The sequence below is a fragment of the Camellia sinensis genome, chromosome 12 (assembly GCF_055761805.1).
Source record: "Camellia sinensis isolate YWXY chromosome 12, ASM5576180v1, whole genome shotgun sequence".
NCBI classification, from domain to species: domain Eukaryota; kingdom Viridiplantae; phylum Streptophyta; class Magnoliopsida; order Ericales; family Theaceae; genus Camellia; species Camellia sinensis.
Window position 1 is genome coordinate 133011317 of NC_138972.1, and position 72089 is coordinate 133083405.

At 34.3% G+C, this 72089-nt stretch overlaps 5 protein-coding genes and 1 long non-coding RNA gene across 9 annotated transcripts in view; 2 read left to right on the forward strand and 4 right to left on the reverse strand.

Moving 5' to 3' along the window:
- The window catches only part of LOC114259568 (putative E3 ubiquitin-protein ligase RHY1A), a 3566-nt gene extending 1519 nt beyond the window's left edge, over positions 1-2047 (reverse strand). The window contains exons 1-4 of the mRNA XM_082899910.1: positions 2032-2047; positions 1970-2001; positions 1558-1872; positions 5-195 (exon numbers count right to left, since the gene is read on the reverse strand). Coding sequence (XP_082756036.1) covers positions 5-195; positions 1558-1821 — 455 coding nt within the window. The 5' untranslated portion in view covers positions 1822-1872; positions 1970-2001; positions 2032-2047. The remainder of the gene's footprint in view (positions 1-4; positions 196-1557; positions 1873-1969; positions 2002-2031) is intronic.
- Positions 2048-4606: 2559 nt separating this feature from the next.
- Positions 4607-6278, reverse strand: LOC145804786 (uncharacterized). Its single transcript, XR_014347203.1, has 2 exons — positions 5948-6278; positions 4607-5097 (listed from the first exon to the last, which is right to left on the reverse strand). It is a non-coding gene; the product is annotated as an uncharacterized LOC145804786 (long non-coding RNA).
- Positions 6279-16786: 10508 nt separating this feature from the next.
- Positions 16787-22657, forward strand: LOC114259567 (myosin-2 heavy chain-like protein). 3 transcript variants are annotated; one of them, XM_082899911.1, is made up of 6 exons: positions 16787-17292; positions 19108-19266; positions 19570-19742; positions 19969-21823; positions 22133-22185; positions 22281-22657. In XM_082899911.1, the coding sequence occupies exons 1-6, from the start codon at positions 17179-17181 to the stop codon at positions 22573-22575; spliced, it is 2649 nt and encodes an 882-aa protein (XP_082756037.1). In that variant the 5' UTR covers positions 16787-17178; the 3' UTR covers positions 22576-22657. The 3 variants fall into 3 exon arrangements, with proteins under 3 accessions (XP_082756037.1, XP_082756039.1, XP_082756038.1); XM_082899913.1 differs by having other exon boundaries at positions 22133-22183; positions 22259-22347; XM_082899912.1 differs by having other exon boundaries at positions 22133-22326.
- A 2703-nt stretch (positions 22658-25360) lies between these two features.
- On the forward strand, positions 25361-30614 carry LOC114259566 (Peroxisomal membrane 22 kDa (Mpv17/PMP22) family protein). Of its 2 annotated transcripts, XR_003628342.2 has the most exons (5): positions 25361-25909; positions 28200-28428; positions 29054-29172; positions 29568-29692; positions 30148-30614. XR_003628342.2 is itself a non-coding variant. In XM_028199595.2 (4 exons), exons 1-4 carry the CDS (start codon positions 25574-25576, stop codon positions 30232-30234), a joined length of 777 nt encoding a protein of 258 aa, XP_028055396.2. In that variant the 5' UTR covers positions 25361-25573; the 3' UTR covers positions 30235-30614. The 2 variants fall into 2 exon arrangements, 1 of the variants encoding a protein (XP_028055396.2); XM_028199595.2 differs by lacking the exon at positions 29054-29172.
- A 1474-nt stretch (positions 30615-32088) lies between these two features.
- LOC114259565 (uncharacterized) lies at positions 32089-35317 on the reverse strand. The gene is made up of 2 exons (XM_028199593.2): positions 35138-35317; positions 32089-33646 (listed from the first exon to the last, which is right to left on the reverse strand). Exon 2 carries the CDS (start codon positions 33517-33519, stop codon positions 32491-32493), a length of 1029 nt encoding a protein of 342 aa, XP_028055394.2. The 5' UTR covers positions 33520-33646; positions 35138-35317; the 3' UTR covers positions 32089-32490.
- A 3123-nt stretch (positions 35318-38440) lies between these two features.
- Positions 38441-41432, reverse strand: LOC114259564 (histone deacetylase-like protein). Its single transcript, XM_028199592.2, has 3 exons — positions 41126-41432; positions 38919-39044; positions 38441-38830 (listed from the first exon to the last, which is right to left on the reverse strand). Exons 1-3 carry the CDS (start codon positions 41326-41328, stop codon positions 38650-38652), a joined length of 510 nt encoding a protein of 169 aa, XP_028055393.2. The 5' UTR covers positions 41329-41432; the 3' UTR covers positions 38441-38649.
- Positions 41433-72089: the final 30657 nt, after the last annotated feature.

Below are 72089 nucleotides of genomic sequence, written 5' to 3' on the forward strand. Positions count from 1 at the left end.
TAACCTGTCTCCAGATAGAGATACACCTCTCAATCTTTCAAGAAGCCTTTCCCTTGCAAGTAGCACAGCTCCAGGAAGCCTCTCATTCCCATTGAGCCTGAGCCTATTGCGCAAGGCATTAACATTATCTGAATTGATAATGTTTTCTGAAGAAGATTGGCTGCTACCTTCATCGAGTTGAACTGTATCACGCTCCTGAGCATGCCAAAATGTGAAATAATAATGAGCGTAAAGCTGTCTAGTTTTCCACAATGATTAACATAAGCACAAACAGTGTGTGTTCCTTCCACACAATTCATGGCAAAATATTTCTTTAGCTTGTTTCCAAGGTGTAAACTTTGGTTTCTAAATAGGCACACTATAATGCAAGGAGAAACTTCTACCCATGCTCAGAGTTTTATCTTTATACAGTCGGTCCCAAGTCTAGATAAAGGAGTTACAGCAGGTAGCTAAATAACTTTATTCATCTCCTATAGACATGAACCCTGAGAACATTCGAGTTGTAGCACCCTAAGTAGTAGGGACAAGGCTTTGTTGAGTTGAATATAATGCGACAATCTTTTGACAAATCCTAATAACCAAGCTATAAGAAAGATCATGCCACGCTTCATATGATTATTTTTTGACAAATCTTAATCAGCAAGCTATAGGAAAGTTCACGCCATGCTTCATATGATTCTCTTTTGACAAATCTTAATCAACAAGCTCTAGGAAAGTTCATGCCATGCTTCATACAGTTTGTGTTTCACTTGACATGACCTATTCAGCTGTTAAAATGATCTATGAATTAGCCTAGCCCCTAGGGTTTTGAATTTCTTAAATTACCAATAAAAAATGGTCTGTGAATTTGGTGGCTATTTTGTTACCGACGAAAGTGCCAAAGTTAAACTAATACTTAAGTGGAAAAATGGCAATAAGCCATGTACAATCCATTCAATAAGTAATGAAATTTCCAGATTACAAAAAGAACAAGCGAATTTGTAAGATTATACCTACAATTACATTACATAAAATAACCAAAAGTAATAATAATAAGGGTAAACTACCAATAATTCCTAATAGTTGGACTTAATTCTCATCAAGTCCTATTGAAAATAAATCTTAATAAAATCATTGCTAAAAATAATTTTTTGTGACAATTTTTTCATGTCACTAAAAAATTAACTGACTTTTTTGTTACATGTTTTATAAATTGTCGCTAAAACTTATAACTAAAACTTATAATTAGTGATATTTTTGTGAGATAAATTTTTCAACTGTCGCTGAAAATTAAAAATTAGTGACTTTTTTAGACAATTTTTTATGACAAAATTTTAAACTGTCGCTGAAATTAATAATTAGTAACACTTTTTAAATAGTATTTGATAAAAAACTCCATTAATTATCATATGCTCCACCTATTAGACATACACGTAAGTTCCCTAATAATAATCAAATTCTATAGACAAGCCCCTCAATTTGCACACACTACTCTGTCACACTACAATTGCTATGAAACACAAAATATACTTGCCAAGGGATCTCGTAATTGAAGAATTTAGAAGACTGAGAACTCACAAGATGAGAAGAGCGATGATGAGACGATTGCCTGATGATGTGTGGAGACCGAGGGAGAGGTTCAAAGCCGTCCAGATCGTGACGATCACGACGAGAGTTGCTATGATGTTGTTGGTGGTGGCGGCGGCGGCGGCGATTGCCTTGAGTCTGGTGATGGAAGGTGGAACTCCGATCAAGAGATGAATCGAGCCCTGAATCGATACCAGTATTTCGGCCGACGAAACGCGACCTCCTGTTGTAGAACAGCTCCGAAGCTCTCGTCATGCACAACAATAACAACACCACACAAACAAAACCTCTTTCCTTTCTGCAATTCTATTCGATTCGATGCTTCAGAACAAATATGAATCAAATTCGATACAAAAAAAAAAAAAAAAAAAAAAAAAGAGGAAGCAGAGGAGAGTAGTCGTACCTTCCAAGAAACCGCAACAGAGAGAGAGAGAGAGTATTTCGAGAGAGAGGGAGAGTATTTCTAGAGAGAGAGAGGGGGGGTTGAGGTATGTGGACAATTGAACTTGAGTGTTACTGGTTATGGCTGAAGAAGTCTAGAAGAGAAAAGAAGAGGAGAGAGAAAAAAGAAAGTTCGAAATCGAAAGAGGGGTACAGTTATAATGATGGACAGGTTTGTGATGATGGACAGTTGTGATGATATTTTTCGCAAAAGTCCAAGGTACCGTTTGTTTGGGGTTATGGGGAAGGGATTTGATTTGATAGTGAGGAAGGGATTGAGAATGTGTTATTTATTTTAAGAAATAGGGAAGTGATTAGTAATTCCTTGGTATTAGTAAGAAAGAAAAAGGAGGATTGATAAGGAGGAGGTAGAGATAGTATTGGAAAAATAGTTAGGGGATTAAATTTTTTTTTATTTTTTATATATTGAAATTTTTTTTATTAAATGTAATGTTTAATTTTTTATATTTTTTTATTTGTTTTATTATTTTATATAAAAATAATTTAGCAATTCCTCACTATCAATCCTCTCACTATCAATGATCTCCATTCTATCTCTGAAAACAAATGGGGTCCAAGTGCGTTCTTAGTTGTTCGCGGTATTGAATATAAAAAACAACAATGCTAGAGGGGTCATAATTTTTGTGGCCATAATAGCTCAAAATTGTCAAAACGACGTCGTTTTGGGTGCAAAACATGCCAAAACGACGTCGTTTTGGGTGCAAAACATGCCAAAACGACGTCGTTTTGACAGTTTTGAGCCATTGTGGTCACAAAAATTGTGGCCCTCAAATATTTTCCTATAAAAAATGTTAGAAATTTAAAAATTGTATTAAATTTTTTATTAAATATCTTTTATAATGTGAATTTGATATATTAAGGGGTTGTTTGGGATGATCTAAATAAATGTATTTTTTGACTTTTTATGAAATATGGGTTGGATTTGAGTTGGGTTTGAAATGATATGTTAGAGATGTGATGTGATTTAAATAAGATGATATGACTTAAATAAGATAGTGACTTTTTGACTTTTTTGAAACTTACCAAACCAGTCCTAAATATTATAAATTTTAAAAATTTTATCAAATATTTTACATGTGGTAAGATTAACATAAATCACACACTTATATAAGATATTTAGGTCTTGTTTGTCATAACTTAAAAAAATCAAAAAGTTACTATCCTATTTAAATCACATCATCTTATTTAAGTCACATCACTTCAAACCTAACACATATTTCATAAAAAGTCAAAACGTGTACTTATTTACAACATTTCAAAAAATCCCATAATAAAAATTTTAATAGAAGTTTTGGATACTAACATTACTAATGAGATATTTGAGTAGGAAAAATGTTTGATGATCTGAATTTTTATAACTTAAATGTATCAAAATAACATCATTTTATACTTAAAATGACATCATTTAAATGTTTCCAGCCATTCGAACCATCATTTTTCGGGTCTCTTTATCATTGTTGTTTGAGCGGAGGTGTGTGGGGCCCAATTGACATTAATTAGTTGTTGTCTTGTCTGAAACACATAATGGCGTTTGTTACTTGGGCCCTAAGAAGGTTGGAAGTTCAGCCCAGTCTGTGCATGGGTTGGGCTTCATGTGGAAGTTCATTTGAATGGGCGTTGAAATTTTGGGACAGTTTTTACTTCAACAATTATTCATCCCACTAATTTGAGAGGATTAATGGACCACTAATAAGATGAAAATTAAAAAAAAAAACCCATCATGTGAGACCCACATCATTTTAGAGCTATTAGTATTCCTCTTTTTAGTGGTCTCACTCATTTTTATTTTTACTTTTAGCTTGTTCACTTTAAAAAAAAAAAGAAAAAAAAAGAAAAAAAGTAGAGAATCGATCAACCCAATTCCATTTTGAATGCTCAAACTCAGTGATGAAGACTATCTGCACATCTCAAACAAACAAACATTAAAAAAAAAGAAAAAAAAAAGGTTAAATTGTATTTTAATCATGGATTTAAGTAGAGATTTGGAAAGAAAAAATAAAAAAGATGAGTATATCATGAATAAAATATAATTATATTTTATCTATATTTTTAAAAAAAAATTCTATTCAAATTCATGATTCAAACACAGACTAATAATGTGGAATCTATATGTAGAAAACACAAAAACAAGGTGTAGGAGAGAGAGAATCATGTAAATGAGAAGGTCATAATTAGAGATGATAAACCAACCAGACAACTTGAGATCAACTCATGTTTAGTTTGTTAAAAATTCGTTTAAACTTAGTTCGTTAAGTAACAAATCAATCTTGAACATTTTTTGTAATTCATTAAAGATTTTAAACAAACCTTAAATAGTGCTCATTCAACTTAGTTCGATAAATATAAAACTATAAAAAACAAATAAATAAATAAATTACTTGAGCATGGCTTAACAAAAGTTCATTTGAAATCAGTTTAAAAATTTAATGAATTAAGTTTGGACAAATTTTAAAACTCGTTAAAATTTTTAAATAAAACTTAAACAATTAATTGTTGGTCACGTCATGATCATATGCTTAGATTATTTTCTTAGTAATTACATGAAGTAGCTAGGAAGCTAATATATAACAGCACTCAAAGGCCATATACCATAGCAATATTATTAATTCACTACCCTTCTCGAACCAAGGTTACAATCCATAATTGTTATATCATATGAACGTCCAAAGCAAATTTATTCCTTATGATTCTTCTTTTTATACATAAATCAATATAAAATTGAACAAGTTTGTCCTTTTCTGCAGTCTATGTTCTTAAACTTTTTCTATTTCTTCATTCATAGACTTATTAGGAGAAGTATCAAGGTCTGGTTTGTCAACTCCGTCAATGTTCCTCAGCCAATAACTCTGATCAAAAGAGACTGCCCCGTCAGGAACACCGTCAATCCCTCCTTCATGTCCCTCTGGATAATATATCCTAGTACGATGATGTGGCACCCAATTTGTCAGACCGTTGTATCTCTTGCTATCACCGACCTTGTTTAAGTCCTCATGTTTATCTGCCTTAGCAACGTTGTTCATCATCATGCATTGTCCGGATGGCTTATACTGTGTTGTTGGGCTTACCACTCTGATAATTTGATCAATTCATTTTTTTAGGACTTTATGTATAAATTATCTATGTAAAAAATCAGATGTGAAACAAAGACGAGTGAGCTTATATACACATAATTAAATTATAAAAAAATAAGTAAAATATATATGTGAGTATAATTGATAGAAGTTAGCTAAAACAATTGAGGAACCATAAGAAAAAAAAGACCCATCACCAAACTAAGCACTAATTAAAAATGGTGAATAACTTGTTATTTTATTAGGTGTAATTAAGTATAATATTTGAATATATTCGAGTCTTATTATTACTTTATGCTCTTCCCTTATTGTTATTCATTATAAATATAAAAATAACCAAAGAATCACAATCTCCCTATTTGTCCCACTCACAATATGGGCATATGCGAAAAATTCAGAGATGAATAGTGTTTGGGAAGTTCGTGTGTTAGGTTTTTTTTTTTTTTTTTTTCACTTAAAGACAAATTTTTTACAAAATTAAAAAAAATTAATTCAAATAAAATATCACATCCAATCTAATAATCATTTCACTTTTTCTCTCGCAAACATCACATCTAATCACAAAAAAACCCAATTATCTTCCCAAACACCAAAAAAAATTTTTCCAATAATATCCTATAACTTAAAAAACGTACATAAAAACTCACTTCCCAAACACCCACTATATATTACTATAAAAATGTTATCAAAAAATATGACACGATATTATATATTATTTTTTTAATGATTGTTTTTAATCAATCATAAAAATTAAAAAATGGTGATAAAGAGCTAACAAAACTACTATTGACATAACAATTTCTCTAACTTAAAACACATAAACAAGATTAGGAGAACAATCATCTCACCTAAGAAGTAACATCCTTGTCATGGTGACCGCAACTCTAGCCATATGCTCCAACTGGTGAAGAAAATTGATGGGTACAAGACTGATCTGAGACTGGGAGTGATCGACTCAAGGTCTCGAGCTCTTTTATACATGCAGTATAAGAAATTGGAAAAAGATTAGAAGTTCTAAATTAAGAGCTCTAATAATTTTAATTGGCGTGTTGGTCTTATGTAATTTGATGTTTTGGCTTTGGTTTTTTTTTCCTTTTTTTTTTTTGATTTTCTACATAATTAGTACTCTTTTAGAACTCGTAAATTAGAAAAATGTATCATTTCTATAAAAAATACATAATATATTTTTGCAAGTGCTGTGTTCAACAGAGAATAAATTCTAGTTTGTAAATCTGTTGAAGGCTTTGAAGAAAGTAGAGCATTATTTTAAAAGCAAAAGTGAAATTCAGATTTTTATTTATTTTCCATTTCAATCTGCGGTTCTGAGCGTCTGCCTTGTTTTTGGTTTGTTTTGAGACCCACCATTTGGGATTAAAGTATGGGCCATGATTTTTGTGCATCTCCCACGCAGGCGCAGCTTTGTGATCTTGTGCTTTTAGTACATATAGTAATATATTATTCTTGTATAGATGGGTTTTTTTCAGATTGAGTAATGCTAGAGATCCCAAATATTCTCACCAAAGATCCTCTAGAGTGAAATTTCCTTAAAGTTTCCTAGAGTACTATATTGTGTGGTTGAGATTTACTGGCAAGTCACATCAGAAAAATTGATGTGACTTGTCAGTAAATCTCAACCACACAATGTGATACTCTAGGAAACTTTAGGAAAAAATCATTCTAGAGGATCCTTGCTCAAATATTCTACTAAAAATTTTATCAAATGTCTCACATGGGTGTGGGACCCACACAATGTGGGTCCCATGTGGGTCCCGCACCCATGTGAGACGTTTGGTAAAACTTTTGGTAGAATTTTTGGGACCTCTAGCATTTTTGTTTCAGATTTGATTGTTTACCGGACACAAAACCATGCAGGGTACGTGGCAACCATTCTTTGGTTTAGGCTTCTTTTGGGAGTTAAGATCCTCTAGAGTGTTATTTCTAAAGTGATCTCCTAAAGTGATTCATCCAAGGGTTGAGATTCAGCTGTTGGACAATCTTCATTGTATTTATAAGATTTAATTCTATTGTGTACAAAAACAACAACTAGAATTTAAAAAAATAGAGAAAATGAGAGAATTTGTTTGATTACAAAAATCAAACTCGAAATAATAAATAAATAAATAAAAACAGATTTTATTTTGTTACAAAAACAAATTAAAATCTGATTTAAATACATAACAATAACACAAAAATTAATTAAATAACTTACTTGATTTAATTTCTTCGAATTATAATCTGATCAAGTCCAGTGTTTGACATTGTGTCCTTAAGACAGATTCATCCTCTCCACGGTGCTTTCAGAATTTGGACGTCTATCTCCCAGGATGAAATGATATACTACAAACAATAGCAGCATTACAAATTATTTGTCTTACGAACACACTAAGTGTTTATACTCTTTCTTTCAGAAAATAAATACAGCAAAATGCAGAGATTTATAGTAGAGGATGGAGTACGAAAATTAGAGTTAAAATCCAAATGGAAGGCTAGTCTATTTATAAATGTAAAGGTGGCTGCTGGTTTTGAATTGAACAGGTATGAAACCTGTTGGTTTTGAATTCAAACAGATTTGAATCTGTTGGGTTCAAATTTAAACAAATACAAAACCGAGAAGGGCCTTGTTTGGATGTACGTTAAAAACCAAACTAGTTTATTTCGGGAAGGGTCCTGTTTGGATGTACAGTAAAACCAAACCAGTTTATTTTCGATTTAATTTGAATTCTGGATTTTATTTTACCAAAAAATAAAATAAAATTCAAATGTTTTTTGCCCAAAAAGATTAGTATTGGGCCGAACAAGCCCAACCCAACCTCACACCACGCACCTGCGCCCAAGCCCAGGCCCAGCCCGCCCGACCGGACGGACGGCGGCGAGCCCTCGCGCATGTGTGGTGATTTTTGGGTCCAATAGGTCTAGCCTATTTTGTCCATAACCTCTCCCTCTAAAACACTTGGGTACCCCTTGGGGTATACCCCAAGTACCAAACACATGCCTTATAAACCCATTTAAAACTTCCCACCAAATCAATGTGGGACAAGCCATTTTACAACCTTAAGGAATTTCTGCCAAAACTCCATTTCCATGGAGCACACTTTGGCTTCAATTTCCCATTCACTCGGTAATGGTTTTGAGCAACCCAATATACCACGTGAATCACAACGCGGCATAGAACGCGTTACCACTTTGACCCGTGAAAATCGACGCACGGGGCCCACCTGAAAAATATACCAAACTTAGGAAAAAATTCTGGTTTTACCCAGAATTTTATAACCATTTCCAACAATCCCCCACATGAATGGAACTTGATGACAACGGAAATGCAACAATATGCAGACTTTATCAAAAGAGTATAAGTCGAAAATATCTTGCATCAGGATAGGTAGCTTTCGGCCTTGAACCTTCCCTAGTGATAACCTATCAGACTTACTAGCTAACCAATGGACGCGATGCCTTGAATTGTTCAGCCGTTTGTGTAAGCCAAGACAATAGATTTCACACAAAATATCTTCTAACACATCGTGGTTCTCACTGTTGTGTTCATTTTGGCCTTGAACGCTCCTGGTTTTCATAAATGTTTCTAAAGAATTTAGCCTTTTCATTCTCATAGAACCGGCCCCAGTTCGACACTCATATAAGTGATTCTTATTGTGAGTATCTCCTTATACTCGTCTTGATTTTATGCCTCAATCAAGATATAAGTAATCATTAAAAGCAAAGCTTATCCTTACACCCCTGCATACAGCATATGTTGCAGATATCACTCTCACCATAGGAATGGGTAGGGAATTTTAATCCCTTGGTAATTTCTGGCGAGCCATACATAACTTAGTTGTCCCTTTGAACTTAGTTCTTGGGATCTCCAGTCATATAAGTAGGGTTACCATTATGACGACTCTTATGTAATAGGCTTTAATCTCATCCCATTCGATGAACTATACACTAGCTCTTTTGTGAAACATTTTGTTAATGGATCTGCAATATTTTCTTTAGATTTTATATAATCTATAGAGATTATTCCATTTGACAATAATTGCCTTACGGTATTATGTCGACGACGAATATGTCGTGACTTACCGTTATACATGTGATTCTGTGCCCTGCCTATTGCAGATTGACTATCACAATGAATGCAAATAGCTGGCACGGGTTTTGGCCACATTGGAATGTCTTCTAAGAAGTGACGAAGCCATTCGGTTTCTTTCCCTGCTTTGTCTAAAGCAATAAACTCGGATTCCATTGTGGATCGTGCGATGCATGTTTGTTTCATGGATTTCCAAGAAACAGCAGCGCCTCCTAGAGTAAAGACATATCCACTTGTGAATTTTGAATCTTTAGTATCCGATATCCAATTTGCATCACAATAACCTTCAAGTACTGCTGGATATCGAGTAAAGTTCAAACCATGATCACGGGTGAATCTTAGATACCTAAGAACCCGAATGATCGCTTTCCAATGGTCTTCTCCGAGGTTACTAGTGTACCTACTCAATTTATTGATAGCATAAGCTATATCAGGACGAGTACAATTCATTAGGTACATTAGGCTTCCAATGATTTGAGAGTATTTTAACTGAAACAGTGCATTACCTTTATTTTTCGATAAATAAAGACTGATGTCTACAGGTGTTCTAACTAAATTCAAATCATCCTTGATAAATTTATCAAGAATTTTCTCAATATAATGAGATTGAGATAATGCATAACCGTCAGATGTTTTAGTAATTTTCATTCCTAATATTACATCTGCGACCCCCATATCTTTCATATCAAATCTTTTGTTAAGCATCTGCTTAGTTGATTTGATCATGTTTTGACTGCTTCCAATGATAAGCATATCATCCACATAAAGACAAACTATGACATATCCTTGGTCAGTGTTTCTAATATAGACGTATTTGTCACATTCGTTTATCTTAAACCCATTAGTAAGCATTGCATGATCAAATTTTTCATGCTATTGCTTAGGTGCTTGTTTTAATCTATAAAGTGATTTTACAAGTCGACAAACTTTCTTTTCTTGCCCTGATACTAAAAACCCTTCGGGTTGCTCCATATAGATCTCTTCATTTAGATTACCATTTAAGAAAGCTGTTTTAACATCCATTTGATGTATTTCTAAATTAAACAACGCCGCTATAGAAATAAGCATGCGAATGGAAGTTATTCTTGTCACAGGGGAATATGTGTCAAAATAGTCCAGACCTTCCTTTTGTCTGTAACCTTTAACTATAAGTCTTGCTTTATAATTGTCAATTGAACCATCTGCTTTCATTTTTCTCTTGAATATCCATTTATATTCAAGAGGTTTAGAACCTGGTGGAAGATCCACCAATTCCCAAGTATGATTTTGCATAATGGATTCAATTTCATTATTAACAGCCTCTTTTCACAAAGGTGCTTCAGGATCTGTCATTGCTGCCTTAAAGCTTTGAGGTTCATTTTCTAACAAGTATGTCAGAAAATCTAGACCAAAGGATTTTGATGTTCTTGCTTTATTACTTTGTCGTGGTTCATCATCAGTTAAATCCTGTTGGTCGAGACCATTTCTAGTCTCTTATGTTTGATTGTCATTAGTCTCTTGACTTTGTGTACAATCATAAGTTCTTTTCTGTGAACTTAGTTCCTGTCCTTTCTTGTAAGGAAAGACATGTTCAAAAAACACAACATTCCTTGACTCTATAATAGTGTTCACATCTATATCAGGTATTTCTGATTTATAAGTCAGAAACCGATATGCACTACTATTCTGAGCATAACCAATAAACACACAATCTACTGTTTTTGGTCCAATTTTAGTCTTTTTAGGAACAGGAACTTCAACTTTTGCCAAACACCCCCACACTTTTAAGTATTTGTAGGAAGGTGGTCGACCTTTCCATAATTCATAAGGAGTGCTGTTGGTTTTCTTGTGGGGTATTCTTGTTAAGAACATAATTAGCAGACAATATTACTTCCCCCCACAAGTTCTGTGATAAGCCTGAACTTAGTAACATGGCATTCATCATTTCTTTTAGGGTTCTATTCTTCCTTTCAGTAATTCCATTTTGCTGTGGAGAATAAGGGGTTGTAGTTTGGTGAATAATGTCATGTTGTGCACAAAATTCATCTAATGGTGTATCATATTCACCACCCCTATTACTTCTGAAATAAATCAATGAATTTCAAACACAAATTCAAGAAAAAACTAAAATAATTATGACTACTCAAGTCAGGATTAATGTTTTTGATAAAATCATATCCTCATAAAAAATTTTACCTAAGAATTAAACAATTCAAAAATCCATTTGATTGTATACATTCTTGCAACTCAATAACAAACAAATGTCACTGTCATAAAAATATTTGTGACAAAAGAAAATTAAATTATCTCAACTAATGCAAGAGATACACCCCCATATTAATAAAATGGTTTATGGTTTAACAAATTCTACTACGCAAGTAAAATAATTATTAATGGCATCTCATGTCACATAATTCAAAATAAACTAAAAATCAACATAAAAGATTTCTTAAATTTACTTTTTAATTAAATGGAACGATATAACTACATACATCTTCATGTTTAAATTTCTCTGGTGTTTAAACACCCATTCAAAATTGATTGGAAAAACTCAAATTAATCAACATATCAATTTAACATTCCAAATCACATGAAATTTTTGTTAAGAAATAACTTGAGTTGACATCATACATGCATATCAAAACGCATCAGCTAAAATAATGAATTAACAAAATAAATTAATCATGCATGATCCCAAAATTTGCATTACGAAATAAAAAGATTTTCAACTCATAAATAAAATTCAATGCGTTTTGAATTTTAAACTCCAAAATAACAAAACATACCTTCATTTAATAAGTTTGATTTATACATAAATAAACTAATTAAATATGCATGCAAAAGTCCTTGTGAATATATATATATATATATATATATTATTCCGACTCATATGCAGAAACTATTCACGACTACAGATCCACACACAGAAATTTAAAAATGATTCAAAAAACCAATAAAGAAACTAAACTTGCTACAAAAGTTTCTTTGTAATAAAAATGAAATTTGTTTGTAAATTAATATTTTACTCCAAAAACAAATTCTCCCATGTACTACGATAAAGTCAAAAGAACTATGATAAATTAACAAAATTAATTTTCTAGTTACTAAAACCATAAAATAAATTGTAACATAAAATAATTTTATTTTCCTTGTTATTTAAACTAGTAAAATAAAATACCGAAATAATATTTGATTACAAAAAATCAGAAAAACAAATCACAAATTAATTTTCTAGTTACTAAAACTAAAAAATAAATTATAACACAAAATCATTTTATTTTTCCTTGTTACTAAAACTAGAAAATACTGTAATTTTATTTTCTTTGTTACTGAAACTAGAAAATAAAATACCACAAAACTATCTGATTACAAAAATCAGAAAAAACAAAAAATAATTTTCTAGTCACCAAAACCAGAAAATAAATTAAAACACAAAATAATTTTATTTTCTTTGTTACTAAAACTAGAAAATAATATAATTTTATTTTCCTTGTTACAAAACTAGAAAAATAAAATACCAAAATAATTTTCTGTAACACCAAATAATATTCTATAATTGTAAATGACACCAGTATATTACTACTAATTGTCAAAGAAAAGAGACAGTATATTACTACTATCTGTCAAATAGCATAAATCACTATATGTTTTTCCAATCAGAATATTACTTTGAAAACACAGAAAATTAAATACAATGAAGATACAAAAAATTATTCTGTCTTAAGATTGTTGGACAATCTTCACTGTATTTATAAGATTTAATTCTATTGTGTACAAAAACAACAACTAGAATTTAAAGAAATAAAGAAAATGAGAGAATTTGTTTGATTATAAAAATCAAACTCGAAATAATAAATTAATAAATAAAAACAGATTTTATTTTGTTACAAAAATAAAATTAAAATCTGATTTAAATACATAACAATAACACAAAAATTAATTAAATAACTTACTTGATTTAATTTCTTCGAATTATAATTTGATCAAGTCCAGTGCTTGACACTGTGTCCTTAAGACAGATTCGTCCTCTCCACGGTGCTTTCAGAATTTGGACGTCTATCTCCCAGGATGAAATGATCTACTACAAATAATAGCAGCACTACAAATTGTTTGCCTTACGAACACACTAAGTGTTTATACTCTTTCTTTCAGAAAATAAATGCAGCAAAATGCAGAGATTTATAGCAGAGGATGGAGTACGAAAATTAGAGTTAAAATCCAAATGGGAGGCCAGTCTATTTATAGATGTAAAGGTGGCTGTTGGTTTTGAATTGAACAGGTATGAAACCTGTTGGTTTTGAATTCAAACAGATTTGAATTTGTTGTGTTCAAATTTAAACAGATACAAAACCGAGAAGGGCCTTGTTTGGATGTACGTTAAAAACCAAACTAGTTTATTTCGGGAAGGGTCCTGTTTGGATGTACAGTAAAACCAAACCAGTTTATTTTCGGTTTAATTTGAATTCTGGATTTTATTTTACCAAGAAATAAAATAAAATTCAAATGTTTTTGGCCCAAAAAGATTAGTATTGGGCCGAACAAGCCCAACCCAACCTCACACCACGCACCCGCGCCCAAGCCCAGGCCCAGCCCGCCCGACCGAATGGACGGCGGCAGCGGCGCGCCCTCGCGCATGTGTGGTAATTTTTGGGTCCAATGGGTCTAGCCCATTTTGCCCATAACCTCTCCCTCTAAAACACTTGGGTACCCCTTGGGGCACACTCCAAGTACCAAACACATGCCTTATAAACCCATTCAAAACTTCCCACCAAATCAATGTGGGACAAGCCATTTTACAACCTTAAGGAATTTCTGCCAAAACTCCATTTCCATGGAGCACACTTTGGCTTCAATTTTCCATTCACTCGGTAATGGTTTTGACCAACCAAATATACCACGTGAATCACAACACGGCATAGAACGCGTTACCACTTTGACCCGTGAAAATCGACGCACGGGGCTCACCTGAAAAATAGACCAAACTTAGGAAAAAATTCTGGTTTTACCCAGAATTTTATAACCATTTCCAACATCAGCCTCACCAAAACGACGTCGTTTTGGTGATTAATTTTGAAAATAAAAAATAAAAAATCAGGTTTCAAAACATCATTGAATACGTTCCTGTTCAGGCATGAGAGAGAGAGAGAGAGGGGGGAGAGAGAGAAGGGCTGAGAGAAGGAGAGAAGAGGAGGAGGACCTCGCCGCCCCACCCCTTCCCACCCCTGACGCGTTGCTGTCGTCGTTGCCATACTCCAACATATTGAAGGACTCTGTCGCCGCCTTCGTCTTCGATCTCTTCTGCCTTTGCTGCACATTTAGTTCAATCGCATTCGCAAACCACAGATCTGCCACTTCAACACCTTCGATCTCTTTCGCCTCCACCGTCTTCCGCCGTTGTCCATTGTTGTTTGTCGGAGCAAATCAAAGATATATTCTTCTTTTTTTGTTTTGATTTCAAATCTGAACCGATCAATTTCTTGAATCTGAACAGCTGTGCTCTGAGAAAAACTCATTGATTGCTGATGATTATAGCTTTTAGAAGATAACCCATGATTTGAAGGCATCAATTTGTATTCTGTAACTGTCTTTGCTGTTGAAGAATGAAATAAGCATTTCCATTGATTAGAAATAGAGAAACAGAGATAAGAAGAAGATGAAGAAAATTCAAATCTGAAATTTGAAATTTTTTCTTTTCTTTTTTCAAAAGTTTTCTGAGATACCCATCTCAGATTTCATTGAAAATTTAAGATTTGAGGTAGAGATTAGAGAAGAAGCAAAGAGAGAGAGGAGTAGTGAAGATGTTGGTGACTATGATTTGTATTTCTTTTTCTCACTCACTGCTAGTAACTGTTGGGTAGTTGAAGTTTGAAGAATCAAATTGTACCATAGAAACAAAACAAAGCATGCTCCTTTAAATCTGTGAGGAAGATAAACTCTTTGAAATTTGTTTGAAAAAACACTGGGTCAGGAAAAAAGAAAAAGAAAAAGAAAACAGAGCATGGTCTTTGTCGTTGTTGTTTTCGGTTTTGGTTTTTTTTTTTAAATATTAAAACGACGACGCTTTCTATCCTTTAATACCAACCATTAGATCTAACTGTAGAGAGATCACTCTAGAGAAGAAACTCTAGAGGATCCTCACGCTTCTTTTGGAACATGTAAATAAGTCATTTATTAACTCATTTTAATTATATAATTTTTTTATTTAATTACACATCTTTTTATAGTAAATAAAAATAATCAACTTATAATTTATATCCAAAACAACTCTTAAGCCTCTTTTGCTACTTGATTTATCAAAAGTTAGCTTTTTTATATATAAAGACATTTGAAAAGTTAGTTTTCAGCCATTGACAAAATTATAATTCTACCGCTCATGGATCAAAATATGTTATATAGGTAAAATTGTAAATATTTTAAATTGAATAGGAGTAGTTTGGTCATTTTTTTGTGGCTTGACATCATAAACAAATATTAATAAAAAAAGTTAAAAGTGACTTTTTACTAACTTTCCAAATCACTTGTCTAAAAAAGTCAAACGTTTGGTTAAAAGTCAAAAAATTACTTTTTATCATTTTTCCAAAACACCCCTTAATGTCATTGGATACAACTCATAAAAGGGCTTGCACGGATCAAATTGATTTAAATTAAGCAAATTACATTAGTCTTTCTTAAAAGATAAACAAAAAAAAAGTAACTCTAGAACTTTTAACATAATTATATTAAATTTTATTAATATTTTAATTTATATAACACTTAATCTTTATTTTTATCAATAGTTTATTAGTTATAAGATGAAACATAATAGTTTTATCTTTTTTATGCAATAATATATAATATTTTACATTGTTTATTTTTTTGTTTTCACACCATCTGCATTAATTTTATTAATAGAGAGATTAGAAAAATTATATTAAAATTGCGAGATTTATTATTAATTATTATTTTTAAAACTCAAGGGGGATGAGGATAATTTACCCATGTAAATTTAGAGTGGATTAACAATTAGAGGGAAAAAAATATTAGAGTAAATTGTTTTAAAAAAATTGGAATCTGTTTAGCCTATGTAACCTATTTGGTTTAGTTCAATTTTATAATTTAAAAAAAAAATTATATAATAAGAGATATAGTGTATATTGAAACATCTAAAACAAAATTTTCTTTTATATTTTGTCTAATTATCTATCAATCATTTTATTTATTTATATATCATTGCGTTTAGAAAATATATTTATATATCATTTTCAATCAAGTTAATAAGAAGAGAGAAGTTTTTTTTGCAATCGAAAAAAACCAACTAGAGGGTGTTGTTGGGCTTTTGTGGGCCCATCATGGAATTTGTATCGATTATCCAAACTGTTCAACGGATTTATCAAGTACTTTATTTTTTTTAAAAATCCAGTTAATTAAAAATCAATTGTCACTTGATCAGACCACATTTATATCAATAATTTATTTTTAAAATCATATTTATTATTGATACAAATATGATATGATCAAGTAACCACTAATATCCGATTTATATGATTTTATACAGAGATAAAGTAATTAACAATTCGACCAATTCGAATTATTGATACTAGTTTTATGACAGGCTTATAATGCTCAACACCACCTTCTAATCTGATTTGGTCCCCTGTGAACTAAAGAAGCCGACCCTAACAGCAATGGAGTGTGATTAAAATCAACTAGCCGGGTCAATTAAACCGATAACCCAAATAATCCAGGTAACCCGTTGTCCGAAGGAAAAAGAGCCGTTGGATGCTGGAAAATCGCTTGTAACGGATAGTTTCCTTTTTCAAAACCCTCGCATTCCATTCCAAGAATCGTATCATTTCCATCTCATAAACTAAACTAAACTAAACCCAACTAAAGAACTCTCTCTCTCTCTCTCTCTCTGATTTTCTCTGAAGCCCTCAACGAAGAACAATCGTATCACAAACACAATCATAATAGTGCCTGAGTCTTGGTGATTAATAATAGTCTCTATTGATTATCCGATTTTAAAAGTTGTTTGGGGCGATGGATCTAGGTTGCATGGACTTGGGTTGCATTGAAAAGCGAAGCAATGAAGTGTTTCTTGATTCCGGAACCAATCTCAACGACCCTGTAATGGCTACCTCCAAGGTTGGAAAGGTACTCCACTACTCTCTTGTATCCCAATTCCATAGTATATATACATATATATATATATATATATATATCAATTTCTCGAAGGTACTGTTGTGTTTGATTTACTTGAATTGAATCTGTCAACCCTAACACTTCAAATTAATCAATCTTCTTTTTTGTTCTTGCCTTTATTATTGGTAGTGTTAGCCATTACCAGTATTTGATATGTACTTCATTTGCCATCTATTTCACTGATCATATTAATTAGCATGAGGTGCTGGAAAATTACATCTTAAGGGCAGATAATGAGTAAATTGTAATAAATAAATTTACTTGAATTGACCAAAAAGTAACTGGGTACCAATTACAAAAAAAAAAAAAGTTCAAATTATACATAAGGATATGTTCATTTAGAGCAAGGGAGGGTAAAAAAATCACCATTTTCTTTTAAATATTAGGTTTAGGGTCTTTCCTTTAAAGAGGATCTACTGATGATTTTTTCTTTTCCCTAATTGATATTTGGGTTTTAATTTGAAGGCAAGAAAATACATTAGAGTGGTGCTCCTCTAATCAAGTGGATGAGACAAGGGTTTGTTTGCAATCTCTTCTAGTTGATTGCTTTAAGGTTCTTAGGTTGTTCTTGTTGGAATGTGTCCCACATCGTCTGGAGTTATCCTATTGTGCTGGTTATAAGGCTTCAGTTTCTTTTTCCTTAATACTTGGGTTTTAAAGAGAAGTGTGGGTTGGATTTTTCAATTTGGTATCAGAGTTTGGTTGGGCCTGTGATTGGTGTGCCGTTTGTCCGGCTAGTATATGTTGTGGTCCAAGAGGGTGTGTTAGAATGTGTCCTACATCACTTGAAGTTGCCCCATCTGTGCTAGTATGGTTTCAGTTTTCCTTTCTTTAATATCTAGGTTTTAAGGAGAGAAGTGTGGGCTGGGCTTTTCAATTGTTAAAGGCTTTTCAATTGTTAGGCTGCAAAGATATGTTAAGGGTGTTGATTTTGTGCTATTTATTTGTAGACTGAAAGTCTTGGAGCTTGAGTTAACAAATTTTCCTCTGCTAAATTGTCTAGACATAGACAATCGTGATTAACCACCTAAACTTTTTACATCTTGTTGTATTCATGTGTTTCTTTTACTTTGTTACACAATCTATTCGTTTCTTTGTCCTTTTTTGGGATTTTACATGGATTGCTGACGTTCCTTTTTGTTGGAAGAGTCTAGTTGCCAACAATAGAATCACTTATGGTTGCTCTTAACATTACAAATCACACGATTAGGTGTGGTTCTGTATGCATCAATTTCTGTAATTGGTTTCTATGTTACTAGACTTATTCTTTGGCGTCTCTTCAGTAGCTTCATATCTTGATTTCATTGACTGTTACATTTATTATTAGTATCTATAACCATACTGACAATTTGACATAAGTGGTTCTTCTATTGGTGGATTTTATTTTTACTAGAGTTCTTTTATAGCCTACTGAGAATTTCTGTGATATGGAGGTCATTAGAAGCACGTATGTAAGGAATACATATTTGCAGTGTAATTTTGTACAATTGTATGTTCGCAGGGACCAAATCATGAATCAGAAATGCATCATTTTATCTGAATTTTAGTTGGCTCGTCTAATTGTTTGACATTAACTGTCTTCCGCAAATGGTCCCATGCCTTATTGTTATGTTGGTATGCTGCATAAAATTGATGACGACGATAAAAAAATGTAAAATAAAAACTTTGTTATAATTAGTAGCTGGTGACAGTGTGTTATGTTTTCTCATTGTTTTCTTACCTCACTTTTTCTTGTCGGTTACTCTTTTTTTCTTTCGAAAATTGCAGAATAAGGCTTTGAAAGAATCTGGCCTGTCAAATGTGAGTTCTCTAAACAAATTTACATCACAAATTAAGAAACCCTCCCATCGAAAAAGCTCACCTCTCAACTGGTTTCCTCGCAAAAAGGTGGACTCCTACTTGAAAAGGAAAATACAACGGCTACAGGTAAATATCATGAATTATTGCATTCTTCTAAGCTGCTTTTGTTTGGAACATGGAATTGGTACGGGAAAAAGAAGAGGAAAATTTTCCCTTCTAATTTAAAAATATTAGATTGAAATATCTTTTATGAAAAGAGGAGAAAGGATACCAGAACTAAAATTTTGCCACATATCTTCATCATATTTTGTTTTTTTCCTTGTTCTCCATGTTGGTAACTAAACAAGGGCCAGTGATTTCTTTTTCTTTTTTACTCACAGTCCACAAACAAGATTTATCTCTATGGTTAATACTATTCACTTGATACAGGAAGTAGGGGGCATGAATTCAACTCTTGATGAGACTTTAGGTGACTCAAATCCTCATTATTCTAGAGTTCTGAGAGAAAAAATTGCAGTTAGGGAAGCTGCACACAAGGCAATGGAGGCTCGGAAGGCTGCAATGGTGGAAGCATCTTGGTGTCGAATACTTCAAGCAGCAAGGTAAGTGTGTTCACTCAAAGAAGTCTAAGAACATAGAAACCGATCACATAATGTATTTGAATAGACAATATATTTTAGATATGTATCCCATCATCAAATTTTGTAAAATCTTGTTTATATTTTGTACCTGGTTTTGTAATCGGTTTTTGTGTCCATAGAAGAACTGGTGTGTTCACTTGGAATGGATGGGGTCATATTTTTCTTATTTTTGCTCCCCCCAAAACAGAATCCAAAGTAAAGAAGCAGAAGCGCAGCTGTTGGAAACAGAAAAAAGTGCAGCCGAAGCTTTTGAAGCAGCAACAGCTGTTGGTGTGATCATGTATGATATGCAAGATTGCCCAAGGAAGCATTATGAGATAGAAACATTTTCTCTCAATGGAGGAGGATCTACTACTCATACCGTTACAGCTTCTTTCGAGACTGCGTTTGAGGTGGACAAACAAGTAGCAGCGGCAGTGAAAACCTCATTTGTTAAGCTTGCAAGCTGCCCTTCTATAAACAAGGATGAATTCAAAGAACTTTTGCGAAAAATCAGTGAAAATCCAGATACAGGTGAAAATAACCAGGATCCGTCGGAGCTTTCTTCTGAATATGAATCAGATAACGGATCAGAGCATGAATCTCAAGACGTAAGACAAAGGAAATACAAGAAGCAGATTTCTGAAAAGTTTAATATGCCAAAACTTGTGGACATGATGCTCGAAAGGCTTAGATGTTTGCAAGAAGGTGAACTTGCTTCTCTCGCCACTATAGTTGCAACATGTGGTTTAAACGCTGCTCTAGCAGAAGCAGAAAATAGTAAGCAGCTTGATTTAGGCTATGCTGCTGACTCTAACTCAGGTATAGACCATATGAGAAGGAAGCAAGTTGAGGCTGAACTACCTAGTTTAGACAAGTTTCTAGTCAAACACTTGACGAAACTTGAAAAAGAGGTGCAAGAAGCGAAAAATGCCAGAATGAATACACTAGACAAATCATCTGATGACGAAAAGGTGTGTTCGATTAATGATGTAAGTTCAGCTGAGACTATCCCAGACTTGGGAACCATTCTTGTGAAGCATTCTTCAAAGCTTGAGAAGGAGATAGAAGAGATGAAAAGGAATTCCGGAAAATCAGATGAAATGGAAAGCAAGAAAATATCGGAAAGAAGGCGTAGTGGGGTGGTCCGGCGTACGAAACAAGATGCCACAGATTTGCCGAGCCTAGATAAGTTTCTGGTGAGACATGTTTCGAAACTTGAAAGAGAGGTCCAAGAAGCAAAGAACAGAAGAAAATTTGAGCCAAGTGAAGGGGGCAGAACTGCTGATTTGAGGAAGAAGGCAACTTCTGTTAATCAAGCACACACATTAGAGGAAGGTACAAATTCATCGTGTTCTGATAGAGACCGCCTAGTGGGAAAAGAGAATATTGATCTGAACAAAGGGGATGGTGGAGAACTGGAAATGGAGCAAAAGGAAGCTTCAAAGCCAGAAAATACCGAAGACTGTTCAGAGGAGACTTTGATTCAGATTCGACAAACAAATCCCGACACAGCAGAGATGAAAGAAACTACCGAAGACTGTACTTTGTCATCACTTCAACATGGAAATGGCGAAAGCAAAGAGAAGGAAGATAGCCTAGACAAGATCCTGGTAAAGCCAGTTCACCGGTTAGAAAGGGAAAAAATGCAAGCATTATCATTGGGAAGCGAGTATGGAATTAAGCGGTATCCAAAGAAGCAGCCTGGAGGAGCAAGTGTTGGAGACTATGAAAGCTTAGATAAAGTTCTAGTAAAACACGTTTCAAGGCTTGAGAAGGAGAAAATGGTGATGGGTATGAAGGAAGAAGCGGGGAGGGTGAAGAGAAGGGATCCCAACGCGCCATCGGAGATGAGTGAAGGTAGTTTGGACCAAATTTTAGTTAAGCACAAGTCCAGACTAGAGAGGGAAAAGATGGCGGCTGCTGCTCAGCAGCCTGATCACCAGGTTAAACATTCAGTGACTCGAAGAGAAGCGAGGGAGAGAGAGCTGCAAGAAGCATGGGGAGGCTTGAGTTTAGGAAACTCTGTGCTTCCACATATCTCAAGACTCGAAAGAGACAAGGCAAGTTTTTATGTGTTCATCTCTACTTTATCTTAACAATTCTAATACGAACACAAACCAATTATAGAATTGGACACAGAACAATATTTTACTAAATTTATTGATGAGAACTTTTAAAATATATTATCCCATCATCTATATACATTTTGTCCATGATTCTGTGATCGGTTTCTGTGTTCTTTGACTTATAATTGTCTTGATTTTACTGAATGGAGTGAATTTCTCATTTCTTTTGATTGAGCTTGCGTTGCTATTACCTTTCTTTTAATGGAGTGATTTTGTTTTTTTTTTTTTTTTATTTCATTTTAGGCTGCTTGGCTCAAAGCTGAAGGAGAGGAAAGGAGGAGAGATATGGAGGAGGTGTGAGGTCTTCAAGCCCAAGTCACTTCTTGGCTCAAAGCTGAAGAAGAGGAAAGGAGGAGAGATATGGAGGAGGTGTGAGGTCTTCAAGCCCAAGTCACTTCTTGGCTATGTTCTTTCTGATGTACAAATTGCAACAAAAGCTAAAGCTGTTGATCAACTCTTTTTTGGGAGAAAGACAAGTTTTCTCATGCTTGAGATTGTGTGTGATGACCAGTAGTAGTATTTTCCTCCACCTTATTTTGTGTAATTACCATAAGCATTCTGTCATGTATACTATTGTACAGATGAGGCGCCTTTCCTCTCTGCTTTTGAATGTATCATATTCTGAATTTGGTTTGTCATCAACCAGTACGCTAGATCATTACGTCCTTTGGTACCTCTACTTATAAACTAGCTTATTGGCTTGAAATAAAAGCTCACAAATAAAGCTAGTGCTTAAAAATGCTAGTTCGTTTGGCATAATTTTGATTTTTTAGGATTTTCTAATGATTCTTTTTTCCAAGTAGCTTAAGTTGAATGTGTAGCAGGAATGGAAGAAGCCAAATGAGCTTTGGTTAAAGCTGAATTGACTTATTAAAACAGCTTATTAGAACTGCTATTTTGTGTTTACCAAAAAAAAAAAAAATTCACTCTCGTTCACTGCTACTTTCTCCTAGGATGTTTCTTCATTTTTCTCATAATTCTCCCTATATGCACCAATTGGTATACCAATTAATACACCAATAGATGATGTGACATAATTTTAGAAGTTTCGAGTATTTATAATTTATATGAGGTCAATAATAATGTCATAAGGCATGTTAGTACACTAATTTATATATTAATTGATACATCACCACGGTTTATTTATTTGTTTAGTGCCTGTTTGGTGCAGCTTAAAAGCTGCTTATTTCAGCTTTCAACTTAATTTAAGCTATTTTGATGTGTTCGGTTTAGCTTAACAATGCAGCTTGTAGCTTTTTGTAAGTTAGAAATCAGCTTATTTTTTGAGTGGGGCAAGAGATGCTTAATTTATAAATTATAAGTTGTTAAGACATAAGGTATAAGTACTTTCCCACGACTCTACCAAACATGGCCTTAATATTATTAAAAAGAAGTTTGATTCCACCCACTCTTGTCAACCTTTGCATTTGGTCCCAAATATTGAAAAGTAATTCCGTCAACCATTAGTGATATATTATATTTAAGTAAGTTTTTTCATTTTAGTATTATTAAAGTAGGAAGGTTTATCATTTTTTTTTTTTTTTTATGATTTCTAATATTATTCTATAATTAAATCAATCCATAAGCTGATTACTAATGTGAATTGTTACGATTATTAATGGAATGTGTTTTTCGTCCTAAAAAGAAAAAATAGAGTACTCTATGCTAAAATATTTAATACAAATTTTCCTTATATGTTATATAACAAAAATAATTTAAGTTAAAAGAGGTGTTTGAGAATTAATTTTTTAAATATTTTTTGATTTTCTATAAAAAAAAATATAAAAAAAATAATTTAATAAAAATTAAAGTTGTCAAACAAGCTCTAAACTAATAGATTATTAAAAAATTGAAGAAGAATACTTTTTTTTTTGATCAATAAGAAGAATACTTTAAACACTAAAAAGAGATTATTGTACGATAATTAAGATCAATTTAAAAAATAAATATAATTAAAAAAAAAAATGATTGATCGATCAAATTTAAGCTGGTTCCAATTGTATAAGACTAACTAGGGGTGAGCAGCGGATATACCGATCCGCCAAAACTGACCGGACCAAACCAATCCGCCGCATTTTTGACGGATGCGTGATGACGAGCGGACGGTTGCGGATTGATTTTCTCAAATCCGCCAATTTGGCGGACGGATGGCGGATTTGAGATTTTTTGGCCGCAACCGAACCGCCAAACCGCCAAATCGCGAGCACCCCTAGTAATTTATAAGACTTTGTATTTTTAATTTGTTTAAATATTATATTTGTGTTTTCAATTGAAAAAGAGTTTAAATATTCTGTTGAAAAAAAGTTTTCAACTTGAATATATTTTTTGAATTGAAAAAAATAAACGTATTATTCATATATATTTTTTAGTTTTTAAATGTAACTCTAAAAATAATAAATAGAAAATATGATATATGCTGGTTGGTTTTTGTTTTCAAAAACATATGTAGATGTAACAATACAGAGACATTCAATCTCTACTACTGCTCTGTTCATGGTTTTGGTGATTTGAATTGTTATTATATTTTAAGAATCACAGATTGTAATACTTTATAGGGATGAATCATACTGTGATTGTAATATGTGGATGAGGCATGCAGTGATCATGATATTCTAAAGTTTCAAACTTTTTTTCTTTGGATAAGGCATACAGTGATTGTAATATTTTTTTAAGTCATTGACTGTAATACTTTCTTTTTCTTTTTTTTCTTTTTTCGTTTGAAGAAGTGCACAAGTTGAATTATGTTGAAAATTTATAAAATTTTAAACCGCCAAACCGATTCGCATCCATCCGCCAAACCGCCAATCCGCTCAATCCACATCCGCCGGATTGGCGGACGGATGCGGATTAATTTTCTTCAATCTGCCAATCTAACGGACGGATGACGGATTGGAGGTTCCGTGACCGCAACCGACCCGCGACCACACTTAAGACTAACGAAGTACTCCCTCCGTCCCAAAATATTAGTCCCTTATTCCATTTTTCATTGCCCCAAAATATTAGTCCCTCTTCAAAAATCAAGTACAAAAATAATATAAATTTCCTATTTTACCCTTCTTTTAAATTAATAAACAACATAAAAAGTACAATTATGCATTGATATTCCCAAAAAATGTACTATCAAAAGGATAATTTTGGAAAATCAACTTTTTTCAAATGCAATAATTGTACTACCAAAAAAAGTTGGATTCCCCAAAAGGGACCATTATTTTGGGACGGAGGGAGTAATACTTACGCCGGATAGAATAATCGAAGTAATACTTATCAACTGCGACCGCAACTATAATTTTTATTGAAAGAAATATTTCACCGACAATGCTACGTAGCTCAAATTTTGTGGCTCAAAAGTGGCTCAAATGGCCAAAACGACGTCGTTTTGAGTACAGAACAACATAAAAATGGCCAAAACGACTTTGAACCACTTTTGTGCCACAAAATTTGAGCTAGGAGACATTTTCCATATTTCACCTTGTGTAACGTGTAAAACAAAGCAGACACGTGCTGGAAATTTGCTCGCCAGTCACGTCAACAAGAGGCTTCGCCTGAACTCCGTCAGTTCTGCGGCGTCAGAGAGGTTTTACAATAGAGTTTCCACACAGTCACGCCTCTCTCTCTCTCTCTCTCTCTCTAAATTAGGGTTTACTGAAACCCACAGTACGCAACAGAAAACCAGAGAGAGAGAAGATGAGTGCCGGCGGCTTCCTCAGAAATGGCCGCAAAAACTACACCTCCATCCACAGCTTACTGAACAGACACTCAATCGCCGATTCAATCGGATCTCAACGACAACAATCAAAGGCTTACGCTCGATTTCATAATTCGAGGAAAACCAGAGAGCTCGAGCTGTCTCGTCCTAGTATATTATTCTCATCACCCTACTGTTCCTCTTCCACAGCTGTGTCGTCTTCTTTGAAGTCTGGATTTGTAGGTTGGTATTTGGGGCTGATCAAGTCTCACCCCATTCTCACTAAAAGCATCACCTCTGCCTGTATTTACACCGCCGCTGATTTCTCCTCTCAGGTAATCAAAAATTAAACACAAATTCAAAATCCCCTCTTTTCTCTTCTTCCTGAGTGATTTTTGTGTGTGGTTGCTGAGAAAGAATTTTCCGGGATTTTTTTTTTACATCTTTAATGAGCTTCATAAATATGTGTATGTTTCAACTCAAGAAGCTTTGACCTAATTAATCGGTGCCTATATGGTCATTTCATTAAGTTGATGATTCTATTCAAAGTTATATCTATCTTCAACTGGTGTTACTTGCTTATTTCTAATGGATTAATTTCTTCTTCTTTTATTTATTTATTTATTTATTTTTTGTTATACCGCATGCATCCATCTCAATATTCTCATCCCAACTACACTCAGTTTTAGATTGTGTTTTGTGTAAGGAGGAAAGAAACAAAATTTGTGCTAACTGAGTGATTCAACAACATTGAATGTACTACAAGGATCACTGCTAAGCATCCATTGCTGAATGGCTAAAGCGCCCAACTCATAATTGGCGAATTCGTAGTTCAATTCGTACTGGATGCACGCCAATGGGACCCTACTTGTGGATGTTGAATTTTGACCTCACAACCAAACCAGATCTCTTTGCCGAGATCTGGGAACTAAGCCATAGAGCATGTGCAAGAATAGAAAAGCCCAACACCTGTACACAGAAAGAAACAAGACCGGTGGCTCATCCATCAGGACACTCCAACAATCCAGTCAATCAACAAATCTCACAAATATATCGGCTCAAGTACAAAACTCTCGTTTAAAGCGTATGACCCACAGGAGTGCCCTAATCCCTTAAAAGACTTATCCTTTACAAAATAGCACTTCTTTTGAATTACTCCAATTCGGATTAGGATTAACTCTCTCAAGAGTCCTGACCTATCCAAACAGACTCTTGTCCTCCATCTGATCATCTCGGATTCCATAAGAGAACGCAAACTTGTAGTGATTTTTACAGATAACCGTTGGAATATCGATCCTAATAATTACGATCCAACAGACGAAGTGACTTTCGTATGATATTTGCAACAATCGGATTTTGGCGAGACATAATCAAAGGTTCAGATAATTTACTTGTTTTGAAGAAGAGAAACCCTTTGTTGTGGTGTTAGCTTTCGTCTTTTATGTGTATCATTACTTCTTAATGTTCCACTGGCAATGCAATTGGTTGATGGGGTATACACAAGATTTGATTGTGATGGTTTGTTGAATTAAAAATGCTCGTGTTTTGAGAAAGTCTTGCAGATAACAAGCAGACTTCATATTTTTTTGCTATAGAAAATACAATGGACAAGTTATATTATTTAATCTATTTCATAGCCAGAAAGCTCAATTGCCATCACTAAAACCATGCTCAATTAATTACTGGTGTTATTTAATCTATTATAGTCTTAAGTCAATCAATTCATGTAATTATGCTAGACTTTGTCTATAGTACCAAAGCTGCCTCTCCCAGCATCCTGCATTTTCATGATCAACACTGGGTATTGGCTGCAGTTACTGGGTTTGGTTTAACTGGTCCATTTTTTAATCTTCTATTAATGGTATATTTCTTGTGCATCCAAACATTTTTGACTTGTTTAAACATGTAAGTACATTGTTTATTGTTGTCAATACAGTCCTTAAATTGAGCTGGTCTATGGTCATAAAACAACTAAGAAGACATTTTATATTAGCACCTGTATCTGGTCCTTTGGTATCTCTCTTTTTCTCTATGGATAATTGCATTACAGTGTTAACAGAAGTGTTGATTCAAGGCATTGGTCAGCTATCAATATCAAGATGCACACTCTTTAGTTCCATGTATTGCATTGTGTCTTGTATTGGTTATATTCTTGAACCCTTCTGTTCCAAATCATTCTCTGAGTTATCCCCCACCGCCAACCCATTGCACCTGTTTCTCATTAAATCCAATTAACCGGCGTCTTTTGCAATCTATGCATTAAGAAATTCAATTTGGTGTAACCTGGAAAATAGAATCTTGCTAATCATATGTGCCAGCTTGATCTGACCTATATGATTTGAACTATATTTACTTGAATTGTATCTCAAACTTCTTTTCTATTATGCCTCTCTCTCTCTCTCTCTGGCTTCAACTCCTACAACATATTTACACTACGGTATGCTTTTCAAAAAAATTTATGGAATTCTTTTATATCTGTTACACGCTATAATAGCTAATAATCTGTGTGTACTATTGTGTGTTTGAGTATTAAATTTATTTCTGCACTCAATGAATTTCTTGGAGGAGATGGTATGTCTCTATTTCATTGTCTGTGATTTGACACATCATTAGAACTTCCATCAGACAATTGCTCGGCCATCTTCAGAACCTTATGATTTTGTGAGGACCTTACGCATGGCTGGATATGGAATGATAATTATGGGACCATCATTGCATTTTTGGTTCAACTTTGTGTCGAAAGTCCTTCCAAAACGCGACCTCATCACAACATTGAAAAAACTTGTCATGGGGCAGACATTATATGGACCTACCATGACTGTTGTTTTCTTCTCTGTGAATGCGGCCCTACAAGGTAAACCAAATTCTTTATTTATTCATATTGTTTAAGATAAGTGCTTTGTTAGGCTTATGCATGCTATGAACCTGGTGTGATTATTATGTACTATATCTCACTGGTGCTATGTCCTATGTTCTAATGTTTCCTTCTTAACTAAACCAAAATTAGAGGCATTTTCTAAGGGAAAATAATGTCAACAATATTAATTTTTTTACAGCAATGCTGTTGGCTTTATTCTACGCCTCTAAAACTGGGAGCAAAAGGAGGCAACTAGGTTGATTAGCAAAATGATTATTATTTGGTAAATGAAATATGTCAAATGCATACTAGACTAGAAAATGTACCTTTTGTACTTCATATTGGTCCTTACTTTGCATGGTTTTTAACTGTAATTTCCATAATATTTATAAATAAATAAATAAAGTTGGAATGCCTTGCCATATGTCCATCATAAAATTAAGGGATCTTGGAATAAGGACCCTGCCCTTCTTCAATCCCCTTACAATGGAAGTTGAATTTTCACTTTTTGACATGGTTTATTACTTTGAGATAATCCTGATCAAATATTATATGGAGGAGTGGTTTGGTTGGTCAATGTGTTCATTTGCAGTTTATTTATGTACATATATTTTTATTTTAGACGTCATGCAGGCACAATGTGTGCGATCTTTGCTCCACTGGGTAGAGAGAGATGATAAAATGTCTTGGACATGTGGGGGACGTGAGCGAACTGGGGGAGGAATTATCGTGTTATAGGAGGTAATGCTTTATTCATGTACTGTGAAAAAACAACAATACTATAATACATAGATCTAAGAACTGACCACATAAGCATTCACAATCCTGTGAAAAAACCTGGACTGTGCATATATATTTGGAATTGAATGTTGATTCCATTTCATGCTGGTGTATCTCCTAACCTATTATTTATATATGTTCATGTGCATACGGACACATCATATATGTAAGTAGTTGGAGTTGCACAAGTGCAACATTGTATGTTTTTGAAAAACACTAACTATTCTTATCAAAGAAGGCGCCTAGTTTCCCTGAATGATGCGACCTAGATATTGCTTCTCTGAATTGTGTGCAAATTATTTATGTTGTTTCATTGGAACATCGTCATGATGTGTTTCCATTGTTGCCAACCACAGGTGAAAATGGTGAAGAAATAATTGCTCGATTGAAGCGAGACTTGCTTCCTACAATGATGAATGGAGTTTTGTACTGGCCTATATGTGATTTTGTGACATACAAATTCATCCCTGTTAATTTACAGGTAAGCATGAGTATGGGTTATATGCATATTAGAAAGGGACATCATACCTAGTTTTAAAAAAATATAAAATATATATTTTTTTTTTTACACAAAATTTGACTTCTTTTCATCTTTAGTGAACGTCTTAAAATATGTTTTGTTTTGTACACTTTTTTGATGAAGTTTGGCTTATTTTCGTCTTGAGTAGACTAATTTTTAGAATCATCTAATCTAGATGGACCTAAAATATATATATATATATATATATATTACTCAATTGAAAAAAGTTCAGCAAAGACAAATAAGTTAGCTTTTTAATTCTAGGCAAATTTTCTGATTATCAACTTACATAAAGCTAAACCAAATGAACCCAATGAAGATTAATAAGTGGTCAAACCGAGGAAATCTCTTGGCAGTGCATCAATATCATGGGGATAATCTTGTCAACTCATTCCTTTTGTTTTGGTGTTTTGCAGCCACTAGTGAGCAATTCATTTTCATATTTATGGACTGTTTACATTACGTACATGGCAAGCTTGGAGAAAGCAAGCACCATCGGTTAATAGATGATCCAACTGCTCTGATTCCCTCGCTAATGCTTCAGATCATACTCATCACACAACCTCCTGTGCATCATTTGCAGTACAATCATATGAACCAAACTCAATGAATGCATCTTCAAAGTGATGATGTGAATCTAAGGTTGAAGGAGAAGAAGAAGAGCCCATACATTTTCATCGATCGAGCAACTGCAATCATGTACTTTTGTGATAAACTCTACCGTTTTAGAATTGTATAATTATATTCATTTTCTATGTTTTTGTGTAGTAGCAGTTTAGTGGTAGCCTCTATTTCATTATTAACACATTGAATTAGGGTAAAAAAACTGATTATTTATGATAATTATCCTGCCGTCATGGAAATATGAGTCCATTTTTGTTTCTTCCCACGTTCTCAACAAGTGAATATTGCTCTCTGGATGATTTTAGTATCATGACAAACTATTGCTAGTATCCAACTTAAGCTTTTAAATTGCTGTCGAGGAGGCAAGAATCGATGATCATTTGGTCGTTAAGTGCTTTGCACAAAAATATGGTATTGACATGAGAGGTATGGAGGAAAATTCATTCCAATTGCTCTATCTTAGCTCCGTTTGTAATTTATTTGTTGTTGCCCCCATTCGATAGCAAGGCCTGTCAAGTAGAAGTCGGAAATGCTTTTCAAGCATGGTTTGTCAAGTTCAGTGCTTACCATTGGAGATTCAGATTTAACTCTACACAACATTAGGAAAAATTTTCACATGCAATTTGCCCGACTTCATTTTTTCCAAAATTGTTGTGTAGGAGTAATATAATAATTTAATCCATCTGCAGCCTACATTGTTGGTGGCAGTGTAGGCTGCGGTGCTGCAGCAGCCGTTGCTTTTTGACTTTATTTTTTTATTTTTTATTTTTTTTGAAAATCAATGGCAGCCATTGCTTTTTGGCTATTTTCTCATTTAAGGCTAAAATAGCCTCACTCACGGCTTCCCAAACACCCCCTAGATATACATATAACAGAGGAGAAAGCAAGTTGGGATTCTTTTTTTTTTTAAGATAGCTGCAAATGGGGATTCCAAACTGGACTTGAAACTTGGCTGGTTGAAACCTAAACAAAACGAACTAAAATTGTATTAAAAGGCGCGAAGAGGAAAAAGGCTCAACATAAAAATTGATCCAATCTATAAAATCTACAAAAGCAAAGGAGGATTCACAAAAATAAATAAATAAATAAATTTGCTTTACACCAAAAATGAGAATTATGCAACAAATCCTCAACTCAACAGAACCCAACCACATCACAATAGAATAGCAAATGATCATCTGCCTCTACTCAACACAAACAACATCAGCTAGCTGGTCTGAAGCCCCTCTTCGTTATGTTGTCACGTGTAAAGATTGAGTCAAGAACAGCAGCCCAAACAAAAAATGCTATCTTTGTAGGCATACCTACCTGACTTCCCGAGAATCTTCAAAGGGAAAGAACTCACCCTCACAGTGATCAACTGCTGTCAAGTACCAATTTTCATTGGATTGTGATCCCATTCATAGTTTTCTTCATAAGGTGAGTCCGCAATTCAAATGCATCAATAGGATAAAATTCCTAGCCCTATATGCTAGAGTTACATTGATAGGTAATACCAACTGAGCATATAAGGAACACAAACTTATACATGATGGATGAATTGATATGATCATGATCAATACAACAAGAAGAAGAACAAATCATTCAACATCAAGTTCTATAGCCATTTATTGAGCAGAAAAAAAAAAAAACAAAAAACAAAAAACAAAAAAAGAAGAAAAAAAAAAGAAAAGAAAGGGCAGAAGAAGAAGTTCCATAGGAATTTTAGTTGATGAACCTAGTAGCTGTAACAATTTTGGAACTAACCAAAGCTTCATTCCATGGAAAACTCAATACACAAGGAACAACAGGTATCAATCGAAGAATTATGCTGAAACTCTTGAGAGGGTGAGGTTTCCAACAATATGAAAATGTATAAATTGACTGTATAAAAATGTTTCATCCCTAACATCTATATCGCTGCCATCTAAAGGCAACCTAACTAAATAATCTGAAACTTCCCATTGCATTCACAACTTATTCGCTTTCGCAATGGCGTTGAATGCCATGTAAGCATTGGAGATCAAGATTCATGTAATATTTGAATCTTCAACAGAAAAAACGGTTAAGTCTTGTCTCCTCCCTTCATGGTGAACTTTGAACTCGTGCCCTGGCCTATATCAAACCATTGAGTAGGTTTTCGGATTAGGCTTTGTTTATTCCTCAGAAGCACGTGAGCAGATCTTCTCAATTTGCATTGGCCAATCTTCTCCAAGTATATGAGGACTTGATTCCATTGAGACACGGAAATCCAACATAGAAGCATAAATGGATTGGGATGGTCTTTCCATGTATCTCGCGGGAAAAAATCCATTCATACCATGAGTAATTTGACCATTTCCACATCTTGATCTAGCTAGTCCCATACAAGGTTCAATCAACCTCTTCAAATACACATCCAATCCATTATTCAACAGGTTTGCACAGTCCACTGAAATGTGAAGGCCCTCCATCTCTAGCTTTCGCTCTAAACGACTCCTAAGAGATCTAGTATCAGGTAGCTCAACGCTATTTTGGCAGGTCTGTAGATGAAAATTACACACTGACCCATTAAAAATAGTTTTACGAGAGCCACTAAAGTTTATGGAAATACCAAAAGGAGCCGTAACAGGGCTTCTGCTTTGGACACCGGGGCTTCCGGCAATCTGTTCAACCTCCTCCCCGTCTTCGACTGATGCCACTTCAATAGGAGGTCTGCTACCAAGAGAATGCAACTCAGTTGCGCTTTGCTGCTCCTGTACCCTCGGAACCACTTCCTCACATGTGGGACTGTGGGTTTTCCCCAGCAGTCCAAGAGGACTTGGACGGTCCCGAAACTTCCGATCCCTATTCATCGCAGACCTACCCTTCCGAGGGGATGGAGGAAATGCTTTGCCATAAAGAGATTGAAGACTATTTCTCTGATTACCATTGGTAACTTTAACATTTAGGGATTGTTCTCCCCTTCTAACTTTCGTTGGTGGAATGTTAGCTAGACAAGCGTTCTTGACAATGGATCGAATGAGACGATTGTGAAGAGAGATGTGATCCCTTCCAATTGTTCGAACACAAAACTTATCAAACTCATTCTTATTAATCTTTGAACTAAACAATCGTTGGAGTTGATCGAAGTATTTCTCCGCTCTTTGATGGCCAATCTTTCGATAAATAAGACCTTTCAGCTCCAAAGTGTCAATTCGAGCCATTTTCCTTCCAACTAACTAACAATTACCAGTATCAAAACCCCAGCAACATTCCAGGAACATACGAATGTGAAAAAACCACAATTTCCAATCTGTACTTGAAACCCTAATTGCCAAACACTGGTTTCATCTGTACGTTTAAAACAATTGCAACAAAAAAACAAAAGTAGTCACAATTATGGACTAATCGCATCCTGAAACTACAAATAAGAAAAACATATAGAAATTGGGGTTAATTTCACTCTGTTAAACTATTGTTATATTTTCTATTTCATCCTTAAACTATCAATTTCATTTAATTATTTCCTAAAGAAATATAATTTCAGTTCCATTTGAAGTCATAATATTGAAAAGAAAACAAACCCAACTTAAATGGATAAAATGATAATTTTATAATTTGAAGAACCTAACTCATGTAACTAAATACTAAGCTTCTTACTTATACTATATTAAACAACTTAAACCATCTCCAATCCATACTCAAATCTTTCATCAAATTTAAATTTGATGAAAATTTGGTAAAACAGTGCTCCAACCGTTACACCAAATTTTATTAAATGAAGAGAGCCTTACTTTTTTCATCAAATAAAAGGAGCGCTTAACTTTTCATCAAATCTTACAAGTGACTGTTGGTGGACGACCGGATGAATGACCGGTCGGTCAACCGTGTGAACAATTGGCCGGACAACCGGGTGGACAACCGGCCAGAAAATCAGGTGGACAACCAGATTGAGAAAAATTTGAAGAAAATTTACACTAGGTTGGACGATTGGGATTGCCCGAACATCCTCTCGGTCGTCTTTCTGGACGACTGGTTTGATGAAAATTTAAATTTAGCATCGGAACGTTTGGTATTAGTTGAAGCTTTTAACCCAAATCTTTACTCAAATTTAAAGGAAAAAAAGAAAAAGAAAAAGAAAAAGACAAAAGTAAGCGTTGGAGATGCTTTTACACCCAACAACCAAACCCATCTTCTTATCCAACCCTCACATTAAATTAGTGAATTAAAAATAAAAATAAAAATAATTGAGTGTTTTAAAATGACATTATTGCCCATAAAATTAGGATTTAAGTTTTAACTACTGATTTTGATAATTGTCTCCAATTGTGCTACATTAACCTTAATTCAAAAATTTGGAGACTAAAAGATAAAATTAATAGTTTAATTTTATTTAAAAAAAAAAAAAAAAACTGCAATAGTATAGGGGATAGAGGTGAAATTAACCCTAGAAATTTAGCTCATTCAAACAACTACAACAATCTAAAGAATTAGACAAAATGTAATATCAAGAACTAGAGACAGAAAGCAACAGAAACAAATCAAACAACTTTCAGAGTTACAAACCCTTAACTCTAATAAGCAATTGAATATTACCACAACAAAAAAGAAAAAGAAAAAAAGAAGAAGATGCAATTGAAACCCATTTTATAAATTTCAATGAGAAACCAAAAAATCGAAGAAAAAACATGCTAGAAGAACTGAAATTCGATCAAAATTGAGGGGAATTTAAAGTGTGTGATTGTGAGAAGTAATTGAAACCCTCTTGAGATTACGATGAAACATGAAAACCCAGTAAACGAATTGAGCAATGGAAGAATGTTGAGAGAGAGAGAGATGGACCTGATTCGAGGAATTTGAGATTGGATTGGCATTCGATTTCAGCGTTATTTTTGCCCCAAATCCAGTCGTCTGTTAGATCGAAGCCTTGTCTGTGTGTGTTTTTCATGCTATTTACGTTAATGGGAACAGAACAAACATGGCATAAGCTTTGTCTGTGTTTTTTTTCATTTTTCTTTTTACCCTCACTCAATACATTAAAAAAATTAAGGATAAAATTATATTACTTTCTTTGACATTTGAAAAAAATAATAATAATAATCAACTTGTTTGGTTCTAATTTTTAGAAAATAGTTTTCAGAAAATTTTATTTTTTTATTTTTCATAATTTAATCTTTTCAATGAATTTTTTTAATATTTTAAGCATTTTTTTAAAATTTTTTTTGACACATTTAACATAAATACAATTAAAAAGTACAATATTTGTAAAAAAATATTTAAAAAATACATTAAATATAAAAAAAAACAAAAAAAAGGGAAAAATATATATTTTAATATAAAATAACATAAATACATTTTGACACACCTAACATAAATACATTTTTTAATTTTTGTGTATTTATTAATTTTTTAAAATATTTTTTCACAAATATTTTATTATTTTAGATACATCTAAGTAAGGTACATCTAAAAAAATAAAAAAATTATTTAAAATTTTAAAAATATTAACTAAGAACAAAAAAATATGCAAAAAATAAAAAATTCAGTTTTCAGAAAACTGAAACCAAACACACTGAATAATTTTTTTAATTTTTATATAATTATATCAACTTATTTTTTAATAAATTTAACACGGAAAAATATATATTTTAATATAAAATAAATAATAATATTATTTTTTATATGTGTAATTGACCAATTATTAATAAAAATAGAATTAAGTGTTATGTTCGTTAAATTAAAACATTGAAGAAATCTCTATGTAATTATGTCAAAATTATAAGAATTATTCATTGTATTTAGTTTTAATTTTTTTGAAATAGTTTTTCGTTTTTTGTTTTTGTTTTTAGTGAATATTTTTTAAATTTTAAGTAAATTTTGACTTTTTTAGATGTACTTTAGATGTATCTAAAAAATAAAATATTTGTAAAAAAATATTTTTAAAAATTAATAAGTACACAAGAATACAAAAAAAATGTATTAAATTCTCGTATTTTTTTTTTATATTTTTGATATTTGGTGAATTTTTTTTTTTAAAAATCACAAATATTATACTTTTTAAATATATTTATGTTAAGTGTATTTAAATTTTTTTAAAAAATTGCTTAAAATATTAAAAAGATTCAGTAAAAATAAAAAAAATATGAAAAATAAAAAATTATAATATTTTGAAAAGTAAGTCCTGAAAAACCAAACGAAAGAAATTGATTATATTTTCTTTAAATTTCAAAGAAGGTCAATATAATTTACCTAAAAAATAATTGTAAAATTTGACAATTACTGTTTTACAATTTTTGTATATATATATATATATATATATATTTTTAATCTAAAAGTTGATGCACTTAGCAATTATTTAAGAAATTATTTTTTAAAAAAATTTCAAAATTAGATTTTTTTCGAAAAAAATAACATATTAATCTTATAATATCGTATCGAGCATGAAAAGTACAGTAAAAAATTTAAAAGAATTGAGAGTAAAATCATCCTTTTTATAAATTTGTTAAAAAATTGCTTTTTATGGTCTTCGAAACAAGTTTTTGATTTTTTAATATTAATAAAATAAAATAAAATAAAATGAGCCTAGTATTTATTTAAGAGACTCCAAACAAAACTAGAGACAGGTGTGTTTGATTGGACGGACTGGAAAATGGGGGATTAGAATCCATCGGACTTGAGTCCTGGGACTGTGAATCCCCCGGACTATTTGGTTGGATTGGATATGTATCCTGTGTTTGTTTTTTCATGGGATTAGATGTCTGGATAGGACTATTTTCAGTGAATCCAACGTTTGGTTGGACGGACTAGATAGAATAAATGAACAAAAGACTATTTTACCCTTTTTCAATTGTTTACTATGTAATAGCAATATTAAACATATCTTTAATATTTTAATTATTTTTAGTAAACATTAAACATACTAATGGTTAAATTTTGTTTAAAGATATTTAAACATACTAATATTGATAAAAAAATTTGACTGGTATAGATTATTTTTATTTAAACAAATAAAAATTTATTGTTGAAATTAAACATACTAATGGTTAAATGTTTAAATTTTTATTTAAACAATTAACATTGAAATTATTTTGATGTACAGATTATGTTTAAACAATTAACAATTAACAATTAAATAAATGTTGATGTATAGATTATGTTTAAACAATTAACAAATGTTGATGTAATTAACAATTAACAAATGTAGATGTAATCAAATGTTGATGTATTAAAACATAATTTAATAGATGTTAAATAAATATACATGTTGATGTACAGATGTTGAAATAATTTAATAAACATGTTGATGTACAAATGTTTAAATGTTTAAATAAAACATAATTTAAATAAATGAAATTATTTATTGTTGAAATTAAACATTTAATTGTTTAAATAAAACATCTATTAAAACATCTATTAAATTTAAACAATGAAATTAAATAAAACATAAACAAAATTTTAAAATAAAACATCAATAAAATATCTATAAAAAAATATTTTAAAAAATTAAATAAATAAAACATTAATAAAAAGTTAAATAAAATTATTTTATTTTTAAATTGAGACATTTAAATTTTATTAAATTTTATTAAATATAATACATAATTAAATAGTAGAGGGTCAAAATGGTCATTTTCGTATATAATCCAAACAGTGATTAGTCCCCCACTTTATGTCCCACCCCCCAGGACAGGATAGTCCCCCATATGGAGGACATGGAGTCCGGCCGGACATGGAATCCGCCGGACTAAAAAAAAATCAAACGACGAATAAGGTGCACTATTTAAATTACAATCCAAATAGTGAATAATCCCCCTCCTAATCCTCCCAATCAAACATATGTATTCAATAAACTATTTTTGAAAATTGATTGCTAGAAAATTGCTGGGAGATTGGCGGGGCCATCAAAATCACCCGCGCCATGTCAAATTTTGAGGCCTCAACAAGGCACGTAACCACAAGGACAAGGGTAAATTTCTCTGACTACCCTCACTCAGTGCCATAACAGAATTTCAGCAAAACCACATTTTTTTATGAGGAGTGATGGAGACTTTCTCCAATCACTACCGCCACCACCCCCCACACACATAACCAAAAAAAAAAAAAGAAAATCCAACCAATGAGAGAGAGAGAGGGGGTCAAACGGAGTGGGGAAAAAAGGGCGCCTTAGACATTTTTGTTTTTTTATTTACCATGTCAATACGATCAAATTACTTACAAATCTTTAAGGCATTAACTTTAAGAAATTAGCATTGTGAAGCAGTTTGAAGCCACATATACAATCCCTTTACCCAACCAAACCCCTGAAGAGACTACGAGGAAGAAAATTTAGAAAAGACAGAGAAACCACACACACCCTATTTGCTTGAAGTTGAGCCCTCAGCTTCAATATTTCCCACTTGTGAAAATTCTACAGTCCGGAATGGCGGCGCTTCGCCAAATTTCAACAGGTATGCAGTTTCATAAACAGGCCGCAGTGCCAAAATCACTTGAGCATCTAAATAAGAATCGCACGAGAAACACCAAACTGACAGATCACTGTTTCCAAAAGTAAACAAAAAAATGAGTGAAATAACAGAAAATAGTAAAGGAAGAACAGATCATTCTTTAAATGTTAATAGAATACCTGTAGCTGAGTGCCACACAATGACTGGTTTCCCAATAATGCTCGAGCATGTGCTTGTTGATAAAACGGCTACAAAGAACATCCTTGCAGTATAAACATAACCAATTCTCTTTGGGGTGGTGGCACCTTTAGCAAGTTGGAGGATAGGTAAGAAATGCAAACACATCAAAGTAGGAATTCTAAAACAAAGGTATTAATGCAATGATTAAAATTTCCAATATTGCTAATTCAAAACACTTAATGGCAGCTTTAAGGACTAAACAAAAGTTGTACCAAAACAAAAGCGACAAATCCATCAAAGTGGTGTTTTGAGAAATTGGTAAAAAGCTGGCTTTTTGGCTTTTTTGTAGCTTTTTTGACTTTTTTGTGTAAAAAAATAGAGCCATAATATGACACAAAAAAGCCAAAAGGCAGAGATGTGAGTGAAGAAGATCAGGACTGGAGAGTGGATTCTCATGATCTCGATCCTCGTCTGACTGTTTGAGAGAGTGAGGGTGAGAGTGAAAGATCAATCAATTGAGAATGAGAACAAGAACATGACAGCAAAAGCCTAAGAATGAGGGTGAGAGAGAGGGAGAGTTGACTGTTGGTGACAAAGTTTAGAGATCGTGAAAGTTGAGAGAAGAAGAGTCACTGCAAATTTGTTAGAGATTGCAGATTGATGAAGGGCATGTGGAGAAGAGATGGACAGACTGTTGTGATGAAAACCGGTGGACAACTAGGATGAAACACGCTGAGGGAGGGTTTATTAAACCAGTCCAGTTTGGCCTCAAATGTGTAAAACCAAAAACTGAACCGCCGAAAAATCTTGATAAGGAAACCACACCGACCAATCTGAACATACAAAACAGACCGAAAAACCAGTCAGTCCAGTCGGTGTGTTCGGTTCATGCGGTTATTTCTTCACCCCTAACTAATATAGCTAAGGCATCAGTTCTTTTAATATTAAATTTCACTTACAACCCATTGTACTCCAACTTCTGTTGTAATTAATTTTGACTTTTATAAATAAATTCCAAAAAACTTATTCTCAAGCAGACCAATGTCCTTTACCTACTAGTTTACAACAATCTGCCAAATGGCAGCAGATTCAACTGAATTATGTGTGTTCCGTAGTAGCTACCATTCCATGATAATTGAAATAACCAATTTTTATCATACACTACAAAGAAGCAACAAAATTAGCAGACAAATCGTGGGCACCCTAAAAAACCCATAAGTTTCAACACTAAAATACAAGAGCCGAAAAAGTCAAAAAAATAATTCACAGAAAAAGAAAAAAAAAAACACCATGACAATTCTGTAAGAAGGTGGCTTGTGCCTTGGTGTACTCATATGCAATAATCTCTCAGGCTGTGGCTTGGAACAATTCTCCCGAATACTAACGTTCAATTTGCTGTTGTACAACATCAATTGATAGCATTCCATAGAATTTTGTCACTTGTTACATGAATTATCTTAAATTAAGCTATGGAGCATTACAGCAAAGGAATCAACTGATTAAAAATCTGTAAAAATATAAGCATCAATTGATTAAAATCTGTACGGAGAAAATGCAGAACAGTTTGATGAAAAATCCTATGCTAGTATCAAACAATAAAAACATTAGAAAAAAAAATAATAACAATAAGGCAGCTTAAATTTAACAGTAAAACTGATGATTGGAACAAGCATTGATCCTAAAACCAACATGAGAAAATATGTATGCAACCTCTCTCAATATAACAAGCCTCGTATTCTTAAATCGATTCGGAAAGAACTTACAAAGTGGTTCACACATTAGCTTGTCTAACTAGCTTTGAGTCTGACAACAACAAATGGTAATCCCAAATTAATTTGTTGGAATAAAATTTGATTTTTTTTTTTTAATGGAAAAAACAGGATTGATCTTTGCTTGGTCTAATTAGGCATACCACTGATGTCAAAATTAAATAAAACACTAAACTAACTCGGCTGAACAATTTCACAAGAATGAATTGAATTTATTATGATCCATTTCTTCTATGTTCCAATTTTTTTTTTCCCCCCCTCAGCAACCAAACAGGCGTGTATAAGCAAAAACTCCAGATTTCAAAAGAGTATGAAAGTAATTGCCACCCAAAATCACTACAATACAAACCAATTGAGGTTTTCTAAATCATATATATACACGAGTGAGTGAGTAATTAGGGTTTAGTAGGGGGTTTAAAGAAGAGGCATTTGCGGACCTGTTGCAGTGAGAATCTGGGGTTGGAATGTGAATGAGATCGGAAGCCAACGAAGCCAAATGATCGCAACTAGTTAGGGCTTCGACCCAGCCAGACTCCGACCCGTATAAGGGCTCTTCTTCATCTCCTTCCAGCACCATACTAGTAGTAGTAGTAGTAACACCAACACACGACGATGATGAAGCTTCTTCTTTGTTCGCCATTTATGGACCGGACTTCACCTAGGTTTCGTTCTTCTCATTTTTTTGTATTGACGGTCAACCTTTCTCACCACGTCGTCATTTTAAACTGCGTTTCATTTCAGTTTTCTACATTTAATTTTTTGAAAATTGAGATTCTTATTTTTTGAATTTTTTTATTTTTTTATTTTTAATGAATATTTTTAAAATTTTAAATAATTTTTTATTTTTTTAGATGTCTCGTATTTTGATGTATTTAAATAATAAAATATTTATAAAAATTAATAAATATATAAAAATACGAAAAATGTATTGATTTTTCGTATTTTTTTTATATTTTTTAAAATATTTTTTTCATAAATATTATATTTTTTAAGTGTATTTATGTTAAGTGCGTCTAAAAATTAAAAAAAAAATTGTTTAAAATATTTAAAAAATATTAAAATATGAAAAATAAAAAAGTAGAATTTTTTAAAAATCAAAACCAAACAAGCTGATTATTATTTCTGACAAATCTATATAATATGGTAGGACGGTTTTTTAAAACATCTCAAAATATATTAGAGATACATTTTGAATCAATGGTTCAAATTATTTCATCTAACAATTTAAGGGTCAAGATGGTGCTTTACTTTTGCTTTCTCCCAAAATATATTTCTCTCTTTCTCTCCTTTTTTGAGCCTTTTCACCTATCCACCCAACCATTCTCCCTCTTTTTTTCTGGATTTGGGGTCACTGCTGTGGTAAATACACAGCAGTGATTGTTGTGGTTCATTTTGTGGTGCATTATGAGATTATTTTTATGATCTGAACCGTTCATTTTGTAAGGTTTGTTGAGTACTTCAAGCCTACCAAAAATCATATTAATCGGATACCAATAACTATATGATTGATAACCAAAAAAACAAACAAGAAGTTTTTCTTTTAAAAAATAGTACAAAAATATGCAATTCGATCATATAGTTGTTGATATCCGATTAATATGATTTTTGGTAGGCTTGAAGTACTTAACAAATCCTACAAAATGAACGGTTCAGATCATAAAAATAAGCCCATAATGCATTACAAAATGAACCACAACAGTCATTGCTGTGTATTTACCACAGCAGTGACCCATAATCCTTTTTTTTTAGTCTTTTCTCAAATTTCAAGTATAGTGCACTACTTTTTCCAATACAATTGTCTTTTTTGAAAAAGAGTCTTTGGCTTCTTTTTTTTTTTTTTTGTGTGTGTGTTTGTGTATAAAATGATGTTAGACTTTTAAAAGTATCTCTTGGGACAAAATTTGACTGCAATTTTAAAAATAAAAATAAATAAAAAACTTGGACAGATCACAACAACAACAAAAATCTTAGAGTTTGATCATGGTAATAAAATAAAGGATTATTTACCAATAAATCCTACTTTACAAACTGTTATACCAAATAGTCCCACTTTTATTCTATTATACCAAATAGTCCTGCTAGTGGGTTGATTTGGTCTTTTTTGTTTTTTTTTTTTCCATTTTTTTAAACTGTGTGGATGAGAGTGCGTTGGTTTAATGTGGGATTGTGTTTGCTGGATCAGTTCCTTTTTTGGAAGCATTGCTCATTCTATCACTGTGTGTGTGCGTGTAACAATGGCTGCTGTGTGTGTGTATCTTTGTGTGTGTGTGTGTATCATTGTGTGTGTGTGTATCATTGTGCTGTTGTGTGTGTTTGTGTATCATCGTACCCCAGCCTTTTCATCACCGAGTAAATCGCATCCAACTGTGCATCAAACATGGCGTAGTCCAGAGTATTCGATGTGAACCCGAAAAACGGGTATGGGCAGACCATGAAGGGCGTGTTTGTTTGGCGATGGAATTCAAGGATTGGGGCAAATATGACCCGGTCGAAAACCCGCCTGAATCGACCCGAACTGGGTGGCTCCGAGATTGATAATATACCTAGTGAATTAGGTGTGGAGACCTGAATGCTGGATATTTCGGCAAGATTGACGGCGGCGTGGAGAGATTTCATAGCGGGGAGGAGGTGGGCGATGACGGTTTTGTCGGCGGTGGCAATGACTTCGTTCCCGACGACGATGCGGTGGATTTTGGCGGTGGGGTAGAAAAGAGGATGTTGTTAGCCACATAGGACACGGCGGCGGAGAGTTTGGAGACGACGGGGATGTCGGAGTTGGCGACGGTGACGGTGGCGTAGATGTCGGAGTTGGCGAAGGCGCGGAGGATGTCGGGGTTTGTATCGAAGATCTTCACTGTGTCAATGGTGGTTTGGTCTTTGATGAATGTGTGTGTGTCTGCCTGTGTGAACCCCCAAACACACCAACCCAGCCCAAAACAAAAAACCCCTTACAGCGCGTTGTGTGTGCTGTGTGTGTGTACCAGTGTGTGTGTGTGTGTGTGTGTGTGTGTGTGTGTGTGTGTGTGTATCAGTGTGTGTGTGTTATGCGCTGGGTGTGTCTTAGAGGGAGAAGAGAGAGCTGGGTTTGGTGTGTGCTCTGTGTGTGTGTGTGTGTTTTGTGTGTATGGTGTGTATGAGTGTGGTTGCTGGGTGTGTGTGTTAATGGCGTTTTGTGTGCATGGTGTCTTGTGTTTGCTAGAGAGAGAAGATATGTGTGTGGCTGGGTCTCCATGTGTGAGAGAGAGAATGCTAAGAGAGATGAGTGGTGTCTAAATGAGGGTAATTACGTCTCTCAAAATTTTCCAGGACTAAACGGTTTACTAGAATAAAAATGGGACCAATTGGTTCATAAGTTTACATTTTGGGATTTATTGGTAAATCTCCCATTGAAATCTAGTGATTTTAATTTTTTTAATTTAAACCCTTATTGTTTTTAATCTAAATTATTTGTCTATTTTTATTAAATAAAAACGACATAAAAAGTATATTTTAGCCATTAAACTTAATGTTGGTATACATAAAATGTTTAAAATATCAATTTTTTTTTAGTTTAATGGCTAAAATACCATTTTTTCGTTAATTTTACTTAATACAAATAGATAAATAGTTTAGATTGAAGATAAATCAAAATATTAGGGTTTAAATTGATAAAATTAAAATCTAAGGGTTTATTTTGTTATAAGGGTCAAATCCTAGGAGTTTTTTTTTTCTTTTTCATTTTATAATTTCCCGGTAAAACTTTAACCAAATTATTATTGATTTTCTTATTAGTTGTTAAAAATTAAATAATGTTCAAAAATTTAAATTTTAATACACATTTTACATATTCTTACACACTTTTGTATATGTACATACATGTTTACATTTTTAATATAATCTATATATACTAGTGTATGCCAGTGCCTAAAGGCACGATATAATTATAATCAAACCCAGTTGCACCAGTCAGTACAAAAAGCAAATGTTAAAAAAAAAAAAAAAAAAAATTCACATAACCTTTGCCTCAAAATCCCTCTTCCTTATTTATTTATTTTTGACCTTTCCTATACTAACTATAAAAACCTGTAACGCCCTCAAAATAAACCCATAATAACCATAACATTAACATGAAATCTCAAAAATAACAAAATAAAACATATAACTAAAGACAAGTCTTCAAAATCCCAAACATCAAATCCTTCCAGGCTAAGTCCGTGGAGGTAGCTTATCACCTGAACCTGAAAATGATGTTCCCATAAAGGGTGAGCCACAGCCCAGTAGAAGAATACTAAACCAAATATAAGCATTGAATAAGGCTGTAGCATTCAATAGATGGTTAACCAAGATAATCAATTTTATCATTAAACAGTCTCATGACACTAATGTCTAAGACACATTTCACTTTCCATTATTACCAACATGGCTCAGAACCTGGCCAAACTTACAACAGTGAATTATATATCATATTCACATTACTTCCAATATCAACAAAACAAATGAGACTCATGCTCATATCAAAACACTTCATACTTCCCATTTGATACACATTTTAGTGCTGTATCAATAATCATGTAAAAACACTTCAATTTAATAAGCACACATAAAAAATGGTGCTAATGGAGTCCATCCCCTATCTCCTCCCAAACAAAATTCGGTTTAGAGGTCCATCCCCTATCTTCCCCTAAACCGTGGAGTACATCCCCTATCTCCTCCCACACAAAACAATATATATGCAAATGCAATGCTCAATCAATACACGTATTTTCTGTATTAATGCAATAGTCAAAATTAATGACTTAACCAATGTGATTAGTTTCAGTTATTCCTAATCCACATGCAATGTCTACAACAAACACGACTATCCTCCACCGATAGCCCAAAACAGTTATTTCTAGACTGGAAATAAATATATCAACAATTCAATAGGCGAGTGATTTTAATTATCCAACTACACCATTTAATCAATGAATTCCTCAATTTCATGCATTTAACCAATTTTCCCAATTTCCTTAAATTAATTATACAAATTAATTTATTAATACAACTAGGGTTTTTCCCAAAATTACCAAAGTACTCCCAACATATTAAAATGCCAAAACTTAGGACAAAACTTATAGGATGGAGTAGGAAATCCCTACCTTGAAGCGAAGAACTCGAATAGAGAAGATGACGAAAACCAAAGTGCTCCAAACCCAAGATTGTTCAGATTAAACGGAAGTCCTCGACCCACTCTATCTTTTTAACAAAGGGCTTAGGGTAGAAATACACTCTAAGTAGATCAAACCTAAGAGAGAAGGTGTGTAGGGAGAGGGAGAAGACGGTTCTAGGGTTTTAAAATAAAAAAGGAGATGAAAAATGATCCTGAAAGTCGGATCTCGGATTTTTATACCAGTCGCCTCGCTCGAGCGTGGAAACCCCCGCTCGAGCACCACTCACAGACTCCCGCTCGAGCGGCCAAACTCCCGCTCGAGCGGCGAATGCACTCTCCCAGAAGTTTTTGCAGACAGGTCCCCGCTCGAGCGCCCAACTCCCCGCTCGAGCGTCACTCACGACTTCCCGCTCGAGCGTCCAATCCCCCGCTCGAGCGGCCAACACTACACAGGACAAACTGGATGGGTGTATTCTCCGCTCGAGCGTCCAAACCCCCGCTCGAGCGGACAAGCCAAAATCTGGGCAACTAGACTTGGTTCCTAAGCTCAACCAACCTGCTCCAAATCTTCCCAACACAACCCAAGACTCAAAATAAGAAAATAATGAATGACAACAACAATTATACAATGACGGAATCTACGGAACCTAAGTCCGGATACAAAAATCAAATGGGAAAAGACCGGGGTCGCTATAAAACCCGTAAGTCTAGAACATACTCTTCACTTTTAAGAGCATAAAACACGTAAATCCATAAATTTAGGCCATGCCCGGGTTATAGAAAAAATAAAAAATAAAAATAATGTTTGATGAAGGGCATGTGGTGAAGAGATGGACGACTGTGATGAAAACCAGTGGACAACTAGGATGAAACACGCTGAGGGAGGGTGTATTAACAACCGTGCTAGGGACCCCTAGTGGTGGTGACCCCAGCACCCCCCAGCCCATGTGGCCTGCTGTGCACTCAAGACTTTAAAAAAATAAATAAAAATAAAAATTCAACCAATCAAAAAACAGTGAGGGTGGTAGGGGTCACCCCCACTAGGGTCCAAGGCATTTCTAGTTTATTAAACCAGTCCGGTTTGGCCCCAAATGTGTAAAACCAACAACTGAACCGCAGGCAGAAAAAATCTTGAAAAGGAAACCTCACAGACCAATCTGAACATACAAAATGGACCGAAAACCGGTCGGCCTGGACGGTGTGTTCGGTTCACGAGGTTATTTCTTCACCCCTAAGTAATATATCTAAGGCATCAGTTTTTTTAATATTAAAAATTTCACTTACAACCCATTGTACGTCCAACTTCTGTTGTAATTAATTTTGACTTTTATAAATAAATTCCATCAAAGTTATTCTCAAACAGACCAATGTCCTTTACCTACTAGTTTACAACGACCTGCCAAATGGCAGCAGATTCAACTGAATTATGTGTGTTCCGTAGTAGCTCCCATTCCATGATAATTGAAATAACCAATTTTTATCATATACTAAAAAGAAGCAACGAAATTAGCGGGCAAATCGTGGGCACCCTAAAAAACCCATAAGTTTCAACACCAAAATACAATAGCCGAAAAAGTAAAAAAAAAATCTATCACAAAAAAAAAAAAGAAAAAGAAAAAAACATGGCAATTCTGCGAGAAGGTGGCTTGTGCCTTGGTGTACTCATGCAATAATCTCTCAGGCGGTGGCTTGGTGCAATTCTTGCGAATACTAACGTTCAATTTGCTGTTGTACAACATCAATTGATAGCATTCCATAGAATTTTGTCACTTGTTACATGAATTAGCTAAAATTAAGCTATGGAGCATTACAGCAAAGGAATCAACTGATTAAAAATCTGTAAAAATGTAAGCATCAATTGATTAAAATCTGCACTGAGAAAAATGCAGAACAATTTGACGAAAAATCCTATGCTAGTATCAAACAGTAAAAACATTAGAAAAAAAAATTAATAATAAGGCAGCTTAAATTTAACAGTAAAATTGATGATGGAACAAGCATTGATCCTCAAACCACATGAAAAAATATGTATGTAACCTCTCTCAATATAACAAGCCTTGTATTCTTAAATCAATTCAGAAAGAATTTACAAAGTGGTTCACACATTAGCTCCTCTAACTAGCTTTGAGTCTGACAACAACAAATGGTAATCCCAAATTAATTTGTTTGAATAAAATTTGATTTTGTTTTATGGAAAAACAGGATCGATCTTTGCTTGGTCTAATTAGACATACCACTGATGTCAAAATTAAGTAAAACACTAAACTAACTCGGCTGAACAATTTCACAAGAATGAATTGAATTTATTATGATCCATTTCTTTTATGTTCCTTATTTTTTTTTTTCAGCTACCAAATAGGCGTGTATAAGCACAAACTCCAGATTTCAAAAGAGTATGAAAGTAATTGCCACCCAAAATCACTACAATACAAACCAATTGAGGTTTTCTAAATCATATATATACACGAGTGAGTGAGTAATTAGGGTTTAGTAGGGGGTTTAAGAAAGAGGCATTTGCGGACCTGTTGCAGTGAGAATCTGGGGTTGGAATGTGAATGAGATCGAAAGCCAACGAAGCCAAATGATCGCAACTAGTTAGGGCTTCGACCCAGCCAGACTCCGACCCGTATAAGGGCTCTTCTTCATCTCCTTCTAGCACCATACTAGTAGTAGTAACACCAACACACGATGATGATGAGTATAAAAAAAGTTTGGGTTTCTGAAAGAGAGGAAGAGAGAGTCGATGGTTTCTGAGAGAAAGAGGGAGAGAGAGTCGGTGGCGTTTGAATGATATGTTGTCTATCTATATAACAAAACAGCTCTGGTTTTTGTTCCTGATGGGACTTTTGTCCCTTTGTCAAAACATGGACCATTAGATTAATTCAATCCAAGGGTTGAAAACATCTCACTCTCAGCTCTTTTAACACACACCCCCTCTCTCTCACACACACACTCCTCTCCTCTCTCTCTGTTTTCAAATTTTGAACACACACTCTCTCTCTCTCTCTCTCTTTACCTCCATCGAAGCCCAGTCCCGTGCTTCCCTGTTGGAGCCAACCCTTGCCGGCGATCGAACCCCAAACCCTAATCTCAACCTCTTCAACAACTCCATAACCACCACAACCCACCTGAATGCCTTCCCACTGAACCGCCCCAATAAACCCATCTCAATCACCTGCTCCAGGATCGCCCCTTCGCCGCCTCCGAATCCCAAGATCGCGTCTTCAACTTTGCCGCTGACCCCGCCACGCTCCTTGAGATCTTCCTCAAGAAGGCCGAATCCAAGCTCTACAACTGGTGTCATGGAGATGAGCCACAGAGGTAAATAATTTCTCTCCATTATCCAAAAAGCAGAGTCAGATCTGCGAACCCTCCAAATCCAAATCCACCGAATGGAGCCACTGCAAAAGGGAAACAATGGTGTTTTTGAATTTGGTGTTCAACAAAGGGTGTTCGACAAAGGAAGAACATAGGACAATTTTTGTTCTTTGTAGTATCATTGTTTGTATAATTTTGAATATTTTTTTACGTGGTTTATGAAATCTGTTTGTATTTTTTTGTAACCATTCCTATTACTGATATAATTTTTTTTAATCTATTTTATTATTTAATTTGTATTATAGGAGAATTTGTAATGTCCCTTGGTTCTTCGGTCGTAGAATGGTGAAGCTATGTCAAAGGTATGAAAATCAGGTATGGGTTTTTTCTAAATCAATTTCTGAAATTTGATTTCTTCTTGCTTAAAGATTAACAATTTTTGGTGTTTCTAATATAATCACTATCTGTAAGAATATTTTTTATGTAATTCATGATTTTGTAGATTTTTCTAAATTTATTTTTGAAATTTGATTTCTTCTTGCTAAAGGTCAAGAATTTTCAAGGTTTCTAATATAATCACTATTTGTAAGAATAATTTTTTTTTATGTGATTCATTATTTTTTTTCCTATGTATATTTTTTATCATTTGAATACTCATGAAATCTATTTGTAAATTTGAGGTTAATGTAATTTTAAAAGCATTATAACAAGAAGAGGACTCATATGGCTGAAGTGAATCACAATCATTTTAGTGACTCCTGTATTGTTGTTTATTTCCTAACTACACTTTTTGTCATTTTGGTCAATAATTCCCAAGCCTACTTCACAATATTTCCTGCACATTTAAATGACAACTTCTTAGTAATTAGCAATACATTTTATTGCTTTGCATTTTCACATTCATAATCTGTTGTACATGGTTTTCTAGAATGGAATCCCCTCTATATGATCTTTTGCATTATTCTGCAAGAAATAATTGAAGTATTTCTGATTATGCTTTTACGAGATCATCCAAATAATTGAAGGTATTCATTGACATCTACTTTTCATATTATGCTTAATCAATAATTATTTTTATTGGTTGTTGATTTTGATGTTTTTGATTTTTTATTAGTTGATGGGCTTTTAAATTTCTTCAGCACATTAGCTGGTTTGCTTTGGTTTTATTGAATTTCTATCTTTATAGATTTGGTAAGTTGTTGGTAAGGCAGAGATGGTGTGCGGTAAGGGAGGGAAAGACAAAGAACGTGGTGGCAATGCGATGGGGGAATAAATTTGAAAAAACAAAATATTTAGTTTTAGGGAAAATTCTATGTAACAAGGAAGGGTAGTATTTGCTTCTCCCTTTCATCCACGGTTCATTTCCAAGATTGATTTTAAAAATTTATTTGTCCTATGTGGCAATTTGGATGGTCTAGATTAATTTAATCCAATGGTCTATTTTTTAACATTTCACCCATCTCAAATTTTAGATATCTCTTAAACCCTCCTCAGCTTTGCCCCTTCCTCCTAGCCACCGCCTCATCAAAGTCTAATTTTTGTTGTCTAGGTTTTCTAACTTTTGCTTTCACTATTTTTGTGCTTCTTTCATTGCATAATGAGCTTTTTCTTTTTTGGTTTTTTCGTTTTCCCATTATGCCAACTAATAGATCTCTAAAAACATTTCTATCTTCAACTCAAGCTGTGATGAGATCCTCAGGTGCCTTTGTTTTCTAATTTGATTTTGATTTGGTGTTTGTTTATAATTCTATTTTGGGTTTGTTTTTATACATCTGTATTCCTAGCATTGTTGTTTAGATCATATGAGAGCTCCTTTATTCAGATTTGTATTTGTCTTCTTGCTTTTCTTTTCATTTTTTCTTTTATTTATTTATTTTTTTATCCTTTGTTTTGGACTTTGTTGTTAACCATTTAGAGTGAACTTTGTTGCATTAATATCCTTAATTTGATATTCTTGGGAAAATTGAATCTTTGAGGATTGTTTGACGATTAAAAAATGGAGTGTGAGGCTAACAGTGAGTTTAAGGACATATCAGATGTTGATAATTTGTGCTTCATTTTGGTTGGGGAGTGCCTTTACACTACAAGAAATTTTACTTTTCGCGACTAAAATTTTCGTCGCTAAAAACCTTATTTTAGTCGCCAATTACTTTTGGGGACTAATATATTTGGTCGCCAGTTTGGTCGCCAAAAGTTCTTCGGGGAAGACAATTGGCGACTAAATTTTTTTTGGCATGGGTCATTCTCTAGATTATTTTGATGTATTTTACTTTTTGGTAATGTCTTCTTCTCACATAAATGCTTATTTTTCTTTCTTTCTTATTTTTTCTTTTTTGGTGAGATGTTGAATTTTTTTATTTTGTCAGAAAAGTATTTTTTTTTTTAATTTTAAAAGAGGTTCAACAGCCTTCAAACCATTGACATCGCAATTTTTTTTAGTCCCAGGATAATTCTTGAATAAAATTCTTATCAACTAGTATGGTTCTTGAAGCATTTTTATTTATTATTTATTCATTTAACAATTATAATATTAGTATGATTCAAGACTATAAAACCCTTGATGCTTCATAATATTAGTATTGTTGTTAAACTTTTATTTGATGTTACCTGTAGGTTGTGTTTTGTCAAGTTTATATGTGGCTTATAATTTTTTTGGCTTATCACGAAAAAAATGTACAGAGGTAATGTGACCTAAATAAGCCAATCTATATAAAAAAGCAGCTCAGTTTTTGAATCTTGAAAAGACATTTGTCCTACCTATCACTTTTGACAATTAGGATTTATTCAATCCAATGCCTTTATGTTTGATTTTATTGTTTTTCAAAAACAAGATGTTTTATTTTGTTTTGATTAGACTTGAAAAATTCAGGTTATACAATGAATGGAAGTGTTGTGTGGGTCTATTAGTGATTGTTTCAAGAAATGGAGAGCAATGGCGCAACGGCCCATTGAACAAGTGAGACTTTTTTTTTTCTTCACAATTTTAGATTTTTGTTTGGGGAACTAGATGTTTATTTATTGAGTTTCTTTTCTTGAAACAACTACCTATCACTTTGCCTATTATTTTTTTCACCCCCTATAACTCTACCAGTGCTTATAAAATTTAGACACTGTAGGCACAATTGTATATTGATTTTAAAATAGATGTGATGTGACAAACAAATGTGATTATAATAAATTAAAATTTTGATTGGATGGGTTAGAGTTAATTTTTTTTTTTCATTCCCTTTACCTCTATGACTCTTAACTCAATATATTTTAGTTTCATTGGGTGAATATAGTCTGTTATTTTTTATAGGAGTTGAGCCTATTCTTTCCTTTCTTCTTCTTCTTCTTTTTTATTTTCTTTTCTTTCTTTCTTCTTCTTCTTCTCTCATTTTTATTTTACTTTCAAAGTGAGGATTGTAAGTTGTGATAAAAAAAAAAAAAATTATACTTTTAGCTTTGCCAATTTTTTTGTAAGACTCTATTAACAATGCTGAAATTGGCTCAATGAGGTCTAGAAAGAATTTGTAAAAAAAAAAACAACAAAGAGGTCTACAGTAACAGAAGTCAGTTTTAAGCCGATTGGTTTTTTTTTTTTTTTTCCTGCAACTATTTGGTTTTGGAACTAAATTAATTCGGTAGACCATCTATGTTATTAGTTAGTCATAAACTTACTTTATGCTTGAAGTAGTTTAAACCTGCTTTATTCTTTTAATTGGATGATTATGCATAATGGTACCTCATAAGTGAAGAAGAAGGTGGTTTCAGTTTCAATCCTTAATGTTGGTGAAGTGCCCTCTTAAAGGTTGTGGGCAAATTCTTGGTGATTGATGTCTTTTCCTTTGCTATTCACTTTGTATTTATTTATTTTATTTTATTTTTTGTGTTAAAAAAATAAAGTTCTCTAAAAATGATCTACTTGGATATTTGAGGTTCAACAAATGGAGGTAGTTTCCTTTCATGTCTTACTCTTTTTCATGCGTGTTGTTGTATGTGTGTTATTTTTATAGGTGTGTTCTTGTTTGCATTGTTCTTTTGTCCACATTTTTTGTGTATTTATTTAACATAATTGTTGTACCAAAGTTTCGAGCACAAACACATCATACTAAGAATAGTTTTTCGATGTCGGTTTTAGTAATATGTTGAATTATGTGAAAGTAATTAGAATTATATTTTCGTGATGGATAGTTCAAACTTTGTATGTGTTTTGAGATTATTTTTAGGTACGGTTCATTGGTTTTGAAATCATGTTCGCCTTTTTTATTCCTTATATTTTTCACTTTTCTCTATCTTCACTTAATAACCGGCATGTTATCAATCACCTACAAAGCATACAAACTAACTATTCCTTTTTTCTTTTCTTTTTTTTTTTAGTAGGTAGGTCAATTGATTGGTTTGAGGCAAAGGTGGTGTTGGGTATAAGATGAGGAAAAGCCATGAATTTCATGTAATGATTTTTTGAAATGGTTTAGATTTTAGAAACCCATCTTCATATAATGATCTTTTAAAATGGGTTAGATTTAAATGTGTTTTTGAATGGTTTTTATTCCAAAAATATGAAAATGATAAATGAACCAGCGCAATTATTAAAATGGGTTTCTAAAATCAATTTTCATGTACTCATTTTCGGAAACCTATCTTTATTTTGTTTAATTTAGGTCCCTTATGTAACTATTCTATTTATATCATTTGGAGTATTAATTATGTTTTTCTCATTCTCTTTTTAACTGTTCTGTTTCTCTACTTAATTATGTTTAATTCAGTTTCATTCTCTCTTTTTCATTTTTCAGTTGTGGTAAGTATCTTTTATAAGTATTTGGTTGTAATCTTTGTTTAAAAAAATAGTACAGTTAATTTTATATGAACCTTGGGTTTAATTTTAGTTAGATTTGCCCATTAACATTGATTTTAAGTTTGATACTTTTTTTGTTGCCTGCTAATTGTTATACATAATGCTTCAACTAGAAAATGAGGTATGCATTATCACAGGGATGGAAACTCAAAGGAGCATGATCATCAAAAAATGGATACTTCATACAAGGTAAGCTTTAATTGTTTTAAAATTTAATTTTATTTGGTTTTACAACCTTCATGTAACGCCCCCAAAATAATACAATAAACCTATTTATCATGCGGAAGAATATACTAGAAATACAATACTTTTATTCATCCGAGTTTACAGTTTAATAACTAGTTAAATGCCATATAGGCTTACATCTTTCCAAGTCATTGCTTGGTTACACAAATTGAGTCTCGCTTATTACAACTTAAGCCCTTGGCTTTACAAATAACAAACATACACACATAAAGCATAAATAAGAAGCTTTTGCTTCCCAAAAGTCCATCCATGCTATTGCCTTGGAGGAAACATCTCGCCTGCACCTAAAAATGATATTCCCGTATAGGGTAAGCTAACAGCCCAGTAAAGATAATCTAACACAATTTATGAAGTTTAGCAAAGGTATAAATACCACGTATATAAACAATACCGATATGGAAGCATCCACAAGGCCTATATATCCATATGCCACTAAGGCCAATCTTATCCCATTTTCCATAAGTTCATTTCCAATTATTATATACTACTCAATTCACGAGTTAAATTCATTATCTTTCAACAACCAACATGAGACTACAATTCAATGGTTTTCCAATTTGGCAAAACACATATAAACACTTCAAACTTTGCCATTTTACGGATATTTTGTCCGCGGGAATCGGCACCCATTATGTATATGATTTCGGGTCTTTCACCCTAGACACTCCGGCCAACTTGCTTTAAATAGAGTCCATCCTCTTTCTCCTCCCAAACAAATATACATATGCAATGCATTTATAAACATAATCATATATGGAGTACATCCCCTATCTCCTCCAAAAAAACATACATATACAATGTATTTATAAACATAGTCATATATGGAGTACATCCCCTATCTTCTCCCAATAAACATACATATACAATGTATTTATAGTACGATCATATTCAATGACAACCAACAATAGATTAGCATTAAATCGCCTAATCTTCATACAATTTTTACAACAATCATGACTATCCTCCACCGATAGCCCAATGCATTTATCTCTAGACATATATTAAATCTCAAGATAAATAATTATTTGAAACTTCTAAAGGTGTGAGATATTACATATCCAATTTCACCACCAACATCAATAACCATCTAATTTAACATATTCAATGTTAATTCCAATTATTTATACAAAATAATCATTTTATCAAATTAGGATAAAAATTCCCCTTTTTCCAATATTGACCCAAACACCCAAAATCAACTATTTTGGTACACCAAGATCTTATATTCAAACCCCATACTCATTTATCTCTCATACATCAAAAATCCCTATTTTCATTTCACACCTAAATCTTAGATTTGTCCAAACCACAACCAAATCTCATCATCTATACACAATAGCAAATAACTAACCTAAAAACCATATTAGAGTGTAGAAAATCCAAGTGACAAGATGGAACTCCAAAGATGACGAAACCAATTTCTTCTTGGATCAAAACGAAACTCTTGAAGCCTTCTACCTTATTCTCAAAGACACTAGGGTCAAGGACACAATGGATCTACATGAAATCTTAGAGAGAAGGTGTATTTTAGAGAGAGAATATGAAGATCTTCGTTTATAGAGAGTTTTAGAGAGAGAATGGGCTGTTGAAAGTGACCTAAAATGTCACATTCACGATCTGATATGAACAGGCTCGCTCAAGTGAAGGAGTTCTCGCTCGAGCGACAAGACACAAAAAGGTTGCCTCGCTCGAGCGAACAAAGCAAAGCTTCAGGTCTGCAATGCAGAAGCACGCTCGACCGAAGGAAAGCTTGCTCGAGCGAAGAACACCAACCTTCAGGTTTTACAGAGACGCAGACGCACGCTCAAGCGCGAGAGTTCTCGCTTGAGCGAAGAACAGTTTACACAATGCTCGCTCGAGCGCAAAAAGCCTTGCTCGAGCGAAGAAGCCAAAATCTGGGCAACAAAGTTTTGGAAAAACAAGCAACCAACTTGTTCCAAACACTCAACTACAACCCAAAGACCAACATTAAGGGGAAGACAAGGGAAGCAAGACATAAACTATCCTCCAAACCATACAAACTCGAGTCCAGAACACCACAAGAGACGGGTCAAAACCAGGGTCGCTATACTTCAAAAATTCTTCTTCCTTATAACAAGACTCTCTTAGTCTTAATAAAGAAAATTATTTGCTCCCCTTAAAAAAATTGAGTTTAATTCTATTTGGAGGTTTGTATGATTTATTTGCTTCACCATTGAATGATATAATTCAGTTGACCATAATAGTTATGTTTAATTCTTCTTAATTCATATCTATTGATTTTCCTATTTCTCATATGTATTTTGATGCGATTTTCCATGTTACAGTTTCTTTTGATGCAATTATTTTTCATTACAATTTCTTCCGATTTCTCATATGCATTTTGATGTGATTTTTCATAGCTATTGGCTTTTTAAAGCGAATTTAAACGAGTGATTTTGTTGAAGGTAACTGATCCATATTAGAAACGTTGGGTTACATTGCTTCTACCTGTGTTTCGTTGGTTGGCTTTCTTATTCTAAACAAAATGATTATTATTAATATTTTTTTTGGGGTCAGCATGTTCTACAAGTGATTGATTTTAACGATTGAAGCACTTAAAGCGATTTCGAGTCCGCGATTCAATGGGTATCCCCCATCACAATCAATAATTATTCCTAAATTCTAATTTTCATTCCTGTCATTAATTAGAATAACACCCATCGGCTCCAACATTTGCAAATCGAGAATTAGATTCTTATTGAAGCAGCCACACCCTACAGTGCATTTGGCTGGATTATAGAGAGCCTCCAGCCATTAAGCAGGTTAGTAATTTGTTATTATTATTAGTTTTGATAGCATTTGTTTTGTTGTCATTGGTACATGTCTGAATGAAGGTTACAATTATAATCAACAGTGCTTCAAAAAGAGAAAACACAGGTTTAATTGCTTTATTACATTTATGTTATGGGTTCTTACAATTTGTATTTGAAGGTTTGCCTTTGTGGTGTACTATATAACTATGTATATATTTAGATTGGTTGATTGGCAAAACTATTTTATTTGTTTGATTGAATTGCATTTCCATTTTTTTAAAAAAAAAAATTTGCTTAATAGGATCACATTAGAGAGCATGAGGAAGAAGTAAAACTTTTTCAGAACCTATCTGTAACATGCTCGAGGAGTACCCGCACGCGTTAAACAGTTCGGACTCCCGAGATCTCTTTGATCTAGTCTCACGAGTGCAATGTGAAACATAGATGAGAGTCCAGATTTGGAAACTTTATAGAAAATTGATTTTATTATAAAATTATTGTCACAAATGGACTCCGTCATCAGATTTCAAAGTCGCCACCTAATATTTTGGGAAATTAGGAAATCCATGACTCGTGCCAAGGCCACTGTTCATCATAACCAAAGTTGTCTCGGTTCGGAACCTTAGATATGAGAGGGGAAGGCCATTAATTGAGCACCCCCGCTCATCCGATCAAAAGATCTGCCTTTACTAACCATGATATGAATTTTATTTTCTTTATATGTTCATGTTCTAATTATTTAAAAAATCCTAAAATTTACTATGTGAAGCATACAAGTATAGACTATGTCACCCACTTTGGAACAACTTGATTTCATGTAGTTTTGAAAAAGTTTTGAAGATGTACAATCTAAATAAATTGAGTTTACAAACATGAAAATCAACATCATTACAAATTAAACGACACAGCCTCTATCCACTGACACTCATAAAATTATATTACATAAGCAAATAGCCACATGGTAAGATGCTAAACATAATAAAAAAATTATGTACAAGTGGGATGCTAAAGCATAACAACTTACATATTTACCGACGTCCTGTGAACAGCTACAAAACGAAGTTAGTAAAATATGCATGCTCCTATATTCAAAATTCTAATGCAATACATACACAAGAATGCTTCTAAAGATCTGGCTTCTAAAACATGACATGTGAAACATTGCAAAACATGCGATAAGGCACAAAATCATGTAATAATTAATTAAAGCACAAAGATGCAAATTTAGCCGGATCTAGGCATGAATTATGTATATAAAAGTATGGTTGAGATGTAAGATATATACATATACACAGTTATGGAAAGCGATTAAAGAATGAGATGGATAAGAAGTGGGGATGGGGAATTATTACAACACTTGAAATATTACAAATCCAAGGGAGATGAATAAATATTACAACACAGTATAAAAATCCTTACAAGCACTCAAATTAAAATAAACATAAGAAAACAGTAGCTTCAAGTGCCTCAAAGACCGTTGGAGATTGATCTTCTCAATGTTGGAAGGTTGCCCGGTTTTGCCTAGAGGTCGTGGGCACGGTCATGAAGGTCACGGGCACGATAGTGTACTTTTAGGTGGCTACCCGACCAACTAACGGGCCGGGTAGCCCAGTAGGCTTGGCCAAACTCTGTTTTCTTAGATTTCTGCAACAAAAACAGAACTACAAACAATATATATGGGAGTCTCAACTTACCACTTTCAATTAGATTACAACAATATATAATATAATAAGAAATCAAAGCAAAAGAGCAAAATAAGTAAAAAATGTAAGAAAATGAAAAGTTTGTGAAATTCACCTTCCAAGAAAAGGATGAACTCGTTAGTTCACAAACTCCCTCTTGATCACCCTCAAGTGTAGGAAGTGTGTTTTCAAATCCTCAATTCAAAATTATGGAGTTTATGGTATGGAAAGTGGTTAACTCTCTAGTTTTTCTCACTTTGAATCACTAAACACTCTTCCTTATGATCAAGGCAATTGATCTTTGGCTATATCAGAATTTTTGGAGTGGTTTTGGTGTATGAAAATGAGGAATTTCAGTAGCTATGGAAGGTATGGGGTGTATATGGAAGATAGAAGTATTTTTGGCTCAAAAACTCAAATTTTTTTTCTCTTTTTTCACCCATTTCTCACTCTTTTCTCTTCAATTTTGTGGTCCTCTCTCTCTCTCTCTCTCTCTCTCTCTCTCTCTTTCTCTCTCTTACAATATGATCATTCTATATAGGTAATAAGGGAGAGTGAAGGTAAAAAATAAGGTGGGAGACAAGAATGTGATAGGAAAATTTTCAAGGTGGTTGCATGGGATACTCCTTTATAGATGCAAACAAAACTTCTTTTTGACAATGGGGGGTGAGTGGAGATAATGGAGGATGAGTGGGTACACTTGAATAGATCAGAAAATGGCTCAATGGGGTGTCCCTACTGAGCCAAAACCAAAAAAAAAGGGACTGCTGTTGTTTTGGGCCGAGTCAACAAAATCTGCTATTAAGCCCAACTTCAAACGGTCATATCTCCTTTATATGGACTTGGTTTTAGGTGGTTCTTGGGTTTAAATTGAAGCTCCAGAAGTTTAATTTTCAATGGTGGTGGCCTCATATCTAAATTCCAAGTGTACAAAGAGATATGCCTAATTTAGTAAAGGCTGTTCATTTCCCTCGCGTCAGGTCAACAAAATCTGATCTTAAGCCCAACTTCAAATGGGCATATCTCCCTTATCCGTACTTGGTTTTAGGTGGTTCTTGGGTCTAAATTGAAGCTCCAGAAGTCTAATTTCCAATGGTGATAGCCTCACATCTAAAGTTCAAGTGTATAAAGAGATATGCCTAATTTAGTAAAGGCCGTTCATTTCTTTCTTCATGATTTGCTGCTCATTCTTTTCCTAAACCAGTTTTCTTCCATCCCCTCCTGTTTCTTTCAAATCCAAACCTATCCAAACCTACAAAGAAGATGTTTTTAAATATTTTTTCAAAAAGTTCACCTCCTCTCCATTTATTTCCACTTTGTCCTTACTCGATTTACTGAAAAGTGCAATATTTTAATTGAAATGGGAGCCTCGAAACATCGTAGAAACATTTGAAAAAATATTTTGAAAAGAGGGTTTTAAGGTCTACAATAATTTGGCCAAAAATGTGTGAATTAAAGCTCAAATTCCATTTTTCTTGTTGAGGACTGTTGGGGAACACATTCTGATTGTCATCATTGGGTAATCAACAGAAAGCGCCCAAGTCTCAGGGCTAGTCAAAATGGGGTGTCTACAGTTGCCTCTCTTTGACAAAGCTCGAAGTCATTTCATGACGTGAGTGAATGTCAAAGCCTGAAGACGACCCTTTTGACAAGGCCGTAAGACTTGGGCAAACAAACAAGATGCAATGTAAGTGGTTGAACTAGACAGTTGCCTACGTATCCTTTTGCAAAGAATCAAACCTTCGTAGTTCAGGGGCAGAATGCTAATGATATGCAATTGAAAATTGAACTTTTTTTTTTTGTGTGGTCTTTTTTAAAAAAGGGCATGACTAATGCAATACAACAAGTGGTATGAAACATAACAAGGGATACAACCCGAATACATCCACATAAGAGAACGAAATGTAACCGATGAATGATCTTAAAACGAGGAAGGTATTAACCAAGGGATAGTCTTAACCAATAACCCAAGAAAAAAGAGGTATTAACTAATAATGGTTTGGACTGCCAACCCGAGAAAGAGATAGTTTCATTATCCCGAAAAAGAGCCAGTAGAAGCGAATGGTTTCTATAACCCAAAAAGTAGGAGCCAGCATAAACTGTGTCAAATGGTGATGTGAATAGATTGTAGGCAAGTGATGCAACATGTAACTATGCAAATGATATGCTAACACAAGTGAAAGTCATTTTTTTTTTCTTTTTCTTCTTTTATTTTGGAAACGCATGATGTGTACAATGCTAGATGTAATGTATAGTGAGGCAAGCCTCATGAAAATGATATGAAATAAAAGAGGGTGCATCGTATACAAATGTGCATACCACACAAATGAAAGAAGGGGGTGCATCGCATACAAATGTGCATACCGCACAAATGAAAGAAGGGGATGCATCGCATGTAAATATGCATACCGCACAAATGAAAGAGGGGGGTGCATCGCATACAAATGTGCATGCTACACAAATGAAAGAAGGGGGTGCATCGCATACAAATGTGCATATCACACAAATGAAAGAGGGGTGCATCGCATACAAATCTGCCACAACACAAATGATGAACTTGAAATCCAAACACGTCTCACACGAGAGGAGGAAAGATAGTATGAACACCAAGCGCACTTGATGTTTTTAACCGAGTAAATCAACAACCTAACGCGTCTCATGTGGAAGGAGGAAAGATGGTGTGAACACTAGGCGCACCTGATGTTTTTAATTGAGTAAATCAACAAACTAACACGTCTCACGCAAAAGGAGGAAAAATGGTGTGAACATCAAGCGCACCTAATGTTTTTAACTGAGTAAATCAACAACCTAACGCGCCCTACGTGAAAGGAGAAAAGATGGTGTGAACACCAAGCTCACCTAATGTTTTTAACCAAGTGAATCAACAGCCTAGCGCGTCTTACGCGAAAGGTGAAAAGATGGTGTGAACACCAGGCGTACCTAATGTTTTTAACCAAGTGAATCAACAACATAACATGTTTCACGAGAAAGGAGGAAATGGTGAACAAATCCAAATGCGTCTCACGCGAGAGGAGAAAGGTGAACTTGAGATCTAAACGTGTCTCATGCGAGAGGAGAAATAGTGAACGAATCCAAACGCGTCTCACACGAGAGGAGAAATAGTGAACAAATCCAAATGCGTCTCATACGAGAGGAGAAAATGTGGTAAAACCAACAGACGTACCTAACTGTATTTTCTACGGGAGGGGAAAGATTTTAACCGGGTAAAAGTCACATCCTAACACATTTCATGTGAAAGGAGCAAAGGTGGTGTAACCAACAGGCGTACCTAACCGTATCTTATACGGAGAGGGGAAAGGTTTTAACCGGGTAAACATCAAATCCTACATGTTTCACATGAAAAGAACAAAGGTAGTGTAACCAACAGGCGTATCTAACTGTATTTCATACGGAAAGGGAGAAGGTTTTAACCAGGTAAACATCAAATCCTAACACATTTCACGTGATAGGTGAAAAAGTGGTGTAACCAACAGGCATTCCTAACCATATCTCATACGGAGAGTGGGAAGGTTTTAACCAGGTAAACTTCAAATCCTAACACGTCTCACGTGAAAGGTAAAAAGGTGGTGCAAACAACAGGCGTACCTAACCGTACCTCATACGGAGAGGGGAAAGGTTTTAACCATGTAAACTTCAAAACCTAACACGTCTTACGTAAAAGGTGAAAATGTGGTGTAACCAATAGGCGTATCTAACCGTATCTCATACGGAGAAGGGGAAGGTTTTAACCAGGTAAACGTCAAATCCTAACACGTCTCACGTGAAAGGTGAAAATGTGGTATAACCAACAGCGTACCTAACCGTATCTCATACGGAGAGGGAGAAGGTTTTAACCAGGTAAACATCAAATCCTAACACGTTTCATGTGAAAGGAACAAAGATGGTGTAACCAACAGACGTACCTAACCATATCTCATACGGAAATGGGGGATGGTTTAACTAGGTAAACATCAAATCCTAACATATTTCACGTGAAATATGAAAATGTGGTGTAACCAACAGGCGTTCCTAACCGTATCTCATACGAAGAGAGGGAAAGTTTTAAGCAGGTAAACTTCAAATCCTAACACGTCTCACGTGAAAGGTGAAAAGGTGGTATAACCAACAACCATACCTAAACATACATCATACGGAGAGGGGGAATGTTTTAACCAGGTAAACTTCAAATCCTAACACGTCTCACATGAAAAGTGAAAAGGTGGTGTAACCAACAGGCGTACCTAACTGCATCCCATACGGAGAAAGGGAAAGTTTTAACCAGGTAAATGTCAAATCCTAACACGTCTCACGTAAAATGTGAAAATGTGGTGTAACCAACAGCGTACCTAACTGTATCTCATACGGAGAAGGGAAGGTTTTAACCAGGTAAACATCAAATCCTAACACGTTTCATGTGAAAAGAACAAAGGTAGTGTAACCAACAGACAAACCTAACTGTATCTCATACGAAAAGGAGGAATGTTTTAACCAGGTAAACATCAAATCCTAACACATTTCATGTGAAAGGTGAAAAGGTGGTGTAACCAATAAGCGTTCCTAACTGTATCTTATATGGAGAAAGGGAAGGTTTTAAGCAGGTAAACTTCAAATCCTAACACGTTTCATGTGAAAGGTGAAAAGGTGGTGTAACCAACAGGCATTCCTAACCGTACCTCATACAGAGAGGAGGAAGGTTTTAACCAGGTAAACTTCAAATCCTAACACGACTCACTTGAAAGGTGAAAAGGTGGTGTAACCAACAGGCGTACCTAACCGTATCTCATAAGGAGAGGGGGAAAGTTTTAACCAGGTAAACGTCAAATCCTAACACGTCTCACGTAAAAGGTGAAAAGGTGGTGTAACCAACAGCGTACCTAACCGTATCTCATATGGAAAGGGGGAAGGTTTTAACCAGGTAAACATCAAATCCTAACACGTCTCATGTGAAAAGAACAAAGGTGGTGTAACCAATAGACGTATCTAACCGTATCTCATACGGAAATGGGGAAGGTTTTAACTAGGTAAACATCAAATCCTAACACGTTTCACGTGAAAGGAACAAATATGGTGTAACCAATAGATGTACCTAATCGTATCTCATACGGAAAAGGGGAAGGTTTTAACCATGTAAACATCAAATCCTAACACGTTTCATGTGAAAGGAAGAAATGTAGTGTAACCAACAAACGTACCTAACCGTATCTCACATGGAGAGAGTGAAGGTTTTAACCAGGTAAATTTCAAATCCTAACACATCTCACGTGTAAGGTGAAAAGGTAGTGTAACCAACAGGCATACGTAACCGTATCTCATACGGAAAGAGGGAAGGTTTTAACCAGGTAAATGTCAAATCCTAACACGTCTCACGTGAAAGGTGAAAATGTGGTATAACCAACAGGCATACTTGACCGTATTTCATACGGAGAGGGGGAAGGCTTTAACTAGGTAAACGTCAAATCCTAAACGTTTCACGTGAAAGGAACAAAGGTGGGATGCGATGATATGCAAAATACGTATTACATACGTATACGTATACACATAGGCAAACTATATACATATATGGATACACACATATACATATACATACAAAATATATAAAGTTACATGTACACATACATATACGTACATAATATATACATACACATATATGCACACATACACGCATATATATAGACATCTCTCTATCCTCCCCTATTTTTGTCTCTCTCTCTCTCTTCCTTCATTTTCTTCGAGTGTCGTGTCTGGTACCCGATTTCAACAATCGCGGTGCCTGATCGACAGGCTATCCAATCCTACCCCGATTGTCAATGATCGTCTCAGCCTTCCTCCCTTTTTGTCTTCTTCTTTGGCTTCATCCTCTTTTTTAATCTGAGTTCTGCAGGGGAAGCAGAGCAGAGAGCTAAGCAGAAATGAAAGGCCGCAAAACCTACTCTGTAATCCTTCTTTTGCATCTCTTTCGTCTGACATGGCCTCTCATTGTTCTCTTTTTCTTTTTCCAGACCTCAATGAGTCTACAATAGAGTTCACTGATTTTAACTCCTCACCTCAACCGTGTGCCCCTCCTCCTTCCCCTGTTTTCAACTTCCCTGCAATACTAGTCGAGCAACTGATGGCTACTCAGTCTGACATTGAGGCCAATTCTTTCACGCTGAAAGCATGTGTGGAGATCGTGACTGCGGTCTCCAATCTGTCTCGTCACTTGGAGTGCAGGACGAATGAGGTGCATCGATTGAATGCACAACTTTCTTTACTTCAACATATGTACAAAGATTCTAGAGGGGAAGTTAGCAGATTGAAGAAACAAATCACGGAGTTGAAACGACAGGTGACCATTGCAGCTCGTTATGGGACTACCTTTGATGGCCAGCGAGGGATCATCTCTTTCGGCGATTTTGTAGACACTAAGGTAGGGTCTTCAAGAGCCTCCCAAAATGAAGGCAAGAATAAGTGATCAGTGGGAGAATCGAGCAAAAAAGGAATCAGCAAGGAAAGTCGGCGTGTATCCGTCACCGCCGGGCCACTGTTGGAATTTGAGAAGTTTGTCCTTTTTTGTTTTTGTTTTTTTGTTTTTTTGCAGGCACCTATAGCTTCAACTCTCTTTTGTACAACTTTGATTGGGGTTGATCCTTGACATTAATAAAACGAGTTTGTTTGGCAAATTCGGATGGCATGAATTGCACAACACTGAGCATAAAAATCATTTTGTTTTGAATTTTGAACTTGAAAATGACTGCATTTTAGTGAATTCGAAATTGAATATTGAGTCTATCATTGACCAAAGCACAAAACACAGTTTAATGAAATGAAAATGAAGCAAAAACCATCCCAAAACACACCCCTTTGCGCTTGTCAGAGTAAAATGAACGCAAAACAGAGCAACACCAGTCGATTGCCTGACGTAAAAGCAATCACCGGCGACAACTACTGTGCATTTTTCGGCGATTGCTGGATTAAGGTGATGAGAACTTGAAGTGTGGGTAAAGAACAGAAAACTTGACTCGACTATGCCCCTAATTCATCACTTTGCCCCTTTTTGTTTTTTTTTTTTTCTTTTTGCTAAAGCAATTTTGATCAACATGAGATGTAAATTAGCACAGTTCTTCCATTTTTTATCTTGAAATCATATAAGCCAAATTATGAGCACTGAAAATTTTCTCTTTTTGATCCAAAGAATGGTTTGAGTTTTGCAAAAATGGAATAATTTTTGAGAAAATTAGTCAACTTCATTAGAAGTCCTCAAAATCTATTTTCGCAAATGACCACTACTTGATCAACATGAAATCAACCCTTGAGATGTACAACTGAATTCATCTTGTAACTGAATCCGTCATGAAGGAGAAATTGGACAACTGAATCAAATGGGGACGAGTCAATCAAATGTGGATAGTTGAGTTGAATAAAGATGCACCAATCAAACATGGACGAGATGAATAAGTTGAAAAATGATTAGGGCCGAACTTCAAGATGAAGCTGCCTACGTATCCCAAAGATAGGAATCAAGCCATACGTAGTTCCGGCTAAGGTTCACTCGGGTATTGACACTCTTCTTTTGTGCTCTAACTTTTGCTAAAGCCGCTCTTTCGGGTTTTCAACCTTGCGAGCTTTTTCATCATTTTTTTTATTATTTTTTTTTATTTTTTTTCATTTTCATTTTTTTGTTTTCCTGCTCTAACTTTTGCCTGGGTCGTCCTTCCGGGTTTTTAGCCCAGTAAGCTTCTCAAGGGTGGTACTCTCGTTTTAGCTTGTCTATGTTGATTGGTTGTGAGATCTTTAGGCCATCTAAATCTATAAGAATGACTGCTACACTTGACCAGATAGACATGATGATGTAGAGACTAGGTTAATTGGGTCTGAATTTGCCCCTAGTGTAGTGGATAGAAGCTTAATTGTCCTTTAGAAATAAAACTCATTCTCTCATATTTCGGGATTGGACTTCTTTCCGGTCTTCATTAGCTTGAGAAACAATCCAGTTTGAATCTTTGTCACATTCGACCTTATTGCCCCTAATTCAAGGGCTGCTTCCAATCTGAATTACATCCGACCTTATTGCCCCTAGTTCAAGGGCTGTCTCCATTTTGGCTATGCAAGCCTTATACTTTGGTTGATAATTGAACATTCTGAAACAAGGTTTGAAAGCTAAGGAGGTCGGATCTCAAGTCGAGAGGGATCCTATGTTGTACAATTTCAAGATCAATTCCAGGCATGTCTTCATAGGACCACGGAAAAATATTTTTTGAAATCTTTTAACAAAGTGACTAATCGCTCGTGTTCTTACAAAGACAATATAGAACCAATTTGGACTAAGCTAGGATCTTTCTCAGTACCCACATTAGCACATCTCTCTTCCTCTTAGTCGATCAAAATTTACAAATCTCGAGGATTTTCTTCCTCTTCATTTTTATCAAAGTTTTGGATTTTTTTTTTTGGTTGTAATTTTCAATCAATGCAATGAATTAAAGGCATAGAGAAGTAGGCAGAATCTATGGCACTTTTATTGAAAAGAAACTACAACTCAACGATGACAACAGACTCAAAAGAAAATGAAAAAGAAGACCTAGACAGGACAGAGATGTCTAGGTCAGCATTCCCGAAATCAACAGATTTAGATTTGCTAGAATGACTCGAGATCTCAAAGCTACAGACTAGGTGGAATCAAACTCACACTTAACACTCAATTCAGAAAGTAAAATGAAATCATTCTCAAATCGCTAAAACAGTGTGTGTTATCCACCACGTTTAGAACGAAATGTGTGCAATCAGCAGGTGGTTCATCCCCCGGTCACAGAGCTAGTTGCATTATCCCCAAAGTTTATTGACCCATCATTGGTAGATTTTATGGGTTTTTGAGTAGGGTGATGACCTTGGGTCTTTAGGGTTGAGGCGGAGCTATGGCTTTACTGTTGATGAGATCTTGAATCTCATGGCGTAAACAAAAACGACGGTCAGTCTCATGACCATGTTGTTGGTGAAAGACGTAGTATTTATTGGGGCCATGTTTGGCTCGTAGAATATCAGGGAGAGGTTGGGGATCAAGAAGCTTGAGGTGCCCTTTTTCTATGAGGATTTCCATGGCATGAGTTGGGGGCATGTGGAGTGAATGAAAGGGTTTATTTAGGGATAGGGTTGACTCGACTGTTTGTGGGCTAGTATTGCCAAAGGGATTGGCAATGGTGGTAGTGGTAGCAACGACTGTGTTGATTTTTGAGGAGTTGGCATTAGCAAGTAGAGATGGATCGGGATGAGTCACTAGAGGTGGTTAGACAATGGACATCCTACCTTGGTGTTGCAATTTAGCAAGAGCATCACTGTGAGTGGCAACCGTATTAGCAATAGCATCTATGCTTCTTTGGAGGGATAAAAACATGTTTGCTATATTCTATGGAATTTGAGCCATCACCGATTCTAAGGAGTTGATTGGGGATGATCTAGTTGGCGAAGGAAGGGTACTTTGAACAGTCTACCGGTGTGAGTCTTACAAAACTTGGGGGATAATAGACCATTCTGAAGCTATAGTGCTACAACCACCTTGCAAAAACAAAAATAGGACCTTTAATCAGAATTCTAGTAGCACTTCGGTCCAATTCACACAACTGACCACTGTATACATCACCAAAAAATTAAACTCAACCTCACAAACTAAAATGCTGAACCACTCATTCAAATTTGAGAACCCCTGTATAGATCCAATACATTACACATAACATAGCAGGAAAGAGAACAAACAACCCTATGGGAGCTAGGGTTATCTTGTCCTAGCTTTGAAATGATCTAGGGTTTTACTATTCAAACAATCGGTATCATACGTCCTAGAAATGGGAGAGCATCCTGTCATAATTTTGGAAGGTACTATAGCTCATTATATGCATAAGGTTGGCTCTACTCTCAGGGTTGAAGTCAAGGTGACGTTACTAAAGAGTCTTTTAGGTCATAACCAATGAAGATCTTAGGAAATCAGAATAGTCAATATAGCCTCTCTTCAAAGTCCGAGAACCTTTAGATCTCAAAAGGTTATAACACAAGGCCTCCCAAGTAACGTAGAGATAGGTGTGGTGTCACAAAAAGTGTGCCTGTGCCACCACCAGTATCTGGGCAACACAGGGACTTTAAGTGCACCAATGCATGCAATGCAATAAACATATAATTGAAAAGAAAATTCATATCATAGAGTTCGAGTCAAGGTTTCATAAAATCTCCAGCGGAGTCGCTAGAAACTGTAACATGCCTAAGGAGTACCCACGCGCGTTAAACAGTTCAGACTCCCGAGATCTCTTTGATCTAGTCTTATGAGTGCAATGTGAAACATAGATGAGAGTCCAGATTTGACAACTTTATAGAAAAATCATTTTATTACAAAATTATTGTCACAAATGGACTGCGTCATCTGATCTCAGAGTCGCTACGTAATATTTTAGAAAATTAGGAAACCCATGACTCGTGCTAAGGCTACTGTTCGTCAGAATCAAAGTTGTCTTAGTTCAGAGCCTTAGATATGAGAGGGGAAGGTCATTAATTGAGCACCCCCGCTCACCCGATCAAAAGATCGGCCTTTACTAACCATGATATGAATTTTATTTTCTTTATATGTTCATGTTCTGATTATTTAATAAATCCTAAAATTTACTATGTGAAGCATACAAGTATAGACTATGTCACCCACTTTGGAACAACTTAATTTCACGTAGTTTTGAAAGAGTTTTGAAGATGTACAATCTAAATAAATTGAGTTTACAAACATGAAAATCAACATCATTACAAATTAAGCGACACAACCTCCATCCACTGGCATTCATAAAATTATATCACATAAGCAAATAGCCACATGGTAAGATGCTAAACATAATAAAAAAATTATGTACAAGCGAGATTCTAAAGCATAACAACTTACATATTTACCGACGTTCCGCGAACAGCTACAAAACAAAGTTAGTAAAATATGCATGCTCCTATATACAAAATCCTAATGCAATACATACACAAGAATGCTTCTAAAGATCCGACTTCTAAAACATGACATGTGAAACATTGCAAAACATGCGATAGCGCACAAAATCATGTAATAATCAATTAAAGCACAAAGATGCAAATTTAGCCGGATCTAGGCATGAATCATGTATATAAAAGCATGGATGACATGTAAGATATATACATATGCACAGTTATGGAAAGCGATTAAAGAATGAGATAGATAAAAAGTGGGGATGGAGAATTATTACAACACTTGAAATATTACAAATCCAAGGGAGATGAATAAATATTACAACACAGTATAAAAATCCTCATAAACACTTAAAATAAAATAAACATAAGAAAATACCAGTTTCAAGCACCTCAAAGACCGTCGGAGGTTGACCTTCTCAATGTCGGAAAGCTGCTCGATTTTTCCTAGAGGTCGCGGGCACGGTCATGAAGGTCGCGGGCGCGATGGTGTACTTTTAGGTGGCTACTCGACCAACTAACGGGCCGGGTAGCCTGGTAGGCTCGGCCAAACTCTATTTTCTTAGATTTCTGCAACAAAAACAGAACTACAAACAATATATATGGGAGTCTCAACTCACCAATTTCAATTAGATTACAACAATATATAATATAATAAGAAATCAAAGCAAAAGAGCAAAATAAGTAAGAAATGCAAGAAAATGAAAAGTTTGTGAAATTCACCTTCCAAGAAAGGATGAACTCGTTAGTTTACAAACTCCCTCTTGATCACCCTTAAGTGTAGGAAATGTGTTCTCAAATCCTCAATTTGAAATTATGGAGTTTATGGTATGGAAAGTGGCTAGCTCTCTAGTTTTTCTCACTTTGAATCACTAAACACTCTTCCTTATGATCAAGGCAATTGATCTTTGGTTATATCAGAATTTTTGGAGTGGTTTTGGTGTATGAAAATGAGGAATTTCAGTAGCTATGGAAGGTATGGGGTGTATATGGAAGATAGGGGTATTTTTGGCTCAAAAACTCAAATTTTCTCTCTTTTTTCACCATTTTCTCACTCTTTTCTCTTCAATTTCGTGGTCCTCTCTCTTTCTCTCTCCCTTACAATATGATCATTCTATATAGGCAATGAGGGAGAGTGAAGGTCAAAAATAAGGTGAGAGACAAGGTGGAGACAAGAATGTGATAGAGGACAAATTTTCAAGGTGGTTGCATGGGATACTCCTTTATGGATGCAAACAAAACTTCTTTTTGACATTGGGAGGTGCGTGGAGATAATGGAGGATGAGTGGGTACACTTGAATGGATTAGAAAATAGCTCACTAGGGTGTCCCTACTGAGCCAAAAAAAAAAAAAGAAGGGACTGCTGCTGTTTTGGGCCGAGTCAACAAAATCTACTATTAAGCCCAACTTCAAACGGTCATGTCTCCCTTATATGAAGTTGGTTTTAGGTGGTTCTTGGATCTAAATTGAAGCCCCAGAAGTCTAATTTCCAATGGTGTTGGCCTCATATCTAAATTCCAAGTGTACAAAGAGATATGCCTAATTTAGTGAAGGTTGTTCATTTCCCTCGGGCTAGGTCAACAAAATCTGATCTTAAGCCCAACTTCAAATGGGCATATCTCCCTTATTTGGACTTGGTTTTAGGTGGTTCTTGGGTATAAATTGAAGCCCCAGAAGTCTAATTTCCAATAGTGATAGCCTCACATATAAATTCCAAGTGTATAAAGAGATATGCCTAATTTAGTAAAGGATGTTCATTTTCTTCTTAATGATTTGATGCTCATTCTTTTCCTAAACCAGTTTTCTTCCATCCCCTCTTGTTTCCTTCAAATCCAAACCTATAAAGAAGATGTTTTAAAATATTTTTTTCAAAGAGTTCACCTCCCTTCCATTTATTTCCACTTTGTCCTTACTCGGTTTACTGAAAAGTGTAATATTTTAATTGAAATGGGAACCTCGGAACATTGTAGAAACATTTGAAAAAATATTTTGAAAAGAGGGTTTTAAGGTCTAAATTAGTTTGGTGAAAAATGTGTGAAGGTTGGGATTAAGGATTAAATTCTATTTTTCTTGTTGAGGACTGCTGGGGAACACATTCTGATTGTCATTATCGGGTAATCAACAAAATGAGCCTAAGTCTTAGGGCTGGTCAAAATGGGGTGTCTACACTATCACATCCAAACACTGAGGTAAATATCTGATTTGTATTCTTATTGAAGCAATGGTTGCTCATTCTTATTGTCTAACTATTTCTTTTGCTTGGTTGTCTTCCTTGACTCTACAAGTCTACGAATTAATCATCAATCATGCTTACTATTTAGTTGAAAAGTTGAATAAATTTTGAATCAATGGTTTAATCGTTTCTTACAATTATCGTACTTTGGGTTTATTAAAATAAAATTTGGGGTAGGGATTGGGTATCAATTAGGCCATTTACAGCTGGGGATTGATTGGGTCTTTGATACATGCAATATGAAGTAT

Bases quoted from the DNA above. Each gene is read 5' to 3' on its own strand.
- LOC114259566 (XM_028199595.2), top strand. From the start codon at position 25,574: ATGAGTGCCGGCGGCTTCCTCAGAAATGGCCGCAAAAACTACACCTCC. The intron at 25,910-28,199 runs GTAATCAAAAAT...AACTTCCATCAG, and splicing joins CCGCTGATTTCTCCTCTCAG to ACAATTGCTCGGCCATCTTC. The intron at 28,429-29,567 runs GTAAACCAAATT...TGCCAACCACAG, and splicing joins TGTGAATGCGGCCCTACAAG to GTGAAAATGGTGAAGAAATA.
- LOC114259564 (XM_028199592.2), bottom strand. From the start codon at position 41,328: ATGGCGAACAAAGAAGAAGCTTCATCATCGTCGTGTGTTGGTGTTACT. The intron at 39,045-41,125 runs GTCCGCAAATGC...AACTTGCTAAAG, and splicing joins CCAGATTCTCACTGCAACAG to GTGCCACCACCCCAAAGAGA. The intron at 38,831-38,918 runs GTATTCTATTAA...TTTTGGAAACAG, and splicing joins TGTGTGGCACTCAGCTACAG to TGATCTGTCAGTTTGGTGTT.
- LOC114259567 (XM_082899911.1), top strand. From the start codon at position 17,179: ATGGATCTAGGTTGCATGGACTTGGGTTGCATTGAAAAGCGAAGCAAT. The intron at 17,293-19,107 runs GTACTCCACTAC...CGAAAATTGCAG, and splicing joins CTACCTCCAAGGTTGGAAAG to AATAAGGCTTTGAAAGAATC. The intron at 21,824-22,132 runs GCAAGTTTTTAT...ATTTCATTTTAG, and splicing joins CAAGACTCGAAAGAGACAAG to GCTGCTTGGCTCAAAGCTGA.
- LOC114259565 (XM_028199593.2), bottom strand. From the start codon at position 33,519: ATGGCTCGAATTGACACTTTGGAGCTGAAAGGTCTTATTTATCGAAAG.